This window comes from Crinia signifera, chromosome 7 (assembly GCF_055691185.1).
Source record: "Crinia signifera chromosome 7, ASM5569118v1, whole genome shotgun sequence".
In the NCBI taxonomy this organism is placed as follows: domain Eukaryota; kingdom Metazoa; phylum Chordata; class Amphibia; order Anura; family Myobatrachidae; genus Crinia; species Crinia signifera.
The window spans coordinates 169,283,349-169,355,437 of NC_139223.1; the positions used below are offsets into that span (position 1 = coordinate 169,283,349).

Here is a 72,089-nt window from a genome sequence, read left to right on the forward strand (position 1 = left end):
GAAGCGGAACAGCCCTCGGAGTTTATCTGAGCTTCACACACATTACTTATCCAGAGACACAAAGCTGGGTGTGTCTGCCACCACACACACACACACCGGTGTCACACACACACACACACACCGAACTCGCAGATGTAATGGATGCTAAACATCCATTGCCGTGCATGCAGTGAAATGGGCGTGTGAGGGGGGGGGGGGCATTCATGCGAGTGCCGGGCAGCATTTAGAGGACCCACAAAGCTGCAAACTTTTGGTCAACTAGAATCACCTCCAAATAAAGGAGTAGGCCCATGTGCAGCCAACTCTGGCCGGACCCCCTCCTGTCCCTGGGACAATGGCGCAGTGACTATTTTATTGGTGATTTCTGCAGTGCTGCCGCTGGAATGCACGGGGGGGGGGGTATGTGTTAAAGAACTGGACCCATTATAATTAGACCACTGCTGGCGGTCACTGCCTGGGGGGGGATTTCAGAGGAGCCCTCTCCCAGTAATTTCTGTGTAATGTAGCCCATACACTTCAGCTGCTGATAACACCATCAGATTCCGGAGCTTGGTACATCTGACAGCATGGCGACCTGAGGCTGCTGCTGGGAACGGAATGATCTATACATCTGTGGCAGTAACTCTGACAGCCGCGAATTGGGATCATAGGGACAACAGGGACTAGGTTGTCCCCCAAAAAGTGCTTGTTAGGTCCATGTGAACCTAGTGGTCGAACTTTTGAATGTCGACTGAATACATGTCGACCCATAGTCCGATCCAGATATTGGTCGACATGTATGCCATCTGAAGATAATGTTAGTCCACTGTGGCCTATGGGCTAAATATCACAGAAGTATCCGGCAGAGAAAATGGCCGCCGCACATGCGCAGGAGCCCCGCTACCACTCTGAACGCATGCATTTGGTGCCCTCGTCCCTACAACCGGTCACTAATACATCTAATCCTTATGTGATTCCTGGCGCTAATATTGCCCCCGGATGGCATTGAGTATGTAATGCACAGACCCCGCAGAGAGACGCAGGGGTGTTATACCGAAATGCTTTATGATCCTTCCACTGTATCTCTACCAATCACACACTAGGAGGCGCTGTTCCACAGAGCGTTTCTTATTTACTTACATTGTACATCGCTTTCACAATGACATATTTACACAACTTCTCTCTCCCTGATCTGAGGAGTCAAAATAGAACTTCTTCCCTCAGTACTTTTCCTTCTCTTACTTAAACCATCTACGATGGCACCAAATCCTGCGGTTATCTGCCCCCTCTGATACTTATGTCAGTGCCCCCTACTAATGCAGCATTGGTTATTGAGTACTGATTAGCTGATGCGTCTGCTACTTATCCAATTAACAATATACTGCTGTCTGCAAAACAGGTGGTTTTCCCAGAGTATAAGGGAGAAAAAGTTGGCAAACTATATATTGCTTATAACCGTGATGCTTACAAAGTCATTAACAGTAAAAACAAGCAGGAACATAGCATATCTTCCCTAAGTACAGGGGTATTAGGTTGACAATCTATATATTGGTTCATACACTTATTGTCGGTATTACTTATCCTCAGTCACAAAATAACTAACAACAAAAAACATTTTTCGTATCCTATAAATGTTTGGGGTGTAATTTATCTTCATTTTACTTCAGTGTCAATCCACTCATGTGACCTTTATAACAAAGGTTTTATATATTACCCTAACTACTAAATATTAAATAAAGTGATTATCCTTTCTGTAAATCAGTTGTGTTAAATCATCCAATCACTCAGTCTTTATATGAAAGTTATATATCAAATGCTGTGTACACACGGGGGAGATATATTGCTCAGTTTCTCCTGTTCATCAGCGACCAGAGATGGTCGCTGATGAAAAAGAAACTGCCGGGGGAGAACGGCTGTGGTAATCAGCTGGTCGCAGGAGCATGTTCCTGCGACCAGCGATCACCACAGGGGCAAAAACGGGAGCGCGCACCCGGCGATATATCGCCGGCGCACACTCCCATTGCGGGCAATATGGTCGCTCAGCGACCATATTTCCCGCGATTTTGGACAAAATCGCCCCCGTGTGTACGCACCTATACACTAATTATTTTTAATAAAGTGCATATGTTTAATCTAATAAAGTGCATGTACTTTCTTGTGATTCTTGAGCATCGTATTGTTATGTTAAATCGATGCAAATAAAACTACTTCTTAATATTAATAATAATATATGGAATGAATCCAACCGTGCCAAATCTGATTAAATTTAACTAACGTGTTACGACTTAAATATAAATACCTTTCCTGTTTAATAGTGTAATTAACCAGTGACTTCCAACTATTATACTCCGGGGATCCTTGGACATCCAGGTTCTTCCCACAATCACTTTTGCCATTGCGCATAGGTTATTAATATATGTTTTTTCGTTGCCCGTTGCTTCATCGTCTACTATCCCCAACAGACAACATCTTGGGGTTAATGCTGTGTACACACGGGGGAGATATATTGCTCAGCCATACAGTATATAGCTGAGCAATATATGGCTGAGCAATATATTGCTCAGTTTCTACTTTACATCAGTGACCAGAGATGGTCGCTGATGAAAAAGAAACTGCCGGGGGGAGCCCGGCAGTGGTAATCAGCTGGTCGCAGGAGCATGTTCCTGCGACCAGCGATCACCACAGGGGCAAAAACGGGAGCGCGCACCCAGCGATATATCGCCGGTGCACACTCCCATCGTGGGCAATATGGTCGCTCAGCGACCATATTTCCCGCGATTTTGCACAAAATCACCCCTGTGTGTACGCACCTTAAGAGTTCATTAGAGATCCCAGTATCTACTATAGTGCATTTGACTTTTTCCCAAAATTCTGCCACTCTGTAACAGTTCCAGATTAGATGGAAAAAGGTTCCGGAAGGGTCATCACATTTAGGACATTTTGTTAGAGAATGCCCTGAAAACTTCGCTAAGGTTGTGACTGAAAGATATGATCTGTGTAAAATGTACAGTTGTGTCAATTGAACACGCAGCGAATTTGTGGTTCTGGTTATTGCAGATTTAGCCCTTCTCCATTCCTCATTATTTATACCCCCGAGATCGTCTTCCCATTTTCCCTTTAATTCCCTTAACCCATCCTTGTATATATTTTTTGCCTAATATTTTATATATTCTTGATACTATCTTTGATTTGTTACCTGATTTTAGTATTAATTTTATTGGAGATTCTCCAAATAAGGGGATTTTATTTTCATTTTTGACTTGTATCACACTTCTCAGCTGAAGATAACGAAAGAAAAAGGTCTGTGGTAATTCAAATTCCTCTTTCAGCTGTGTAAATGATTTGAGTCTTGCCGGGAACTCCATGCTTTTAAGCAGCCCATACACGCTGCTATGAGAGCTGACCCGATGTGTGCTTTGAGGTGCGCGCTCCCGCGCACCTCATCGCACAGTACAAAAAGTATGTGCTTGCACATACGTTTTGTACCTAGTTCTCATCAAATCGCATCGCATTGCATGCACAACGTAGTGCACATGCAATGCAATGCGATTTGATCCGTGCTAGTACAGCACGGAAAGCACGCCCATAAAGCAGCGTGTATGGGCTGCTTTAGTACTAGATTGCATTGCATCTAGTACAAAAAGCATACAATGTGCTACAGCACCGTGCTTCAGGGACGTGCAGTCAGGGGAGGCAGTGCCTCCCCTGTCATTAATGATTAAATAATGCAAAGAAAATACTTATGACACATATTCTGTGTCACAAGAATCTTCTTTATATTACTCTAATCATTTACATTGCTGCACAGTTTTTACATTGATTTTGGAGGCACCGAAAGCAGTGCTTCCAGCTGCCCATAACAAAACCCTGGAAGCAGCAGACGGGCAGTTGGACGGGGGACAAGCAGAGGGCTGCAAATGCCCATTAAAAATACTACTAGAAGCGGCACCGTTACAAGTGCCTCAGTGACAAGAGCGTGCTTTCAGCCAATATGAAAGCACGCCCCTGTCACTGAAGCCGATGTGATTGGGCCATTTAAATGGAGGAAGTAGCAGTGGTACCTGTGTACGGCCGTGGCGTTCCTTCGAGTGCATACGGTACGGTAATGTAATGATTTGCGCTGCAGTAGTCAGTCTCTGCCCGCTGACTTCAGTGCTGTGTGCAGAGTTTAAGAAGCGCCTGTCACCCACCCCCCGTCCCGACAGCCTGTCCTTTCCTCTCCTGTCCGGCTGTCTTCCATCCCTCTTACAGCCTGTCATTCCTTTTAGTATGTTCCCCACTAAATGCCCTGCAAGACCGCCTCCTGCACCTCAGTCCTCAAACAAATTCCCCTCATAGCTCCAAACTCTACCTCCCCCCCATTTGCGGCAGCCGTAACACCATGCCCCCCCCATTTGCGGTACCGGTGAATGCCCCCCGTCCCCCCACATTCTCGGCACCCTCAAAACCCCCCCAGGCCCCCCCTCCTCCATTCGCGGCACCCGCGGCCCCCCCTCCCCCATTTGCGGCACCCGCCCCCCCCCCTCCCCCATTCGCGGCACCCCGCGACCCCCCACACACAAGATACCATTTTTTGCTTTCTCTCCCCTCTGCATCAAGAGCACCAGGGACACATCTACCATACAAGTTACCCTAGTCAAGGGCCCGAGCACCCACGGAAATTGATGAGCACCCACGGGCCCGAGTCCTGCTGCTGGGCCGCCATATTCACTTGCTAATTTGCGGCTGCAGCACCCACATTGCCAGACCCGCCACCTGGGAAACAGTATGCCGGGAAGAGTGTATTCTGTCCGCGGAGTACCTGCACTGTGGGGGGAATTTATGTACCTGCACTGTGGGGGAATTTATGTACCTGCACTGTGGGGGCATTAATGTACCTTCACTGTGGGGGCATTTATGTACCTGCACTGTGGGGGCATTTATGTACCTGCACTGTGGGGGCATTTATGTACCTGCACTGTGGGGGCATTTATGTATGTGGAACTCTGTTGCTGTAATTTGAATATTGGAGAAAACTGTGCTCCGTAATATAAATTCGTATCATTTTGTGGCCACACCCCTTCCCCATGAAGCCACTCCTATATTTTTGGCTTGAGCACCCACCAGCAAAAACATAAATCGGCACCTATGCCCCCCCCCCCATCCCCAACCCTATGTTACCCCATCATGTAGTCCAACTCTGTGCTGCACATAGTAATAAATGGCACCGCACTGGCTGTGTAGACCAGTGGTACTGTCAGTGCTGTACAGACCAGGAGGGAGATTGTGGCGGTGAAAGTACTTTAGCTGCCATATTTGCCTCACCTGCCACTGACCTCACTGCACGTCACTGCCGTGCTTCTTGTACTAGACACGATGTAATCTAGTACTATAAGCACGGGGTGCACAGAATTCTTGTGCTGTGCGATGGGATATGCACGGGGGCGCGCATCTCATTGCCATGCCATGTCGCACTGTGTATGGGCACCTTAAGTCACTGTCTCCTGTTTTGCTTATTCATTTATTTTTGCTTTATTCAGTTATTGGACGCTGGTTTTGGACACTGCGGATACCTTGTGGCACCATATAAATAAAGAATAATAATAATAATAATAAAATAACTGCCATTAGTAGTATCCCGTGTCATAAATAACATAATAAAATAATACAAAAACAAAATACTTATGACAGAATATGTGTCATAAGTATTTTGTTTTTGTATTATTTTATTATGAGTGCTTTTTTAAATAATTTTTTCATCCATATTTTTGGGAGGTTTTGGAGGCACCAAGAGAGGTGCCTCTTGTTATTAATGGTACAGAACCTTAAACAGGGGGCGGAGAGGGGCTGGGCAGTGGGCAGGGCCGAGCACCAGGCTGCAAAAGCCCATTCAAAAAAGATCTATAAGAGGCACCAGTAGAAGTGCTTCAGTGACAGGGACGTGCTATCTACCTATATGAAACCACGCCCCTGTCCCTGAGCAGCAGGGCCGTTTCTAGAGGCGGACAAGCCGTGCAGCAGCCCGGGGCGCCGCACGGCTTGTCCGCCTCTAATAAACAGCCGGGGCGCCCGGCAGCAGCTCCCCTCAGCGCTGCCTCCCTTCCAGTTCCTCCCCCCTCTACGGCTCCCATCTCAGCGCTCACCGTCCACCGCCGCTGATTGATTTCCATGGGGAGGGGAGGGAGCGCATCGTGCGTCTCTCCTTCCCCTCTCTCACTGTGTCACTGGGCTGTCAGCCAATCAGGAGACAGCCCGCGATGTATGGATGGCTGACAGCTCAGTGAAGGGGAAGGAGAGACATGCGATGCGCTCCCCTCCCCTCCCCAAGGAAGATAAAGAAAGAGGCAGCAGCAGAGGCGATGGCAGCAGGGGGAGGCACAGTGAGTTACTGTATATGCTGCTTCCGGCACTGTGGGCATATTGCACTGTGGGGCATATTTGGCACTCTGGGGGCATATATCTGTGGCACTCTGGGGGCATATATCTGTGGCACTGTGGGGGGCATATTTGGCACTGTGGGGGCATATATCTGTGGGGGCATATATCTGTGGCACTGTGGGGCATATTTGGCACTGTGGGGGCATATATCTGTGGCACTGTGGGGGCATATATCTGTGGCACTGTGGGGGGCATATTTGGCACTGTGGGGGCATATATCTGTGGCACTGTGGGGGGCATATTTGGCACTGTGGGGGCATATATCTGTGGCACTGTGGGGGCATATTTGGCCCTGTGGGGGCATATATCTGTGGCAAAGTGGGGGCATATATCTGTGGCACTGTGGGGGCATATTTGGCACTGTGGGGGCATATATCTGTGGCACTGTGGGGCATATTTGGCACTGTTGGGGCATAGCTGTCACTGGGGGCATATATGTGTGGCGCTGTGGGGGCAAATATGTGTGGCGCTGTGTGGGAATAGCTGTCACTGTGGGGGAAAATATGTGTGGCGCTGTGGGGGGCATATCCAGCACTGTGGGGGCATATATCTGTGGCACTGTGGGGGCATATATCTGTGGCACTGTGGGGCATATTTGGCACTGTTGGGGCATATCTGTCTCTGTGGGGGCATATATGTGTGGCGCTGTGGGGGCATATATGTGTGGCGCTGTGGGGGGCATATGTGTGGCACTGTGGGGGCATATGTGTGGCACTGTGGGGGCATATGTGTGGCACCGTGGGGGCATATTTGGCACTGTGGGGGCATATCTGTGGGGACATATCTGTGGGGGCATATTTGGCACTGTGGGGGCATATGTGTGTCACTGTGGGGGCATATATGTGTGGCACTGTGGGGGCATATCTGGCACTGTGGGGGCATATTAGTAAATGGCATCAGTTGTGCGGCAGCGGCTCGTGGGGCATAATGTGTAATGGGCATTACGGTGTGGGGAGTATTGCGTAATTGCCATCCCAGTGTGGGGTGTATGGGCATCACGGTGTGCAACAAAAATGTGTCATTTTTATCACGGTGTGCGGCGTAATATGTAATTGGCATCACAGTGTGCGGCATAATGTGTAATTGTCATCACAGTGTGTGACGTAATGTGTAATTGTCATCACGGTGTGCGGCGTCATGTGTAATTGGCATCATGGATAAATAGTGTATAATGATTTAAGTAGCCTGTCATTGTTTGGCCTTGATCTGTGAGGTGTACTAGGTAACTGTGTGGGCCTTTATGTTTTTTATGTCACTGTGTGGCCTTCAGCCTGCCAACTAAGTGCAGGAGGACAATGACAACTCCTGCGGTAACCAATGTCTGGTCACGCAGGTCGCAAAAGTGTGATGTAAGGTAATTGTTTTCCGGCTAGGCCACGCCCTTATATTAAGCCACACTCCTTTTAAATTAAGCCACACCCCTATTTTGCCACGCGCCTCCGGCGCGCTCAATTTCTTCTATGCCATGTTATGTATTTGGGGGGGGGGGGGGGGGCGCATTTTTTTTTTTTCGCCCTGGGAGCTAAATTGTCTAGAAACGGCCCTGCTGAGCAGCTGTGATTGGGCATCAGATCCAACACAGGGAAGATAACTGAAGCAGCCAGGGCTCTGATCAGCTTCAGTGCTGCTCTCGCTCCCTCTCATAACCGCCTGTCTGCCAGCACCTCCGCTCCCGGATTGGCTGTGACGCACCACTGGTCCTGGCGAGTGCCTCACGGGCCCTTGGAGAGACCACTAGCCTTCAGGAAGCAACTTATTATAAACTGAACACCAAGGAAAGCTGAGGATTATGGCTACTGGTGACAGCAGCAGAGTGGTCTGTGGGCTATAATGGGCTACTGCCATCTCAGAAAGGACCCGAACCGATGCTGCCCAATGTTGATGCAGCATTGCATCCCACATGGAAACCTATGGGGGATGCGGCTGGCGACGGTGCAGGAGGATCACAGCAGGGATAGGTCCCTCCTACATACATTCATAAAATACATGGTGTGTATTTAACATATGGAGAGGTTAGATACATGGTGTGTACAGTATGTAACATATGGAGGTTAGATACATTGTGTGTTTGTACTATACGGAGAGGTTAGATACATTGTGTGTTTGTACTATACGGAGAGGTTAGATACATGGTGTGTGTACTATACGGAGAGGTTAGATACATGGTGCGCGTGTACTATACGGAGAGGTTAGATACATGCTGCGCGTGTACTATACGGAGAGGTTAGATACATGCTGTGTATGTACTATATGGAGAGGTTAGATACATGGTGTGTATGTACTATATGGAGAGGTTAGATACATGGCGTGTATGTAACATTTGCAGAGGTTAGATACATGGTTTGTGTGTACTATATGGAGAGGTTAGATACATGGTGTGTGTGTGCTATACGGAGAGGTTAGATACATGCTGTGTGTGTACTATACGGAGAGGTCCGATACATGGTGTGTGTGTGTACTATACGGAGAGGTCAGATACATGGTGTGTGTGTACTATACGGAGAGGTCAGATACATGGTGTGTGTGTACTATACGGAGAGGTCAGATACACGGTGTGTGTGTGTACTATACGGAGAGGTTAGATACACGCTGTGTGTGTACTATACGGAGAGGTTATATACACGCTGTGTGTGTACTATACGGAGAGGTTAGATACACGCTGTGTGTGTACTATACGGAGAGGTTATATACACGCTGTGTGTGTACTATACGGAGAGGTTAGATACACGCTGTGTATGTACTATACGGAGAGGTTAGATACACGCTGTGTGTGTACTATACAGAAAGAGGTTAGATACATGGTGTGTGTGTACTATACGGAGAGGTTAGATACATGCTGTGTGTGTACTATACGGAGAGGTTAGATACATGGTGTGTATGTACTATACGGAGAGGTTAGATACATGCTGTGTGTGTACTATACGGAGAGGTTAGATACATGCTGTGTGTGTACTATACGGATAGGTTAGATACATGGTGTGTGTACTATATGGAGAGGTTAGATACATTGTGTGTGTACAGACTAAAAGCATTGCATACAGTGGATACAGGTAGAAAGATAACAGAACACAGGGTTAGTCTTTGTGTGCTGTACAGGCAGAATGGGTACATAGGGAGTATACTGCAGGCAAGGTGGGTACATCGAGAGTATAGTGCAGACAGGCGGTTGGTACATGGAGAGTATACTGCAGGCAGGATGGGTACATGTGTATACTGTCGGCAGGTGGGGGGGTACAAGGCAGATACTGTAGGCGGGGTGGGTACATGGGGAGTATACTGTAGGCAGGTGCGGGGGTACATGGGGAGTATATTGCAGGCAGGGTGGGTACACGGGGAGTATACTGCAGACTGGGTGGGTACATGTTGTGTATACTGCAGGCAGTCAGGGTAGGTACATGGGGAGCATACTGCAGGCAGGCAGGGTGGGTACATGGGGAGTATACTGCTGTCAGGTGGGGGGTACATGGGGAGTATACTGTAGGCGGGGTGGGTACATGGGGAGTATACTGCAGGCAGGTGGGGTGGGTACATGGAGAGTATACTACAGGCAGGCGGGGGTGGGTACATGGAGAGTATACTGCAGGCAGGCAGAGTGGGTACATGGAGAGTATACTGCAGGCAGGGTGGGTGCATGTTGTGTATACTGCAGGCAGGGTGGGTACATGGGGAGTATACTGCAGGCAGGGTGGTACATGGGGAGTATACTGCAGGCAGGGTGGGTACATGGGGAATATACAGCAGGCAGGCGGGGTGGGTATATGGAGAGTATACTGCAGACAGGCGGGGTGGGTACATGGAGAGTATACTGCAGGCAGGGTGGGTGCATGGGGTTAGTATACTGCAGGTGGGGTGGGTAGATGGGGAGTATACTGTAGGCAGGGTGGATACATGGGGCCGGTATGCTGCAGGCGGGTTTGGGTAGATAGGGAGTATACTGCAGGCAGGATGGGTACATGGGGGGAGTATACTGTAGGTGGGGTGGGTACATGGGGGGAGTATACTGTAGGGAGGGGTGGGTACATGGGGGGAGTATACTGTAGGAGGGGTGGTACATGGGGGGAGTATACTGCAGGAGGGGTGGGTACATGGGGGGAGTATACTGCAGGCGGGGTGGGAACATGGGGGAGTATACTGCAGGCGGGGTGGGAACATGGGGAGAGTATACTGCAGGCGGGGTGGGTACATGGGGGGAGGATACTGCAGGCAGGGTTGGTACATGGGGAGTATACTGTAGGCAGGTGGGGGGGTACATGGGGAGTATACTGTAGGCGGGGTGGGTACTTGGGGAATATACAGCAGGCAGGCGGGGTGGGTATATGGAGAGTATACTGCAGGCAGGCGGGGTGGGTACATGGAGAGTTTACTGCAGGCGGGGGTGGGTGCATGGGGTGAGTATACTGCAGGTGGGGTGGGTAGATGGGGAGTATACTGTAGGAGGGGTGGGTACATGGGGGAGTATACTGTAGGCGGGGTGGGTACATGGGGCGCGTATACTACAGGCGGGTTTGGGTAGATAGGGAGTATACTGCAGGCAGGATGGGTACATGGGGGGAGTATACTGTAGGCGGGTGGGTACATGGGGGGAGTATACTGTAGGCCGGGTGGGTACATGGGGGGAGTATACTGTAGGAGGGGTGGGTACATGGGGGGAGTATACTGTAGGAGGGGTGGGTACATGGGGGGAGTATACTGCAGGCGGGGTGGGTACATGGGAGGAGTATACTGCAGACGGGGTGGGAACATGGGGGGAGTACACTGCAGGCGGGGTGGAAACATGGGGGGAGTATACTGCAGGCGGGGTGGGTACATGGGGGGAGTATACTGCAGGCTGGGTGGGTACATGGGGGGAGTATACTGCAGGAGGGGTGGGTACATGGGGGGAGTATACTGCAGGCGGGGTGGGTACATGGGGGGTGTATACTGCAGGCGGGGTGGGTACATGGGGGGAGTATACTGTAGGAGGGGTGGGTACATTGGGGGGGAGTATACTGCAGGCGGGGTGGGTACATGGGGGGAGTATACTGTAGGAGGGATGGGTACATGGGGGGAGTAAAATGTAGGAGGGGTGGGTACATGGGGGAGTATACTGCAGGCGGGGTGGGTACATGGGAGGAGTATACTGTAGGAGGGGTGGGTACATGGGGGGGAGTATACTGCAGGCGGGGTGGGTACATGGGGGGAGTATACTGTAGGAGGGGTGGGTACATGGGGGGAGTATACTGTAGGAGGGGTAGGTACATGGGGGGAGTATACTGCAGGCGGGGTGGGTACATGGGAGGAGTATACTGCAGGCGGGGTGGGAACATGGGGGGAGTATACTGCAGGCGGGGTGGGTACATGGGGGGAGTATACTGCAGGCGGGTTGGGAACATGGGGGGAGTATACTGCAGGCGGGGTGGGATCATGGGGGGAGTATACTGCAGGAGGGGTGGGTACATGGGGGGAGTATACTGCAGGCGGGGTGGGTACATGGGGGAGTATACTGTAGGCGAGGTGGGTACATGGGGGGAGTATACTGTACGAGGGGTGGGTACATGGGGGGGGGAGTATACTGCAGGCGGGGTGGGTACATGGGGGGAGTATACTGTAGGCGAGGTGGGTACATGGGGGGAGTATACTGTACGAGGGGTGGGTACATGGGGGGGGAGTATACTGCAGGCGGGGTGGGTACATGGGGGGAGTACACTGCAGGCGGGGTGGAAACATGGGGGGAGTATACTGCAGGCGGGGTGGGTACATGGGGGGAGTATACTGCAGGCTGGGTGGGTACATGGGGGGGGTATACTGCAGGAGGGGTGGGTACATGGGGGGAGTATACTGCAGGCGGGGTGGGTACATGGGGGGTGTATACTGCAGGCGGGGTGGGTACATGGGGGGAGTATACTGTAGGAGGGGTGGGTACATTGGGGGGGAGTATACTGCAGGCGGGGTGGGTACATGGGGGGAGTATACTGTAGGAGGGATGGGTACATGGGGGGAGTAAAATGTAGGAGGGGTGGGTACATGGGGGAGTATACTGCAGGCGGGGTGGGTACATGGGAGGAGTATACTGTAGGAGGGGTGGGTACATGGGGGGGAGTATACTGCAGGCGGGGTGGGTACATGGGGGGAGTATACTGTAGGAGGGGTGGGTACATGGGGGGAGTATACTGTAGGAGGGGTAGGTACATGGGGGGAGTATACTGCAGGCGGGGTGGGTACATGGGAGGAGTATACTGCAGGCGGGGTGGGAACATGGGGGGAGTATACTGCAGGCGGGGTGGGTACATGGGGGGAGTATACTGCAGGCGGGTTGGGAACATGGGGGGAGTATACTGCAGGCGGGGTGGGATCATGGGGGGAGTATACTGCAGGAGGGGTGGGTACATGGGGGGAGTATACTGCAGGCGGGGTGGGTACATGGGGGGAGTATACTGTAGGCGAGGTGGGTACATGGGGGGAGTATACTGTACGAGGGGTGGGTACATGGGGGGGGAGTATACTGCAGGCGGGTGGGTACATGAGAGGAGTATACTGCAGGAGGGTGGGTACATGGGGGGAGTATACTGCAGGAGGGGTGGGTACATGGGGGGAGTATACTGCAGGCGGGGTGGGTACATGGGGGGGAGTATACTGCATGCGGGGTGGGTACATGGGAGGAGTATACTGTAGGAGGGGTGGGTACATGGGGGGGAGTATACTGCAGGCGGGGTGGGTACATGGGGGGGAGTATACTGTAGGAGGGGTGGGTACATGGGGGGGAGTATACTGTAGGAGGGGTGGGTACATGGGGGGGAGTATACTGCAGGCGGGGTGGGTACATGGGAGGAGTATACTGCAGGCGGGGTGGGAACATGGGGGGAGTATACTGCAGGCGGGGTGGGTACATGGGAGGAGTATACTGCAGGCGGGGTGGGAACATGGGGGGAGTATACTGCAGGCGGGGTGGGAACATGGGGGGAGTATACTGCAGGCGGGGTGGGTACATGGGGGGAGTATACTGCAGGCGGGGTGGGTACATGGGGGGAGTATACTGCAAGCAGGTCAGGCTGTGCACGTGAATGAGGGCCCCGCCCTCTCCGGGTCAGGACAGGAGGCGGCTCCCGAGTCCCGGCCACGGACAGGCTGAAGGTGAGACCCGGGACACACGGGGGGGATGATGGAGGGGGACTTGTACACAAATACGGGACTCTACCTGGGTCACGTGATGCGGAAATACTGATCTCATGTCCCCGGCTCCCCTGTGCCCGCGTGTGATACACCATGCCCGCCTTCTGTGCCGCCCTGACCCGGCTGCCTCCCAGCAGCCCCGGCCCTACCTGACCCGGTCATGCCCCCCATGCACAGCGCTGTGTAACAACCCAGCTCCACACTCTCCTGTGCCTAGCCCGTGCCCCCTGTCCCTGATCTCTACCCTGTGCCCCCTGATTCTGCTCCTTACCCCGTGCCCCCTGTGCCTGCTCCCAACCCCGTGACCCCTATGCCTGATGCTTTCCCCTGCCTGCCTTTGCCTGTTCCCTACAACATGCCTTCTTTCCCCTGTGCCTGCTACTTACCGCGTGCCCTTCTGCGCCTGCTCCTTTTCCTGTGCCCCCTGTGCCTGTTTCTTTCCCGCATGCCCCCCCTGCTCCTTTTACTGTGCCTCCTGTGCTTGCTTCTTACCCCGTGCCCCCCTGCACCTGCTCCTTTTCCTGTGCCCCCTGTGCCTGCTTCTTACCCCATGCCCCCCTGCTCCTTTTTCCGTGCCCCCTGTGCCTGCTTCTTTCCCCGTGCCCCCGGTACCTGCTCCTTACCCCATTCCCCTTTAAGCCTGCTCCCCACACCATACTCCCTGTGCCTGACTCCCCGCTCCATGGCCCCCGTGCCTGCTCATTACCCCGAGCCCCCTGTGTCTGCCCTGTGCCTGCTCCCGGCTCTGTGACCCATGTCTGCATCTTGCCTTTTGCCTCCCTCCGAGCCTGCTCCCTACCCCATGCCCGTAGTGTTGGTAGATGACAGCGGTGTGGATCATTAGGTTAACCACAGAACGGTCGACACACTCAAGAGTTCAACATGGCTTTATGTCGACACAAGCATTGGGAAGGTCAACATGGATTTGACTTTTTCCCATCCCGAATGTCGACATGGACAACATATCGGTGTACCGCGTGCACTTGCCATGCTCCAGGCGCGGGGGGTCAAATTCAGGTCTGAATTGCCCACTAAGACTAAACACAACATACATGTGTGTTCCGTGTTCCTTATCAGTGGCGTAAGTTTGTCCCTGTTGCCCGGAGGCAAGATTAATATTGGTACCCCCCTCACACACACAACCTTAAATTTTACATTATATATATATATATATATATATATATATATATATATATATATATATATGTATATATATATATATATATATATATAATTTTTTTTTCCTGAAATGTATATGCTCTCTATATATATATATTTAGAGAGAGAGAGAGAGAGGTAGAGAGATAGAAAGAGAACACATATTTCAGAACTCCATTACAAAAGAGATATTCAATTAACTGATTTAAACTTGCAGGGGAGGAGAAGTGCCCCCTTGGGAGCAGGAGCCGGCGGCAGATGCCTCCATTGCCTCCCAGAGTTCTGCCTATGTTCCTTATACACGGAGCCTGAGGGTCATTTATACACAAGTTGTAATAATTTGGTGCATAATACACCGTTTGTGTATGTGGAACTATCAGACCGCAAAGGTGTCACTCTGGTTATCGGATTTCCCAGTATGGGAGGCTGTACCTGCGATAACGTGTCGGTGCTGTGATAATATAATAACACTATTATGAAGTATAGGCTGCAATTATAAATGCCACATCTAGGGTGGCCAATCCCAGGATTTGGCCCCCAAAACGCCGGGATTTTAATTGGGGGATTGGAGTTTCCAATCCCAGGATTTCGGAATTAGACTGCGCATGCACAATCTATTTCCGGGCAGCGTCTGAGCACTCGCTCAGACGCTGCCCGGATTCTCCCATGGCCGGCAGTGCTGTACTGCGCAGCGTGACGAGGTCAGAGGTCACGCTGCGCAGGGCACAGCCCTCCCACCCAACCTTCTCAGCGGGTGGCCAGGGCATTTTTTATTATTAGGGATGCCAATCCCGGGATTGAGCATTTTTGAATCCCGGGATTGAAAAAATGCCCCGGGATTGGCATCCCTAGCCACATCCCATAGACGTGCGCAGGGAAATGAGTGAGGGGCAGACGGATATTGATGCTCATGATGGATAATTGGATTTGGGTATATCGATTAATTAGGGTTGCAAAGGGGTCTATGTACGAAGCGTTGGTGAGATATAAAATGGATAGAGATTAGGGATGGCCATCGATGGTGCATAACTTTGCAATGGATGACATCAGTGTTTTTCCATATTGATGGTCATCCATTGTCTTTGACTGATTGGCATGTTGGCCAATCAGAATACAGGGGCAGGGCTTCATTGGTGTCCTGGGCGGAGCTATGCTCCGTGACCCAGGAAAATTAAAAACAAAACTATTCGTTTATGCTTGACATCGATGGTGTTCTGTTCAGTCTGCTGACTCACGACGTTCCATCCGTCAGATCAGCCACACCCACTGAATCCTGCCATGTTATAGGCTGTGTTTGAAAAATGGCATTAGCTGGTTCGTTGGTACTTTCTCAGTCAACTTTATCTCTCCCTCCGGCTCACAGAACCCTAATTCTGCTATTTTTACCCAGAAACATTACATGGCTAGAAGAAGGACATACATACGCAGCCGCGTCACATAAGCGGGTTATTCCCTGGGCCTCCTCCGTGTGGCCGGCAGCATTAAATGACTGAGGTGTAAATGTAACGCGATACAGTTACCCCCCGAATAAGGTATTGTAGACTAGGAGGGTTATCGTGTGGCTCCAGAGGTGCAGATTAGGGCGGGAACAGGGGCACAGCTCATTCCTCGGAGTCACAGGCTGATGTGGTCTCAGATTATTAGCTCAGCTACACCCAGGACCGGCACAGATACCGAGTGTCAGCAAGACCGTGTGTAGTGTGTGTCAGGGGAAAGGGTTAAATGACAGAGATAAAAGGGACTTGAGCAAGTAAGAGCTCACTGGGACTGACGGTGTCATATTGAGGACTAGGACCGTATCACTGTCCATAGCGGAGTCATTGGTGACATGGAAATTGTGAGTATATTGCATGTATGCCTATGCCGGGGGTAACATCACCTGCCCCTAATCCGCTAGGCAATCCTGCTTCCTACAACTGTATGCATGGAAGGTTCTGTGTCTAACCTTATTCTGACCATACTCGGTGTATGTGTATATATGCATAGTATTACCTACTGTACACAGGAGGCCATGCCCGGTACTCAGTGTATGTGTATATATGCATAGTATTACCTACTGTAATGTTGATTGGGTCCTCACTACTTACATTTAAGCTGTAATGTGTATTGAACTGTGGTGCTCTTTATTTGTACTGTATTTTTGTTATTTATTCAATGTTATGCCAAGTTTTTGTCTCCCTGTATTGTTCCTTTGTACGGCGCTGCGAAACACTTGTGGCGCCTTATAAATAAAATTATAATAATAATAATACTGTACACAGGAGGCCATGCCCGGTACTCGGTGTATGTGTATATATGCATAGTATTACCTCCTGTACACAGGAGGCCATGCCCGGTACTCAGTGTATGTGTATATAGGCACAGTACTACCTCCTGTACACAGGAGGCCATGCCCGGTACTCGGTGTATGTGTATATATGCACGGTGATTCCTCCTGTACACAGAAGGCCATGCCCGGTACTCGGTCTATGTGTATATAGGCACAGTACTACCTCTGTCAGGAGAGGGTGGTATAGAGGTGCCCGGCCTCTGTCAGGAGGGGCATGGTATGGAAATGCCTGGCCTCTGTCAGGAGGGGGATGGTATGGAGGTGCCTGTCTCTGTCAGGAGGGGGATAGTATGGAGGTGCCCGGCGCCGGTCAGGAGGGGGATGGTATGGAGGCGCCTGTCTCTGTCAGGAGGGGGATGGTATGGAGGTGCCCGGCCCCGGTCAGGAGGGGGATGGTATGGAGGCGCCTGTCTCTGTCAGGAGAGGGATGGTATGGACGTGCCCATCCCGTCAGGAGGAGGATGGTATGGAGGCGCCTGTTTCTGGCAGGAGCAGGATGGTATGGAGGCGCCTGTCTCTGTCAGGAGCGGGATGGTATGGAGGTGCCCAGCCCATCAGGAGGGGGATGGTATGGAGGCGCCTGTCTGTCAGGAGCGGGATGTATGGAGGCGCCCGGCCCCGGTCAGGAGGGGGATGGTATGGAGGCGCCTGTCTCTGTCAGGAGAGGGATGGTATGGACGTGCCCAGCCCGTCAGGAGGAGGATGGTATGGAGGCGCCTGTCTCTGGCAGGATGGTATGGAGGCGCCTGTCTCTGTCAGGAGCGGGATGGTATGGAGGTGCCCAGCCCGTCAGGAGCGGGATGTATGGAGGCGCCCGGCCCCGGACAGTAGGGGGATGGTATGGAGGCGCCTGTCTCTGTCAGGAGGGGGATGGTATGGAGGTGCCCGGCCCCGGACAGTAGGGGGATGGTATGGAGACGCCTGTCTCTGTCAGGAGGGGGATGGTATGGAGGCGCCCGGCCCCATCAGGAGGGGGATGGTATGGAGGCGCCTGTCTCTGGCAGGAGCGGGATGGTATAGAGGTGCCCGGCCCCGGACAGGAAGAGGATGGTATGGAGGCGCCTGTCTCTGTCAGGAGGGGGATGGTATGGAGGTACCCGGCCCCATCAGGAGGGGGATGGTATGGAGGCGCCTGTCTCTGGCAGGAGCGGGATGGTATAGAGGTGCCCGGCCCCGGACAGGGGGGGGATGGTATGGAGGTGCCCGGTCTCTGTCAGGAGGGGGATGATATGGAGGCGCCTGTCTCTGTCAGGAGCGGGATGGTATGGAGGCGCCTGTCTCTGGCAGGAGCGGGATGGTATGGAGGCACCTGTCTCTGGCAGGAGCGGGATGGTATGGAGGCGCCTGTCTCTGGCAGTAGCGGGATGGTATGGAGGCGCCTGTCTCTGGCAGGAGCGGGGTGGTATGGAGGCGCCTGTCTCTGGCAGGAGTGGGATGGTATGGAGGCGCCTGTCTCTGGCAGGAGCGGGATGGTATGGAGACGCCTGTCTCTGGCAGGAGGGGGATGGTATGGAGATGCCTGTCTCTGGCAGGAGGGGGATGGTATGGAGGCGCCTGTCTCTGGCAGGAGCGGGATGGTATGGAGGTGCCCGGTCTCTCAGGAGGGGGATGGTATGGAGGTGCTCGGTCTCTCAGGAGGGGGATGGTATGGAGGTGCTCGTTCTCTGTCAGGATGGGGATGGTATGGAGGCGCCTGTCTGTCAGGAGCGGGATGTATGGAGGTGCCCAGCCTCTGTCAGGAGGGGGATGGTATGGAGGCGCCTGTCTCTGTCAGGAGCGGGATGGTATGGAGGCGCCTGTCTCTGGCAGGAGCGGGATGGTATGGAGGCGCCTGTCTCTGGCAGGAGCGGGATGGTATGGAGGCGCCTGTCTCTGGCAGGAGGGGGATGGTATGGAGGCGCCTGTCTCTGTCAGGAGGGGGATGGTATGGAGGCGCCTGTCTCTGTCAGGAGGGGGATGGTATGGAGGCGCCTGTCTCTGGCAGGAGCGGGATGGTATGGAGGCACCTGTCTCTGGCAGGAGCGGGATGGTATGGAGGCGCCTGTCTCTGGCAGGAGCGGGATGGTATGGAGGCGCCTGTCTCTGGCAGGAGCGGGATGGTATGGAGGCGCCTGTCTCTGGCAGGAGCGGGATGGTATGGAGGCGCCTGTCTCTGGCAGGAGCGGGATGGTATGGAGGCGCCTGTCTCTGGCAGGAGCGGGATGGTATGGAGGCGCCTGTCTCTGGCAGGAGCGGGATGGTATGGAGGCGCCTGTCTCTGGCAGGAGCGGGATGGTATGGAGGCGCCTGTCTCTGGCAGGAGCGGGATGGTATGGAGGCGCCTGTCTCTGGCAGGAGCGGGATGGTATGGAGGCGCCTGTCTCTGGCAGGAGCGGGATGGTATGGAGGCGCCTGTCTCTGGCAGGAGCGGGATGGTATGGAGGCGCCTGTCTCTGGCAGGAGCGGGATGGTATGGAGGCGCCTGTCTCTGGCAGGAGCGGGATGGTATGGAGGCGCCTGTCTCTGGCAGGAGCGGGATGGTATGGAGGCGCCTGTCTCTGTCAGGAGCGGGATGGTATGGAGGCGCCTGTCTCTGGCAGGAGCGGGATGGTATGGAGGCGCCTGTCTCTGGCAGGAGGGGGATGGTATGGAGGCGCCTATCTCTGTCAGGAGCGGGATGGTATGGAGGCGCCTGTCTATGTCAGGAGGGGGATGGTATGGAGGCGCCTGTCTCTGTCAGGAGGGGGATGGTATGGAGGCGCCTGTCTCTGTCAGGAGCGGGATGGTATGGAGGCGCCTGTCTCTGGCAGGAGGGGGATGGTATGGAGTTGCTCGGCCCCTGTCAGGAGGGGGATGGTATGGAGGCGACTGTCTCTGGCAGGAGCGGGCTGGTATGGAGGCGCCTGTCTCTGGCAGGAGCGGGATGGTATGGAGGTGCCTGGCCCCTGTCGTCATAGACACAAAAACCCATGAAAAACTCATGCCAACCTTTATCCTTGACGACCATGTCTACGTCTGCCATAAGCTTATGTCATCATTTTGTTTATGTTGACTTTGGGTATGTCAACCATTTCAAGGTGATGACCTAATCACTGTCGACCCTTAGAGGTCTACTTAGTGACTGTCATCCTAGACATTGTCTCCCATTTATACTGTAACCTTACAAAATATGTTGTAGCAAAGGGGGTTATTCACTGCTGTGCGATCAGGTAGTCTCCGCCCAGACAGAGTGACATCCGGCCCTGTGCAAGTCTGCGTATGGCACCAGAGACATGTGCTGAGCGAACTGGTCGGAGAACACTGGCGATGACTACATTTACTGCACGCAATATAAATCTAGCCCGCGATGGCGACGCACATGATCGCGGATCACCACCGCTGGGGGCCTACACACGGAGTGAGCTGCACTTCATTTCTAAGTGATCTAGTCAGATCGCTTAGAAATAGGGCTACCATCGCCCCGTGTGTATGCCGCACCAACGGACAATAATATTATATCTAATGGCCCCCAATCACTAAGGCGAGTTCGTTTGCATACAACGTACCGTATGCGATCCCCAGCCAAGCCTGCCGGAGGACTGACGATGCGATATATCTTTAGTGCAGCCCGTGCGATCGACAGGCTCCGATGCGATGCTTTCGACCCTTTTCATCCAGTTTCTCGTTGGAATCAGATTAATAGTGACCAATTTGCCCTGGTGTATGGGCACCTTTAGGTACAGTCAAAAAGTTATCTCTATTTTAAAAAAATAATAATAATATTAAGGGTACACAATTTTATATCCGCTCCTTATATGTGCAAGTGCAACACCCCCCCCCCCCCCCCCCCCCCTCAGAAATATCCGGCTAAAGCCTACATAAACTCTATCTATGTCCCCTCTTTATCTGTGACTTTAGTCACACAGTCAAAAAAGTCAATAAGGCTTGTTTGACATGATCTCCCTCCAGCAATCAGCCCAAGAAATGCAATATATGATAAAATTATATATTTAATCCTAACTCTTAAGAATGAATAAAACAAACACACAACAAATCATCCAAAATGTACAAAAAAATTATACAAAAATAATATAAAACGATATAAGAAAACTTTGACCTTAACTCCAAACAAAAGTGTATTTTATGGTCTTATATTATTTTTGTACATTTTGTCCCATGTCGACCTAATGACTGTGGACCGTACAATCCATACCCCATATGATATATTTATTTATATAACCATCATCTTACACAGTGCTGTGTAGAGATTGTTATAATTGCATCTGTTATAGTCTATAATAATAGGCTAAGAATGCAAATATAGTTTATAAATTAATTGTATTCTAACTTAGTAAATGGCCTTTCGGTATTGGCTAGCGGCGTCTGGGGGTTGTCGGCGATAACCGCACAAGCACAGGGCGGTAACATTGTATATGCGTCTTTAATAAATAGGCCCCATGACCCTCTCTCTCTCTCCGATACATTGGAATGATGTCATTAGATCTCAGCGTCTCTATAGATATCATCTGGATACATCAGCTTCAGACATGTGCTATAACATGATCACAGTATATGGGACTGTTTGCACTGACCTGAACCTCTTGTGATTATTACTTAGGCATGGTGAAATCCAACATGGCCCAACCTTTGCTCGGCAACAAGCACGATGATTCCGCCGCGCCATGCATCTTGTCGTATGGCGATACCATTGGGATCCTGGGTACCGGGAATTTTGCGCGATCCTTGGCCACACGTCTGCTGTATTCAGGATTCAAGGTGGTGGTGGGAAGCAGGAACCCGAAACGCAATGCCGGCCTCTTCCCAGCCGACGCTGAGGTGACTTTCCAAGAAGATGCGATGAAGCGCGCAGAGCTGCTGTTTGTGGCGGTTTTCAGGGAACATTATTCTACATTAAGCTCATTGTCAGAGACCTTGTCTGGGAAAATTCTGATTGATGTCAGTAATAACCTGGAGATCAACGTACACGGGGAGTCCAACGCGGAATACCTGGCCGCCATCTTCCCACAGTGCACTGTGGTGAAAGCATTCAATGTGGTGTCAGCCTGGGCCCTGCAGGCCGGACCCAAAGATGGTAACAAACAGGTGAGAGGTTGTGTAACATATAGTAAAATCAAGAATATCAAGTATAAAAAGCCACACAAGGCCACACTGTAGTGCCCCAGCTCACATTATGCCACACTATAGTGCCCCAGCTCACATTATGCCACACTATAGTGCCCCAGACTCACATAATGCCACACTATAGTGCCCCAGACTCACATAACGCCACACTGTAGTGCCCCAGCTCACATTATGCCACACTATAGTGCCCCAGACTCACATAACTCCACACTGTAGTGCCCCAGCTCACATTATGCCACACTATAGTGCCCCAGACTCACAAAACGCCACACTATAGTGCCCCAGCTCACATTATGCCACACTATAGTGCCCCAGACTCACATAATGCCACACTATAGTGCCCCAGACTCACATTATGCCACACTATAGTGCCCTCGACTCACATTATGCCACACTATAGTGCCCCAGACTCACATAACACCACACTGTAGTGCCCCAGCTCACATTATGCCACACTATAGTGCCCCAGACTCACAAAACGCCACACTATAGTGCCCCAGCTCACATTATGCCACACTATAGTGCCCCAGACTCACATAATGCCACACTATAGTGCCCCAGACTCACATTATGCCACACTATAGTGCCCCAGACTCACATTATGCCACACTATAGTGCCCCAGACTCACATAACGCCACACTGTAGTGCCCCAGCTCACATTATGCCACACTATAGTGCCCCAGACTCACATAACGCCACACTATAGTGCCCCAGCTCACATTATGCCACACTATAGTGCCCCAGACTCACATAATGCCACACTATAGTGCCCCAGACTCACATTATGCCACACTATAGTGCCCCAGACTCACATTTTGCCACACTATAGTGCCCCAGACTCACATTTTGCCACACTATAGTGCCCCAGACTCACATAATGCCACACTATAGTGCCCCAGACTCACATAATGCCACACTGTAGTGCCCCAGACTCACATAATGCCACACTGTAGTGCCCCAGACTCACATAATGCCACACTGTAGTGCCCCAGACTCACATAATGCCACACTTTGGTGCCCCAGACTCACATAATGCCACACTATAGTGCCCCAGACTCACATTATGCCACACTGTATTGCCCCAGCTCACATAACACTGTAGTTCCCCAGCTCATATTATGCCCCACTGTAGTGCCCCAGACTCGCATAATACCACATTGTAGTGCCCCAGCTCATATTATGTCACATTTTAATGGCGCCATCTCCCAGTATGCCACATTGCAGTGCCTCAGCTCACATTATGCTAGATTGTAATGGCCCCAGATCCCAATATGCCACATTGCAGTGCCTCAGCTTGTTAATATGCCACACTGCAGGGGCCCCTGTTCACATTATTCCATAGTATAGTACTCCAACTCACTTAATGCCACACTGTAGGCGCCTCAGCTCACTTAATGCCACACTGTAGTACCCCAGCTCACTTAATGCCACACTGAAGTACCGCAGCTCACATTATGCCACATTGTAGTGACCCCAGCTCACATTATGCCACACTGGAGTGCCCCAGCTCACATTATGCAACAATGTAATGGCCCCAACTTCCATTATGCCACACTGTAGTGCCTCAAGCTCATATTATGTCCCACTGTAGTGCCCCAGACTCACATAATACGACATTGTAGTGCCCCAGCTCATATTATGTCACATTCTAATGGCGCCATCTCCCAGTATACCACATTGCAGTGCCCCAGCTCACATTATGCTACATTGTAATGGCCCCAGATCCCAATATGCCACATTGCAGTGCCTCAGCTCCTTAATATGCCACACTGTAGGGGACCCTGCTCACATTATGCCACAGTATAGTACTCCAACTCACTTAATACCACACTGTAGGGGCCTCAGCTCACTTAATGCCACACTGGAGTACCCCAGCTCACTGTATGGTGGTGATCATCTGTCACAGATAGAAGTGTGGGAATTGGCTAGAGCTGGATACGGCCAGCTTGGCTTGGCTACTCTCCTATGTAGGGTGACCACGTAATGTCCCGATTCCAAAACTGAAAGAGTTGGTAAAACCGCAGGAAATGTAATAAGCAACTGACGGATTAATGGTCTGGAAAGCTGCAATCACTGATCCTCTGCTGTCTGTGCCACCTCAGGTCTTGATCTGCTCCAATAGCCAAGATGCCCGAAGCCGCGTCGCCTCCATCGCTCGCAGCATGGGATTCATCCCGGTGGATATGGGATCCCTCTGCGCAGCTCGTGAAATTGAGAACATCCCTCTGCGGCTGCTACCCTTCTGGAAGATCCCATCGGTGCTCGCTCTCTGCCTCTTCGTGTTCTTCTACCTCTACAACTTTGTGCGCGTGGTCTTGCACCCGTATCTGATGGAGAACAAGAACACGTTCTACAAGATGCCCATAGACGTGATGAATGTTACTTTACCCTGCGTGGCCTACGTCCTGCTGTCTCTGGTGTACATGCCGGGAATCCTTGCCACGTTTTACCAGCTGCGTTATGGCACCAAGTACAGGCGGTTCCCGGACTGGTTGGACGAGTGGATGCTGCACAGGAAGCAGATCGGCCTGGTCAGCTTCTTCTTGGCGGCTCTGCATGCGGTGTACAGCCTCTGTCTGCCCATGCGGAGATCCGCCCGCTACCAGATCATCAACGAGGCCGTCAAGCAGGTACCGCCTACCGTCACTGTATGTGAGGGGTGAGATATATTTAGATGACATTGATCATGACATCAAGTCGAAACATTAGAAACTTAACGAAACAGTTGGTGATTTACCTGTTACGGCGGGTACTGTGACGGTATCTAACCCTCCCCTTCCGTAGCCTAACCCTCTACTCCACATCTGTTAGAGTTTTTGCATTTCACATGATCAACGTCACCATTTCAACAGTGTTGAGTCCCTGCAGTCCGTATGATAGTGGTATACAGTTGTTGGGTTGACACACTCAAGTTGGGCTTGCATTGTGACGACCACTAAAGATCGACACCTCAAATAGGCCGACATGGCTAAGGTCGACAGGGTCGGAAGGTTTTAGGTAAACAGTCAAAATGTGGACATGAGTTGTTTTTTTTGTTTTTTTTTGAGCCGACATGTGCCAACAGGCAGTATTTCGTGCCCTACCATCCACTTAAGCATGTGCCGAGTGTAGCGAGGCACCATGCCCGAAGCATGGCAAGTGCAGCGCACCGATATGGTGTCCATGTCGGCACTTGGGTCAAAAAACCCTTCCAACCCTGTCAACCTATTTGAGGTATTGACCTTTAATGGTCAACCCAATGACCGATAACCATACCCATGATAGTGAGGTGTCCGAAAACCGCAGAAGTCCATCTGGTGGATTCATGTACTCTTAGTAGACCCAGCTGCCCAGTCAGATATATGATAAGCTGAACTATCTAGGACAGTGGTTCTCAAACTTGGTCCATAGGACCCCACACAGCTCACATTTTCCAGGTCACCCGACAGGGGCACATGTGCACTAACTGCTAACTGACACATTTGAAAAGATCCACAGGTGGAACTAATTACTTCACTTGTGATTCTGTGAGGAGACCAGCCATACATGCACCGTGGGGGGTCCTGAGGACCGAGTTTGAGAACCTGTGATCTAGGACTTATATTTCATGGTGTACTGTGTTCTTCTTCGCCTAAGGTAAAGCAGAACGTGAGCAATTCCTGGGTGGAGGAGCAGGTCTGGAGAATGGAGATCTACGTCTCATTCGGGATTATGGCCCTGGGAATTCTCGCCCTCTTGGCGGTTTCTTCCTTACCATCTGTCGGAAATTCCCTGAACTGGAGAGAGTTCACATTCATCCAGGTTAGTCCTCGCCAGAATGCCCCAGTGTCCACAGGGTACAGAGCCCATGACCAACCCCTCTGTAGCTTGGATATATAGAGATGTATTCATGTAGGTTTGTGGTAAAGAATCGTCCCTTATCACTATGGATTGCATTGTTTGATGCGGTCTATAGATTGGTTAAGAAGCAATTCATGTGCCCTCACATTTTTTGCAATGCAATACGGTACAGCCGGGCTGGCGGTCACGTCTTACCACTTAAATATTTTTTTTTTCTATTTGCTGCTTTTTTATTTATCCTTACTAGGAGTAGGGGGCAGTAAGGAAGTGGTGACTTGGTATATACATATGTTGGGTCAGCTCAGCGGTGGAACGGTTGAATGCAGAGAGTGGTCAGGAGGCTGGCGCAGTGAGGGGACACTAGAGCAGCGGGCAGTCAGGGGAAGAAGACCCAGCATACGCCCTCGGCTTCTCTGATTGGCTGCTGTTACAGAAGAGGGCAGGGAAACAGCCGCCTTCACTGCACTTCTCCCCTTTAATTAATTCCGCAAAGTGAAACGGAAAGCAGAGCAGATGCGATTCATCCGTGGAGCGGGATGCCACTGGAGAAGTCATGAACTTCTCCACGGTCAACCGCTTTATGAATGGCACCCGATCTCGCACAAAAGTGTTTGCTTCCAATAATGTAGCATGCATATTTGAAAATATTTGGGATTCGGTTGGGCAGGCGAATGGTAAAAGATGCAGTGCCTCCTGCAAGGGGACATTTATCATATAATATTATCAAAACAAATATAATATTTGGGGCTAATTCCACAAAAACGTATGTTTTCGGGGTTAGCCACAAATATTAAGTATCACTAATGTATCTAGCAGGGACTGCAGCAGGATTCTCCGATCTCTCCTGCCCCACTCAGGGCTGCAACATTGGGCAGCATCGCAGTGGGTCCTACAGTGCGGTCGGCCTGGGGTCAGCGTGAACTGCAGCAGAGCAGAGCGCAGGGACAGGCTCCTTTCAGAACCCTGTCCCTGCAGGTTGATACATTCAATCTACAGGATTGCATATCGCATTACATATGTGGTCCAATGGGCCTCTTAAATGTAAAAGAAAATCTTTTGGCAGTGTCAACCCTGCCCAGCACTTGTATAGATTCCTCCTGTATATCACATCTATTGTGAAGGTCAATGGTCCCCCTTCATTTGCAGCGGATGTTTAGTGGGTTCTGTTTCGCAGTAGGTGGACCTGGATGCACAGCTAAGATCTGGACTCATTGTGCGACTTACTACCCACCTCCCTTCCACGTCTGTCGTGTCACTCTGTGACGCTGGCAGATAACACAAGTCACTGGAGATGAATGTGACATCCACCCCCTTTATTCCCTGTGCAGAAGTTACAGAAAACTAAAGGAGAATTTATAATGTGTCCCGAGCTTTTGTTTCATAGTTCTGATAACGACTGTTCTTTAGTTCTTCCCCAATTAGCGTCTCACTCGTCTGGAGGCTACACAGAAGCCAAACAATGTGAAACCTGTTACCGCTTAATTCCTGGCTTTGCTGCTCGCCAGGGGACTTGCCGCGTCTTTCTCTTATTTCTGCAGCAATCTGAATTTTATCAGAGGTTTCTGTCCCTTAATGAAGACAGAGGAGGAAGTTGCTTTAATGCAGACAGCGAGAGTCTTTCTTTCTTTGAGCCTTAAATCTGTTTTTATTTGCAGTCGACGCTGGGATTTGCCGCCCTGGTAATCAGCACCCTTCACACTCTGACGTTCGGGTGGACACGAGCGTTTGAAAGAAGCCGGTACAAGTTTTACCTGCCGCCCACCTTCACCCTAACGCTGGTGGTGCCTTTCATCATTATCATGGCGAGAATCGTCTTCCTTTTGCCGTGTATTCATTTAAAACTGCAGAGGATCCGCAGAGGGTGGGAGAAGGACAAGTGCACAAATGTTAACGGCCGGATTCCCAGTGAGGAATTGGGGGAAACTTCCAGCAATGTTTGACCAAAACTTAAGATCAGGGCCTCCTGGTTAATTTACCAGTTTACTTGTTGCCTCCGCCATGTTCTTGTAGACCAGGCTTTCCCAACCACGGTCCCCAAGGCACACCAACAGTGCATGTTTTAGTGATATCCAGGCTTCAGCACAGATGGTTTAATCAGAATCACTCAGGTACTAATTAAGTCACCTGTGCTCGAGCCTGGATATCACTAAAACCAGCACTGTTGGTGTGCCTTGAGGACCGTGGTTGGGAAAGCCTGTTGTAGACCAACTTATAGACGCTAGTCCAAAGATTTACCATATGAACCAAAAATACAATGCCTTCTCCAAACTGTCTTCATGTATCAAATACTGCTCTGTGATAGGGGACTGCTGCGTTCCCTGGATGACGTTTACAGGGAACGCAGAGTTTATGGCGGTCACTCTGCTGGCGGCATTTACCTATACGTCTCATCCTTACACCGTCACAGGAGAGAACACAGATCTTACATGTAACAATAAGTGTTAAAATAATCCCTTGTGTAGGAAAGCCACATATGGCCTAGTGTAAGCAAGTGTGCAGTTGGTTAATGTTTACCTGTTACATAAACAGTGGCATTCCCCAATGATGTCATCAGCCTGTGCTGTGATGGTGTACCGGCTGAGATCACGTAAGCTGTGCTCATTGCTGCAAGGCATTACTCGTTACCAGATCAGCCAAAGTAGTCATTTATATGCTTTATAGTCTGGGTAAATTTATTTATAGCACTTATTTATAGAAGGGCCGGTTTCATGCGGACAAGGATTTTGCTCATCGTACGCCCATGCCACTCGCTGATGGTATCTTAATGATTGCTACTGTGATGTTTTTAGGTTTACCCTGTACAGTGCTGCACACACTTTGGGTCTCATTCAGAGGTGCTCGCTGGGCTGCGATGGTTCGGTTACCAGCACGCAGAGAACCACCATGCCCTGCGAAAATCCCGCCTTACGAAGGGGTTTGAAGGGCTGTGAACAGATGTGTACAGGTACACATCCATTCGCATATGGCCAGTCAGAGGAAAAATTATTGGAGTCCTTTCTCCTCCTCTCCCTGCCACTCGCAGCGGCCATGTGGCCCTGGACTCACGCAGTGGCTGTGAGCAAAACAGGCGTTTCTGGGCACCCATCTCTAGCAGGCAAAAACACGCCTGCATGTGGCCAGGACTCCCAGCATTTCCTTGGGTGTGCCCACTGGTTTTTCAGGCTAGGGATCCACCCCAACATGCCCACCCCCTGTCCATCAGGCCTCGCAACCTTACCAAGTGAATGCGCATTGCGGACAATGTGCAGTACGAAGACATCGGACAGCGGCCAAATTTGGACCTGTGCAAACAGCTCTGAATCAGCCTCTTTGTGACATCTTATACAAGTAATAGAATATAAACAAGATCCTAATGTCACAGGTAAACTGGAGCGCTCGGTTATTACACGGGTAGAGGAGAACATCTGGAAAACCATTTTACATTTTTTCATGTTTGTCTTTATAATATCGGGGTGTTCTGTAAAAAATTTATTGTACACATAGTATGTCGGGCTCTTGTTAGTTAATCCAGACACTTATAGTTATGCAGCCACCAAGGGAGATCGATTACAATGATGGCAATGGCAGCTCCAGTCTCCTTTTAATCTAAGCTGAAGCGCCGGTATAACAGATGCACAATCTATTCCCCTGGGCTGGAATATAGGAGTCTGGGGGCAGAGCTCACACAAGGACAATCCATGGGGTAACCGAGAGTAATTACACTGTATAATAGCAACGTTCCAATGTCCATTTACATTAGTCAATTGATGTAAGTGTAGAAATGTTGAAGTCTCTTATATTAAAGACTGTTTCTGTATATAGCAAAGCACAATCCTATCTATACACCTTGTGCCTACAGCTGACCGTAAGATTGTAAGATCTGTATTTGTGCCTTAATAAAGTGTATGTACCCTGGAGTCGTGTGTCTCTGAGGAGGAAGCCGTCTGCTGTTCTATTGAAGATGGACCAACCAATCAGATTCTATTGGTTGGTCCCCTCTCCCCCCCCTCCCGGTGCACGTTTTCCAGGTCTCCTCACAGGTGACATAATTAGCTCCACCTGTGATATGGAACCTTACTGCCACCATGGCACCACCAGGAAGACTGCAGAATGCAGATGCCCCTATAACCGAACATTTCTCCTGAGGACTTATTTCTGGGCACTGCTACTATGCCAAGTGAAAGGTGAGCGTTAAGTAAGCGCCAGTCATTACCTGGCAGCACTATTATAGCGGATATATCCCTGGGCACCACTAGTCCAGTATATTACGGAGTGTTAGGGCTAATTCACACGCTCCGGGCGGCGAAACCCCCCACGGCAGGGATGGCCACAGCCCGGCAGCCGTCCCTTCCAGTGGTGGGATCCGGTTGCATGCCGTGGCCGTCCTGCGTGAATTGACACAATAGTGTCCATTGACAACTACTGTGTGCGGCACAGCTTTTGGCCATGCGAGGTTTTGCCGCCCGGCAGGAGCCGGTGCATGTGAAATAGCCCTTACAGTTACTGTTGAGACACTATTAGGACCTTATTCTGGTTGACTCGGTCATTCGCACCTAACAGAGCACGTGGGGAGCGGTGGCCGATAGACGCGCCCATGGGAACGCAAAGTGTTCATAGGTGCTTCCATGAAACCTCTGGGTGTGCCCATGGAATTGAGGCAGTGACACTGTTGCCAGGGGTGGGCTGCTTACGTCACTGGATGTCACCTGCCCGCCCTGTGCTCGTCCAGGGATCACACAAAACTAAGGCACCTAAGAGTGTCTTAGTTTGGCATGTATGCTCCACATCATTAGAATGATATGGTCCTCACCCCCTAGGCTGTGTGGGCGAATTTGCTGCGCAAAGTGGAAACGCTGCATATCAACCAGAATAAGGTCCTTAGTACGCTCCTGCCTGAAAAAGGCTGCACATTATTGGAATATCATATCATGTGATCACCTGACATCCAATCATATGGCATTCTTCAACTGGGAACGCCCGATGTTTCAGCCTGTCCCAGCTAATGTGATTGCATGTGGTTTATCCAACTCCAGTAGCTGCACAGTAAAAACCACGGTCACATTGTGGGGCGTAGGGGCTGCATTGTGCTACCTCTGTGACAAGAATTACTAATAAGGGGCAAGCAGGGAAAGGACTGATCGGTGTCACCCATCACCACTGCTGTTGATCGATTGTACAGACCCCAACAGAAATAGACATAGCGAGCCGATATACGCTGACACAGCACAGAAAGCTTTATTAGATAAGGCCCAAGAGCAGCTTCCATGACTGATACAACGTTATCACAGTCACCCAGCGGAGTCCTGCAAGTTAGGAAACTCCCAGAATCCACCTAACTCCAGATTGCAGTCACCAAGTGGAGACGGGGTTCTCCTTGTACTGTCTGTAATCAGCGTCACAGAATAGAGCCAGCTCGGTTTCATGCGCTGTGGGACACAAAATAGAGATGAACAGAAATAACCTTACGTCAAACACCGTATGCAAGGTATATGTCAACAACAATGTCTAGGCCGACAGTCAAACGTTGACAGGGCGATATGATTTTTATTTTTAAAAGACTTGTTCATACTTCAGCATCGCAGTGGTCATAGAGGGAGAATAATATAATGTGTGGAACGCAGCGATACACCACGGCCTGAGCATGGTGAACCGTGCAAGATGAGGCGACGCTTGTACAGCGTCCATCTTAAAATTAAAAAAAAAAAAACGTGAAAAACTAATGTTGACCTTTGTCCATGTCCACCTTTTGGATGTGTCAAACTTTTGGGCTGTCAATTAATAGTGGTTGACCTTTTGACGATCCACCTGAACCTAATGACCCCCGTATGCAAGAAGCCTGGGCTGAGATATTCCCACTTCAGGTGTAAGCATATTCCTGCCTGTGGCGCCTTACTGCGGTATTTCTGTCTATGGTCCTGACCTAGGCCGCAATATTCCAATCTATGGCTGCGATGTTCCTGTTCTGGACGCAGCCTTGAAGACAGATACAATCACATAGTATTTGGCAGATCAGTGGAATTATTTGAGAGGTGTAATAGTCCGGTCTACAGCCCAGCGCCAGGGTGTGATATTCCCGGCATATGGCGCCTTGCTGTCATATCCCTGCCTATAGCCCTGGGCCAGGACTGTGATATGCCCGGCTATGGAGTCTTCAGCTGTATCGCAGAGTATGGCCCTGGGCAGGGCTAAGATACTCCTGCCCTATAGCATCTGACTGTGGTATAACCATCTATGGCCCCGGGCTTCCAGCGCGAAGCTGCTATATTCCTGCCTTATGGCGCCTCGCTCTGCTATTACTGTCTATGACGCCAGGATGCGGTATTCCTGTCTATGACGCCAGGATGCGGTATTCCTGTCTATGACGCCAGGATGCGGTATTCCTGTCTATGACGCCAGAGCTGTGGTATTCCTGTCTATGACGCCAGAGCTGTGGTATTCCTGTCTATGACGCCAGGATGCGGTATTCCTGTCTATGACGCCAGAGCTGCGGTATTCCTGTCTATGACGCCAGAGCTGCGGTATTCCTGTCTATAACGCCAGAGCTGCGGTATTCCTGTCTATGACGCCAGAGCTGCGGTATTCCTGTCTATGACGCCAGAGCTGCGGTATTCCTGTCTATGACGCCAGAGCTGCGGTATTCCTGTCTATGACGCCAGAGCTGCGGTATTCCTGTCTATGACGCCAGAGCTGTGGTATTCCTGTCTATGACGCCAGAGCTGTGGTATTCCTGTCTATGACGCCAGGATGCGGTATTCCTGTCTATGACGCCAGGATGCGGTATTCCTGTCTATGACGCCAGGATGCGGTATTCCTGTCTATGACGCCAGAGCTGTGGTATTCCTGTCTATGACGCCAGAGCTGTGGTATTCCTGTCTATGACGCCAGGATGCGGTATTCCTGTCTATGACGCCAGAGCTGCGGTATTCCTGTCTATGACGCCAGAGCTGCGGTATTCCTGTCTATGACGCCAGAGCTGCGGTATTCCTGTCTATGACGCCAGAGCTGCGGTATTCCTGTCTATGACGCCAGAGCTGCGGTATTCCTGTCTATGACGCCAGAGCTGCGGTATTCCTGTCTATGACGCCAGAGCTGCGGTATTCCTGTCTATGACGCCAGAGCTGCGGTATTCCTGTCTATGACGCCAGAGCTGTGGTATTCCTGTCTATGACGCCAGAGCTGTGGTATTCCTGTCTATGACGCCAGAGCTGTGGTATTCCTGTCTATGACGCCAGAGCTGTGGTATTCCTGTCTATGACGCCAAAGCTGTGGTATTACCATGTAGGGCGGTAATATTCACGTATATGGCCCCGGGATTCGAGCGCGAAACTGCTATATTCCTGCCTTATTACGCCTCGCTCTGCTATTCCCGTCTACGACGCCAGGATGCGGTATTCCCGTCTACGATGCCAGGCCAGAGCTGCGGTATCCCATGTACGGCGGTAATATTCCCGTTTAGGATGCAGCCTTGAAGGCAGATACCATCATTTAGTACTTGGCAGATCAGTGGAATTATTCTACACTTTACATTCTTCGTTTGTCAGAACTCATCTCGCCTGATGATTAATTCATACAGCTTGAGGAATATGCAAAGCAGGATGCAAATTGGCTGCTCCTGCAGTACCTTCAAACACCTCTAATTACCCACATGGGACAGAACTCAGCTGCACAACGCTCAGAGACGTCTGAGCAGTCACCGCGCTGTCACCCCAGGTCAAGGAGCTGCCCCTTATACCGGTGGCAGCAGATTTATTCATTCTGGGCAGGACGCGGCAGACGGGTACACTGCACACGGAAACGACTGGAAGCATAACCCATCGCACCTGGCCGTGCCCAGCTAGAGAGGACGACAGGTCGGGCCAGGCAAGGACGTTCTGAGACTGGGGAAAGCAGAGCAATGACAACACAGAAAGTTTCCCAATTCCACCCAGAGCGAGTGATTAGAATGGTAACTAATGATACGTATTCCCTGTCACTGCAGACTAGTGTCACACAAGGCTTCTGTCTGTTAGTAGAAAGATAGTAGCCTGCAGCACAAGTGTAGGACAGAATGGAGCAGATTGTGTCCGACTACAATCTCCCCGCGGATAAATTCATATTTAGCTATTTATTTCCCTTCTCAGTGCTGAGGCCAGCTGCTCACACGCGACACACTAAGATCACGACCCATTCCCCTCTCCCGGAGGCTCACAGCGACCTCTCCTGGCCATCTCGCCAAACTACATTCACTTCTGGGAAACTTCTCAGAATAACAACAGGTACGCTCACGTCAGCTGCAGGCAGTCCAGGGATAACACATTATAGCTCAATCATGCATCAGGGTTACGGACAATATAGTGGAAGGAGTTCATGGCGTCAAACGTGGACTGACACCAATTTACAACAGAAGGGTTTCCCATTATAGCTTCTACGATCCTATACACCTGCACCACACTCTCCTACACCCATACGCGGTACACTGATCCTATACACCTGCACCACACTCTCCTACACCCATACACGGTACACTGATCCTATACACCTGTATCACACTCTCCTACACCCATACGCGGTACACTGATCCTATACACCTGTATCACACTCTCCTACACCCATATGCGGAACACTGATCCTATACACCTGTATCACACTCTCCTACACCCATATGCGGTACACTGATCCTATACACCTGCACCACACTCTCCTACACCCATACACGGTACACTGATCCTATACACCTGTATCACACTCTCCTACACCCATACGCAGTACACTGATCCTATACACCTGTATCACACTCTCCTACACCCATACGCGGTACACTGATCCTATACACCTGCACCACACTCTCCTACACCCATACGCGGTACACTGATCCTATACACCTGCACCACACTCTCCTACACCCATACGCGGTACACTGATCCTATACACCTGCATCACACTCTCCTACACCCATACGCGGTACACTGATCCTATACACCTGCACCACACTCTCCTACACCCATACGCGGTACACTGATCCAATACACCTGCATCACACTCTCCTACACCCATAAGCGGTACACTGATCCTATACACCTGTACCACCCTCTCCTACACCCATACGCGGTACACTGATCCAATACACCTGCACCACACACACTTACACCCATACGCGGTACACTGATCCAATACACCTGCACCACACACACTTACACCCATACGCGGTACACTGATCCAATACACCTGCACCACACACACTTACACCCATACGCGGTACACTGATCCTATACACCTGCATCACACTCTCCTACACCCATACGCGGTACACTGATCCTATACACCTGTATCACACTCTCCTACACCCATACGCGGTACACTGATCCTATACACCTGCACCACACACACTTACACCCATATGCAGTACATGGACACCAGGAAAGAGCTGTGGTATTTCCGTATATGGCCCCAGGCATACACGGATCCTATACACCCATATGTGATACATGGATCCTATACACCTGCACCACACTCGCTTACACCCATACACATTGATGCCATACACCTGCACAGTACACTGATCCTACGCACCTGCATCCCGCTCCCTCTCGTATGCTCAGCCGGCACCCCTGCATTCCGCTCCCTCTCGTATGCTCAGCCAGCACCCCTGCATCCCGCTGGCTCAGCCGGCACCCCTGCATCCCGCTGGCTCAGCCGGCACCCCTGCATCCCGCTGGCTCAGCCGGCACCCCTGCATCCCGCTGGCTCAGCCGGCACCCCTGCATCCCGCTTTCTCAGCCCGCACCCCTGCATCCCGCTGGCTCAGCCCGCACCCCTGCATCCCGCTGGCTCAGCCCGCACCCCTGCATCCCGCTGGCTCAGCCCGCCCCCCTGCATCCCGCTTGCTCTCACCTGTAAGCTTAGCCAAAAATACACATAAAGCTACATGATGGGCTTACATGCTGTGCTGCAGGTGTGGCGGTCACATTCAGAAGGGTCACTATAAATGTTATAGTATTAGGGATAACATCTTACCAACGCCGGCCTCTCGCAAGGACTGACCACTCCGCAAGATCAGCTTATTGTCATCCTCCAGACCCACCACCAGTTCATTGGTCTGGAATATAGAATGAAAACTGCATGAACTCTACCAGCCCAGTATGAGGGGATGCCAATCACTGTGTCCATGAGAAGCCAGATCTGTGCTACCAGGTGAGACACCACTGGGGGTTCGGGCCGTCAGTGGATAATTAGATGTAGTAACTGCACGCTCTGCAACGTTACTGCTATCGTAGAGAACACGAGCGCACAAGGCACCAATGATCCCACTGTTAGTAACATGGGGAAATGGTGATCATCTGGTGGAAGACATGGCCGCAAAACACGTTACATACATACGTGACTCAGAATAGCGCAGATACCTTTGATCCATGCGCCTGATGAATGATTTTCATGGTATCTGCAGAAAAGATAAATCTATATGAAGAGAGGCAATAATAGTAATGACACCAAGCATTAAGTTACTGCAGCTCTGTCAGATGTCTCCGAAGCCCTGAGTTAGGCCCTCTTTACAGGCCATACCTATAACCAGCAGGTACATTATACCATACGTGTATAACAGAACTCACCATACGAGTGCTTCTTAAATGGAGGCGGTAATCCGTCCCGTGCAGCAATGTCTGGAATGTAAAGCAGATCAGTGGATTTACATTAAATGCTGGGAACTCTACATCGCTGGAAATTGTGCTACAGCCCCTGCCCCCGGTAGTAATGACAGGTACAGCGCTACGGCAACTGCCCCGGTAGGAATAAAGGGCACAGTGCTACAGCACCTGTCCCCATACCCCCAACATTGCACATATAGCACTACAGTGCCCGTACCCCCAACATTGCACATATAGCACTACAGTGCCTGGAATATATATCACATATAGCGCTACAGTACCTGGGATATATCACATATAGTGCTACAGTACCTGGGATATATTGCATATAGTGCTACAGTACCTGGGATATATCACATATAGTGCTACAGTACCTGGGATATATTGCATATAGTGCTACAGTACCTGGAATATACACGGCACCCACGATAATTAGTCGCATCGCATGCCATACACCCGATGGCATGCGATGCGATTTTGACCCATATACGATATTAAATTGTATAAGCACACTAATGGGTGCTTACAATGCTTAAATGCACCCCCACGCCACCCCCCCCCCCCCCCAAGTATAAACGTGAACCCGAAGCATGGCGAGCACAGCGAGCCAGCGAGGGGCGGCGGTACGCGTCCTACAACCTTTTCATACCCCCACTATCCACGTCGGTGTAGAGTTGATTTTATAAAGTGTGGCGAGCGCAGCTGGGGGGGGGGGGGCCTTTATGGAGTGAGCAGCTTAGGCGGAGGAATGAGAGATGGGCGAATAGAAGGCAGTACTACACAAAGTGAGCAGCTTAGGCGGTGGAATGGGAGCGGGGCAAATAGAAGGAAGGCAGTACTACACGGAGTAAGCAGCTTAGGTGGAGGAACGGGAGCTGGGCAAATAGACGGAAGGCAGTACTACACGAAGTGAGCAGGTTAGGCGGAGGAATGGGAGCTGGACAAATAGACGGAAGGCAGTACTACACGAAGTGAGCAGCTTAGGCGGAGGAATGGGAGCTGGGCAAATAGAAGGAAGGCAGTACTACACGGAGTGAGCAGCTTAGGCGGAGGAATGGGAGCTGGGCAAATAGACGGAAGGCAGTACTACACGGAGTGAGCAGGTTAGGTGGAGGAATAGGAGCTGGGCAAATAGAAGGAAGGCAGTACTACACGGAGTGCGCAGCTTAGGCGGAGGAATGGGAGCTGGGCGAATAGAAGGAAGGCAGTACTACACGAAGTGAGCAGGTTAGATGGAGGAGTGGAAGCTGGGCAAATAGAAGGAAGGCAGTACTACACGGAGTTAACCGCTCAGGCGGAGGAATGGGAGCTGGGCAAATAGATGGAAGGCAGTACTACACGGAGTGAGCTGGTTAGGCGGAGGAATGGGAGCTGGGCAAATAGATGGAAGGCAGTACTACACGGAGTGAGCTGGTTAGGCGGAGGAATGGGAGCTGGGCAAATAGAAGGAAGGCAGTACTACACGGAGTGAGCCGCTCGGGCAGAGGAATGGGAGATGGGCAAATAGACGGAAGGCAGTACTACACGGAGTGAGCAGCTTAGGCGGAGGAATGGAAGCTGGGCAAATAGAAGGAAGGCAGTACTACACGGAGTGAGCAGCTTAGGCGGAGGAATGGGAGCTGGGCAAATAGACGGAAGGCAGTACTACACGGAGTGAGCAGGTTAGGTGGAGGAATAGGAGCTGGGCAAATAGAAGGAAGGCAGTACTACACGGAGTGCGCAGCTTAGGCGGAGGAATGGGAGCTGGGCAAATAGACGGAAGGCAGTACTACACGGAGTGAGCAGCTTAGGCGGTGGAATGAGAGCTGGGCGAATAGAAGGAAGGCAGTACTACACGAAGTGAGCAGGTTAGATGGAGGAGTGGAAGCTGGGCAAATAGAAGGAAGGCAGTACTACACGGAGTTAACCGCTCAGGCGGAGGAATGGGAGCTGGGCAAATAGATGGAAGGCAGTACTACACGGAGTGAGCTGGTTAGGTGGAGGAATGGGCGAATAGATGGAAGGCAGTACTACACGAACTGAGCAGCTCAGGCGGAGGAATGGAAGCTGGGCAAATAGAAGGAAGGCAGTACTACACGGAGTGAGCAGGTTAGGTGGAGGAATAGGAGCTGGGCAAATAGAAGGAAGGCAGTACTACACGGAGTGAGCTGGTTAGGTGGAGGAATGGGCGAATAGATGGAAGGCAGTACTACACGAAGTGAGCAGCTCAGGCGGAGGAATGGGAGATGGGCAAATAGAAGGAAGGCAGTACTACACAAAGGGGTTTATTCTAGTTCATTCTTTCTGACAAAATCCTTCTTAGATGGACAAAACCATGTGCACTGCAGGGGGGCAGATGTAACATGTGCAGAGAGAATTAGATTTGGGTGAGTTATTTTGTTTCTGTGCAGGGAAAATATCAGATTTTTACCTGATAATGTGTTTTCCTCTACTCCACCATGGCAGCCATTACTTGTGGGTTCCTTCCCCTATTGGGTAGCTTTGGAAAGGAAAAAAAGACGCCCCTTCTCCATATAAGGCTCCTCCTCCTTCCTTCTGTGTCTTTCATTTCTAGCTCTCAAACACAAACAGTTAATTGCATACAAAAAACAAGATCATCTCCCGGGTTGGGAACTATGCTGCCATGGTGGAGTAGAGGAAAACACATTATCAGGTAAAAATCTAATATTTCCTCTACCTCCCCCATGGCAGCCATTACTTGTGGGAAATGCCCCAGCAGTTAAATTTTCACTGGGCCGGGATACATATACAAAATCATATAATAATTACTTATCTAAAAAATACTCTTCCTTTTTTTTTTTTTTTTTCATATTACCGCAGATAAGACCTTCCTTCGAAACTTGGCATCTGCCGAAGACATGACATCTACCCTGTAGTGCCTTGTAAATGTGTGCACGGACGACCACCCTGCTGCTTTGCACAGGTCTGATATGGAAGCCGCACCTTTCTCCGCCCATGAGGTTGCTACTGCCCTCGTGGAATGCGCCTTCAGATCTTCTGGAGGTACCTGATTGCTAGCTTTATACGCTTCTACAATGCAGCTTTTTATCCATCGTGCGATTGTTACCTTGGAAGCTGCCTCCCCCTTGTTCTTCCCCTCAGTTAGTACAAACAGGTTTTTGGTCTTCCTAACTTTCTTCGACCTCTCTAGATAAACTTTTAATACTCTGACTACGTCTAGTTTGTTCAGCCTGTCCTCTTTCATGTTTGCTGGTTTCGCACAAAAAGATGGTAATACGATCTCTTGATTTACGTGAAAATCCGATACTACTTTGGGTAAGAACATGGGGTTTGTTCGCATTACGACCTTGTCTTCGAACATATTCATAAACGGCTCTTCTGCCCAGAGGGCCTGTAGTTCTGAAACCCTTCTAGCAGACGTTATGGCTACTAGGAATGCCACTTTCCATGATAGAATTCTTAATGATATTTCTTGAATGGGCTCGAATGGATCCTGCGTAAGAGCGTTGAGAACTAGGTTCAGATCCCATGGAGCTATAGGTTGATGAAAACGTGGCCTTATTTTCTTGGCTGCTTGTAAAAAATCTTTGAATATACTTGTTACTGGCGATATTGATGTCCAACATGGCTGACAGCGCTGATATTTGCACCTTCAAAGTGCTAACTGCTAATTGTTTTTCCAACCCTTTTTGCAAAAACTCTAAAATAGTAGATATTTGCTCCGGTAATCTCTTATTTTCCTTGCACCAATATGTATACTTGAGCCATACTTTATAATAAGATTTGGAGGTAGACGTTTTCCTGGCTTTTAGTAAGGTATTCACCACCTGCTCCGAAAACCCTTGGCCTACCAGCGCCCTGGTTTCAGTAGCCACGCCATCAAGTTTCAATCCTCCGGTTGGTGCCTCTTTACTTTGCCTTGAACGAGTAAGTCTGGTCTTTTTGGGAGCTTCCACGGCCCGTCCACCGCCAGACGTAGAAGCTGAGCAAACCATGCCCTTCTGGGCCAGTACGGCAGAATCGCAATCACGGTTGCCCCTTCCTTTTGTACCTTTCTTAGAAACCTTGGTATTATCGGGAATGGAGGGAACGCATATCCCAGTTCCTTCGGCCATTCCGCCGTCAAAGCATCCCACTGCTCTGCCCGTGGGTCCCGAAATCTGGAAAAATACCTGTTGACCTTCTTGTTCTGGTATGTTGCCATCAGGTCTATCTTCGGATTGCCCCATATCTTTGTTAGTGTCCTGAACACTTCTGTGTTTAGGCCCCATTCGCCTGGCAGGCACATTGTCCTGCTCAGACCATCTGCCACTACATTTTCCTTGCCTGCGAGATACACCGCCCGTATATTCGCCACGTTGTTCTCCGCCCAGGCAAACAGTTCTTCTGCTTCTTTCATCATTTGAAGGCTGTGGGTGCCCCCTTGTTTGTTCACATAAGACACCACGACCTGGTTGTCTGACCTGACTATCACCTCTTTGTCGATGAGCTCGCTCTGAAAAACTCTTGCATGCACATAGGACCGCTTTCATTTCCCTGAGATTGGAGTGTTTCCTCCTCTCTTCGTCTATCCATGCTCCTTGAGCTGTCTGGTCTTGACACACTGCTCCCCATCCTATCCTGCTTGCGTCCGTGGTAACCACCACCTGACCCATCTTTGCGAAGGACCTTCCTCTTTCTAGTCTGCGGCTGCATGACCACCACTTTATGTCCTCCTTCGCCCTCTTCGTTAATACTATCCTTTGTGTTAGGTTCTTGCTGACCCCATTCCACTGTGATAGGAAGCATCTCTAAAGCTTTCTGGTATGAAACCTTGCCCATTGGACAGCCTCCAGAGCCGACGCCATGAGCCCTAGCATCTTCATACACAGCTCCGCCGATATGACAACCCTGCCTAGCGTCGATCTCATGGTCTGTACCATCTTTTGCTGTCTTTCCTGACTCAAACTTACTTTCATATCTTGCGTATCCAGTATCACCCCTAGATACTTTATCCGGTTTGTAGGTTCCAGCTGGCTTTTCTTCTGGTTTATCAACCAGCCGTGTTCTGTTAGGTACTGCATTGTCCTGCTGGTGTGTTTTACCACCAAGTCCCTTGTTTCCGCCATTATCAGTAAGTCGTCTAGATATGGCCAGACCACTATCCCCTCTTTTCTCAAGTTCGCAATTATCACAATCAGTACCTTGGTAAACGTCCTGGGGGATGTGGCTAACCCAAACGGAAGCGCCGTGAACTGGTAGCTTACTCCTTCGACGCAAAATCTCAAATACTTTTGATGCCCCTTGAATATAGGTACATGCAGGTACGCGTCTTTGAGGTCTATAGAGGTCATGTATGAACCTCTTCTTAAGTCTGGGAGTATACTCTTCACTGACTCCATTTTGAACGACCTTACTTTCAGGAATTGATTCAGTTTCCGTAAGTCCAATATCGTCCTGTAACCTCCGGACGCTTTTTGAACCACAAAGAAGCGGGAATGCCAACCTGTCCCCACTTGATCTCGGGGAGTTCTTATCACTACCCCTTGATCTATCATCTCTCTTAGACTTGTCAACAGGGCTCCCCTTTCTGACGAGTCTTTTGGTATGGGAGATTCTGTAAAGAAGTTTCCTGGAATCTTCCCGAACTCCAATTTGTATCCTGTCCTTATTATTTCGAGGACCCACTTGTCCGTCGTGGACCTCTCCCAGGTGCTTATATATCTCAGCAACCTGGCTCCTACCGCCTGTAGCTTGGCGTCATTGTGAGCTTTGTCCTGTGGCAAATTTATTCTCTCTTCCCCTTTGGGAACGAAAATTTGCCCTAGATGACCAATTACTCCTGCGAAATCCTCTACCTGGTCGGTAGCTCCTCGCTTCTCTATATTCCTGTGGCTGGTACTTAAAAGACCTGTTCACTGCAGTTTTCTTAATCACCTTCTCCTGTGGAAGCCAAACCGATTTCCCTCCGGATATCTTTGTTATAATTTGGTCTAGCTGTGTTCCAAATAAATAGTCACCTTGGAAAGGAAGCGACAATAAATTTATCTTGGATTGCACGTCTGCTGCCCAAGGTTTGAGCCAGAGTGCTCTCCTAACTACTGTTGCTGTAGCATTTGCCCTTGCTGTCAGTCTCATAGTGTCTAAGGAAGCCTCGCACAAGAATTCGACGGCCAGCTGAATATTCTGCACTGTTTTAAGCATATCTGACCTTCTTAAACCATCCATCATATCTGCTTCCAGCTGCTGGCACCACTCACGCAATACCCTGGATGTGGTCGCCATAGAGGCCGCAGGCTTCATAGCTGCCCCCAAAGTCAGGTGCTGTTTTCTCAGCCCCAGCTCTACTCTCCATAGGGTCTTTAAATATGTTTGCGTCTTCGAGAGGCAATGTCGTCTTTTTCGATATCCTAGCGATAGCTGCGTCGACCTTAGGAACCTCATCCCAAGTGGACGTCTGATCTTTAGGGAATGGATACATCTTACCTATCTTTGCCGGTACCGTAATTTTTTTATCCGGATGTTTCCACTCATCCGATACCATATCTTTTAGGGTCTGAGATAAAGGAAATGTTTTCCCTTTCTTTCTCTTATCGCGGAACAGTAGCTCCTGGAGTTTCACTTCCTCCTGCGCATCCTCAATATTCAAGGATTTGTGTATCAACGTTAGAAGGTTTTCCACCATGTCGGCATTGAAATCATTTTCTGATTTATCTACCACTAGCTCCTCAGCCTCATCTGCCGCTGTATCTGCTATTTCTTCACCAGACTCTGCTGAAGCTTCGCTTACTCTGGAGCGACTTCTCTTCCCTGTGCTCTTTGCCAGATCTTTTTTGGCCACAAAAGTGTCGGCAAGCGCCGTCTTCAACATGTCGACCAACCCCGACATCTGTGATAGGGGTAACAACTGCGGTGTCTTGCATTTTTCGCATACACTCCCCATGTACTTGTCTGGCAATGATAAATTACACATAAGACATTTTGCCGTGTGCAATTTCTTGTGTCTGGATTTCTCTCCTTTATCCTTGCTGTTATCTGATCTGTATAACAATATACAATTATCAGCCGATTCCGTTATTCTCATAACCATGCTCAAAAAAAAAAAAATGTACTTCTTGTGGCTTACCCTGACTTTTGACTGATCTGCCTCCTCTCCTCTTCCATGCTTGTACTGACCCTTAAGGCTGTCTACAATACAACATGCCTATATCAGGGTATTTGTACCATATAAATTACTTCCATAATTGGTAGTGGAGAAAAACCAGCACACTCACCACCTTCTGAGTATAGCTGCTTCCAATCCCTCAGGACCTGCTGTAGCTGCCTTCCTTCGTTGGTGGTACAGCGTTTTGCCATTTTACTTTGTTTCCTTATATCAGCGCTTCCACGCGTCACCGGCCCCCGCGTCATCCGCCTGCGCCAGTGCTGCGTCCTGACGTCCGTCAGACGCCGCGTCTCGGAGCGTCACTCCATCTGCTCCCATAAGTGCCACGCTGTCCGGCCGCAATGCGGCCTGCTCTCCTCCTTTGTCACCCGCGGCCTGCCGCGGGTGACGACGTCCGCCCGGTCTCACCTGGATTCCGGGCAGGAGACCTCCACCACGCCTCCTTGGACGCCACCGCTTGTTTAGCCGCCCAAACCTGAGGACGGCCTGCGGCTTCCTGAGGTTTCACCAGCTACCTGGCTACTTCGTCCCCACCTGAACGCTCCAGGCGACGGTGGGAACCAGATCCACTTCACAGGGTAAGCCACTCAAAAACAAACCACCTGCTACCCTTTGGGAAAGGAAAAAAAGACACAGAAGGAAGGAGGAGGAGCCTTATATGGAGAAGGGGCGTCTTTTTTTCCTTTCCAAAGCTACCCAATAGGGGAAGAACCCACAAGTAATGGCTGCCATGGGGGAGGTAGAGGAAATACTGACTGCATGATTTTACACTTCAATATAGATCTCACTTTGAAGAAAAACCCCACCCAAATCTAATTCTCTCTGCACAAGTTACATCTGCCCCACCCGCAGTGCACATGGTTTTGTCCATCTAAGAAGGATTTTGTCAGAAAGAATGGACTAGAATAACCCCCAAAGTGAGCAGCTTAGGCGGAGGAATTGGAGCTGGGCGAATGGAAGGAAAGCAGTACTACACGGAGTTAGCAGCTTAGGCGGAGGAATGGGAGCTGGGCAAATAGAAGGAAGGCAGTACTACACGAAGTGAGCAGGTTAGGCGGAGGAATGGGAGCTGGGCAAATAGAAGGAAGGCAGTACTACACGAAGTGAGCAGGTTAGGCGGAGGAATGGGAGCTGGGCAAATAGAAGGAAGGCAGTACTACACGGAGTGAGCAGCTTAGGCGGAGGAATGAGAGCTGGGCAAATAGACGGAAGGCAGTACTACACGGAGTGAGCAGGTTAGGTGGAGGAATGGGAGCTGGGCAAATAGAAGGAAGGCAGTACTACACGGAGTGAGCAGCTTAGGCGGAGGAATGGGAGCTTGGCAAATAGACGGAAGGCAGTACTACACGGAGTGAGCAGCTTAGGCGGTGGAATGAGAGCTGGGCGAATAGAAGGAAGGCAGTACTACACGAAGTGAGCAGGTTAGGTGGAGGAGTGGGAGCTGGGCAAATAGAAGGAAGGCAGTACTACACGGAGTGAGCCGCTCAGGCGGAGGAATGGGAGCTGGGCAAATAGATGGAAGGCAGTACTACACGGAGTGAGCTGGTTAGGTGGAAGAATGGGCGAATAGATGGAAGGCAGTACTACACGAAGTGAGCAGGTTAGGTGGAGGAATGGGAGATGGGCAAATAGAAGGAAGGCAGTACTACACGGAGTGAGCCGCTCGGGCGGAGGAAATGGAGATGGGCGAATAGAAGGAAGGCAGTACTACACAAAGGGGTTTATTCTAGTTCATTCTTTCTGACAAAATCCTTCTTAGATGGACAAAACCATGTGCACTGCAGGGGGGCAGATGTAACATGTGCAGAGAGAATTAGATTTGGGTGAGTTATTTTGTTTCTGTGCAGGGAAAATACTGACTGCATGATTTTACACTTCAATATAGATCTCACTTTGAAGAAAAACCCCACCCAAATCTAATTCTCTCTGCACAAGTTACATCTGCCCCACCCGCAGTGCACATGGTTTTGTCCATCTAAGAAGGATTTTGTCAGAAAGAATGGACTAGAATAACCCCCAAAGTGAGCAGCTTAGGCGGAGGAATTGGAGCTGGGCGAATAGAAGGAATGCAGTACTACATGGATTGAATCATATGGACACGTGCTGTGGACACAGTTACCCGTGTGAGTGGTCGCACAACATACTAGAGAGGAACCTGTGCACTAGGAGATTGACCTTACCTTTCTTAATATGTTCTAAGAATTCCTGCACCGTCTGATCCAGAATGACGTCATGATAGACAACTGGGCGGAAGTTGCGGTGCTGAAAGGATCGGACCAGACGTACAGTGACCGTCACTTCCTGGGACATCTGACCTCAGAACTGGAGGAAACAGGACACACATGTAATTAATGCAGAGCACATATGTGAGTGCTGGGCTGCTAATATATATATATATATATATATATATATATATACACACACACATATATATATATACAGAGATACAGCCATCATCACACAAACATCCAACATAAACACCCTACCCCCTCTCACAATGGTTTCTGGCACCTACTAGAACAGGGCTGGGCAATTGCGGCTGTTGATGAACTATACATCCCAGCATGCCTTGCATCAGTTTCAGCATGGCCACATAGCAAACTAATGCAAAGCATCCTGGGATGTGTAGTTCAACAACATCTGGAGGGCCAGTGTTGCCCAGCCCTGTACTAGAATGTAAACTCTTTCATACAAGGCTACCTTTATTTTCCATTTCAGGTCACTGTACAGTATTTCTCTGTACTGTGACCCCATCCACGTAGTGGACCCCATTATATGTTGGTGTTTTATTAATAAAGAAACATGAATAGCCCAAACCACCCCATGGGAAGTAAATCTGGGGTAGCCCAAGGCCAACACCCCAAACCTATACAGAATTAGATGAATATGCATCGTAGATATAGTCTATAGCACATCATATACCCCACACAGTGCGTCCCACCATGTACACCACAGACATTAACCGCGTAGCCCCACAGTGCACACCACATTCACTAGCCCCTCTGGGCATGTACATTGTGCCTGATTCAGACCCGTTCGCTGGGCTGCAAATCTGCAGCCCAAACAATTATCAAAACACTGCACATGCACCCAGATCAGGGCGTATGTGCAAGGACTCCCCTGCGATGAAAGCCAGAGGTTTATTTTCACTGGCCTACGCAAGGCGATAGACAGGCGGCCAGCATTTGGGGGTGGCACCCAGCCGTTAATGGGAGGGTCAGGGAAAAAACCTGCAGATGTGGACACCTGTTTTCAGGGAGGGCCTCGGATGTCACCTCCGGCCCTGATCTGCCGGTTTCATCGCAGCGGCCGAGTAATAAGTCCAGGGCTATTTAGACACTAATGGATTTGGAAATAACAGCAGCCCATTCGCAGGCTTGCACAGGGCAGGTTTTTACTCTGACAGGGGTGGCTATGTGATCGCAGGTCTCTTCTGTTTAGCAGCCCTGCAATAGGGTCTGAATCAGGCCCATTGTGTAGCCCACAGGGAACATCATAAGCAGCTCCACATTTCAAGCCTTACACTGTACATTGAATTCACTGTATACCACACAGGACACACACATTGTGGTATACCACATTCACTGCATACACAATGTAGCAACACAGGGCACACACCACGCAGGCTCACCGGCCCCATACCACGCAGGCTCACGGGCCACTGGCCCCACACCACGCAGGCTCTTTAAGGAACAGCTAGAGATACCTATGTGACAGGACGTACACTGAAACGTCCCTGCTATTAGTATGATACATAAACGCACATAGGCACGTACGCTCACGCTGCCCTTACACACGTGTAGCCCGCTCACTCATGGCCTAGGCACGGATTACACAGACGACAGACCTCCCGTGATACTCTCAGTCTGGCTGCGTTGGTCGCTATGGTGACAGAAGGACGGGCCGGGGCGGCTGTAAAGCAGGGCGTACTGTGGAAGCGAGGCTTGGAACAGCGTCATGACGTCACCACAAGCTTGTATTGTACTCTGTCCCCAAAGTGCGGTCGGCCGCCATTTTCCCGAAGATTGTAGCTGTGTGAAGTGTATAATTATAGATTGAATTCGGGAAAATGGCGCTGGTGACGGTGACAGTTTTTTCAGTAAAAAAGTTTCATATTATCACTAGAAAGGGGATTGTCGTCTAACTCCTCTCTCCGTATACTAGCTGCAAGGGAGTGATCAGTGCAAGGGAGTGATTTACCTCACAGACTCCAGCTGAGATTTCATTACACATACACAACATGCTGACATTCCCTCTTCTATAATAGTTTAATGTTAATACAATGCACAGGCTTTTCACGATAGTATCCCTTAATGGCCCTGCCTTAAGCAGCCCATACACGCTGCGATGCGGGCTGTGCGTTATGTGCTTTGAGGTACGCACTCCCGCGGCACCTCATCGCACAGTACAAAAAGTACTATTTTGTACTTCGTTTTCATCACATTGCATAACGCATGCATAGGCAATGCAATGCAATGTGATGCGTGCTTGTTAAGCACGGAACGCACGCCCGTATCGGGACGTGTATGGGCAGCATAATTCAGATCTGATCGCAGTACACATTTGTTCTCAAAATGGGCAAAACCCTGTGCACTGCAGGTGGGGCAGATGTAACATGTGCAGAGAGATACATTTGTATACCTCCCAACATGACCCTCTCCAGGAGGGACACATTGCTCTGTTTCTGGACTTCCCTCTGAATGAATAACTGCCATCACCTGTGTTGAAGTACACTTTGCCTATCAATTACCCTATTCGACACAGGTGATGGCAATCATGCATTCAGAGGAAAGTCCAGGAGCAGAGCAATGTGTCCCTCCTGGAGAGGGTCATGTTGGGAGGTATGCATTTGGGTGGGGTGTGTTGAAACTGAAATCTAAATTGCAGTGCAAAAATAATGCAGCCACTTCAGGGAGAAAATACTATTTTCCTGGACTTCCCTGGTAATGTATGATTGCCATCACCTGTGGGGGAAACACCTTTCTTATCCCCACACAGGTGATGGCAATCACTGACTGTTCGGCGGCGGCGATACAGCTATCACGCTGTTACCAGCGCCCACCTGACTTTGCTCCAAGTGAAACTCTTCCTGATACGGAAACATTTTGGGCAGACCAGACCAGCGCCAGCGGGCACTGACCCGCCAGGTACCTCCATTCACATATTTCAACTGCTACATATTATCTTCACCATACGGTGAAACTCCCCCTCTATATCACGCTGCGCCCCTTCTACCTGACAATTAGTCTCTGCAGCGCAACCACCCATTGTCATCTCCTACTTCTCTATGATAAAAGGTGACACCAATTGCATTTTTCCTGTACTAGTATAACCTGTGCATTGTATATAACAGGACCTGTGATATATACCAGTACTTGAATATATTCTATGATCCTGGTGATCAACGGCACAGGATACAAGGGATATCAATTACACCTATGTGCTTGCTCATGTTCTTTATTATTTACTAAACCAGCTGGGTGGGAATACTGTCCAGAACATCACTGTGGCAACACTGTCCAGAATATCACTGGACACTCTAAATGCACCTTTGTTCAGTCTGACATGCATTGGTGATAACACAATCGCATAAATTGTGTATAACATTGTTCATTAATCACTGTTTATCTATTTCTACTATTTTTTCATTCATCATTTCATCATTTGTTCATCATTATATGATAATATTTGGTTACTAACAGCGCAGGATAAAAGGGACACTAATAGTGTGCAGTATCGTGCATCATTACAGAGCATCCCACGCTTGCAGCCTCGCATGCAGGTGTACTAATCCAGCGTATTATTGTCTAGTGTGCAGTAGCATTCACTGTCACAGAGCATCTTACGCCTGAATTTCTGTGTGACTCATTATGTATTACTGTACCTCTGTCTCCACCAGTGCATTTGCTTTGGGACTCTGATTTATTGCACTGTCCCTCTGCGATTGACAAAACACAGCACTGTACCACACAACCCCCGAATCTACTCTGGTGCTCGTGTAATCTCTTCATGTCACCAGTTAGACCAACCGAATAGGGGGCACATTTATCCCTCCGAAAAGGGCCACCTATCCCGCATTCCTTCTCCTTATCTTCTTTCTGGCCCTCTATTTCGTGAGTTGAGCACCACCAGGTCATCACTCTCAACCCCCATCTGATATCATATGATGGAGGATAGTAGAAGGACTTGGTGACTGCAACAATCTCAATATCTTTTTCTTCTCCTACTCGTCACTCTCTCATTCACTATCAGACCGGACCCTTCCTGCAATACTTAATGTAACAGGCTGCGGTATCTTTCTGTTTCTGGAAAGCAGAAGTGATCTTTGGTCCAACATGTCATCCCTATGCTGTTCCGCCTGATAGAGTATACGACCATACATCACTGAGCCGCCTGATCTCCCAAAACAAATGGGAACTCCTGGCGCTAGACTTGTATATTCAACCTCCCGATAATTCTCTCATGCAGATATGGAGACAAGGAAATGTGTATAAATAATGGATAGATACAACTGAATAAGGGGTGGATGGGCCCAAAAAATGAAGTCGTACCACGACTCACACTTTGCGAGTGGTTACAAGTGTGTAACGGTTTCTTTAAGGTCCACCAATATGTGAGACAGAGGATATTACCAAGGATGGGTGTTTATCAAAGGTGCATACCGTACTCAACTGTATAAACAGGAGTTGGAAACATATAAAGGTTTCTTTTAATCCTAGGAATCACATTAACATATGACAATGAAGGTACTTCGTACCATACTCACGAATAAGTACTGGTACCATAAACACATAAAGGTATCTTGTGGTGGGACTGGTGAGTGGCAGATCTCCACTTGATAGGTCCCCACGTAGCAACAGATGTACCCAAAAATGAAGGGATACCAGTCTCAGTAACAAGATGATTTATTTAAAAAGCTGTAAACGTCACCCATTGGCCAAGGGCACGATACAGATTAAAAAGTACAAATCAAGCAAAATGGACATAAAAAAGCATAAGAACTCACTTGACATCCAACATGTTTCGGCGGGCTCTGCCGCCTTTTTCAAGGATAATCAGTGAGTGAAGCATACAGAGTTCTTATAGCAAGATGGAGGAACCGTTTCCGGGTCATAGTGCATTCTCCTAGAGTGATGTAGATAACACTCATAGGGTCTAATAAATAGCCTAATTCTACCCATCGCTAGGTGAAGTGATAAAGTGTAATCATATATAACATAAAATAACAGCATTAAAGAAGTAAATAGAGAAATAACCTGTGAACGGGCGATGGTATCCGGCTTTTGGAACGCATCCCCGGAAGTATTGAGACGCATATCCGGTTGGTGCGCCCGGTATTTGCGTACGTGCATGGATGGCATAGAATATCAGTTCCCCTCATGTGAGGTGTGGAATACGGATGCGCACAGCGGGAGAACGATATGCGAAAGGGCCGGATGAGGCACGTGACTAGGTGGAACGCAGGCAGTGACGTCTGCGCTCCACAATACAGGAAGTAGGATAACTCCGATATTATATAATAGGAGAACTAATAATATTTACGTTCCCCTAAAGGTGCAGAAGAATTTACTAAATGATAAAGTGCAATAGTGCATGTGCAAACATTAAGTGAAGTTTACCAGATGAGGCACGTGACTTCTTGAAACGCAAACAGTGACGTCTGCGTTCCAAGATATAGGAAGTGAGGTGCCATTTGTATAGTGTAATGGGCAAACTCATAATATATACGTTCCCATAAAAATGAACTCAATAATAAAGTTAAGTGGTCCATATATTATGAACATGAAATGGTTCCTCCATTCACAATATATAACAACAAAATGAATATATATAAAAAGTACATACAAAAATAATGTACATAAATTAACATAAATAAAAAAGCAGCAATATCATAAAAACTCTTTTTCATTTAAAATGACAGTATACACAAAATTCATATAGATAAAAAAATTCATATAGATAAAAAAAGGGGGGGCTGGAAAATCATAAAAACCATTTTAACTCGAATTCATGATTGAGGCCAGACGGGGAGAGAGTGGACAGATTAAATATCCACCTCATCTCCGTTTGTGCCAGTCTAATATCTCTGTTATGGTTTCTCCAATCACCCTTAACTGCTTCTAACCCCCAAAAACCTGTGATGAATTTTACAGAACTATCATGAGTTTCTGCAAAATGTAGAGAAAAAGGATGGTCCACTTAACTTTATTATTGAGTTCGTTATTTAGAGTACCCAAATTAACAAAATTATCAATCAAACTCTTTAAATTGGCAAGAATTTTGTAAGAGGGGTCTGTCTTTAGTTTTTTGTAAGTGACTCCATCATTCAGTTGGCGGGCTACTTCAGCTGTGTACATGGACTTATTAAGAACCACTACAGCTCCGCCTTTATCGGCGGGCTTAATAATTATATTCAAATTACCTTTAAGGCTATCAACAGCATTTCTTTCTTCCAAAGTCAAATTGTGTTTTAGTGACGGGAGGTTATTTTTTAAAATTCTAAGTTCATTATTGACCATTTTTTGAAATGACTCAATGAAACAACCTCTGACATGCTGAGGGTTAAACGTAGAAGGTTTTCTGAAAGGATTAATGGCCCGATCAGTCGTTTCGGAATTTTTTTCCTGGAAAAACTTCTTTATTGTAATTTTCCTAATGAATTTGTTGACATCAAGATATAAATCAAAAAAATTTATGGAATTACTAGGTGCGTATTTTAAACCTTTTTGTAATATTTTGGTTTCGCCCTCAGTTAAAGTGTGGTCACTTAAATTATATATTCTGGTGACTTGGTCCTCTGAATTGGGGGGAGAAATTTTAATGGAACCTTGTTTTCTTCTACTTCGTTTTCTTGTACCTCCTCTCTTACCCCTTTTGATTCTCCTATAAAGAGTGGGATTTGTTGGGATAGGTGTGGCTAGTTGATTCTCCATGTCTGACGATTCCTGTCTAAAAAATCCTCGTTATGGTGCATAGACAATCTATTGGGTGGATGCTCCAGATTTTCAAACCTATTTTGAGATGAAAAACGATCAACCCAATTAGATGGACCCTCTCCCTCATGGAACCTTCTCCTACCTGGAGGCTGCTCTGGAAAGACTGGGTCATTCCTCCTATCTACCCAAGGTCTAGAATTCTTTTTGAATGGTACCCTTTTCCATCCTCTTTGGTTATGATTTCTAGGAGTCCTAGGGGGTAGTGGAGTTCTCTCATGGTTAGGATTAGACCTCAGAATTTTTTTTTATCTATATGAATTTTTTTATCTATATGAATTTTGTGTATACTGTCATTTTAAATGAAAAAGAGTTTTTATGATATTGCTGCTTTTTTATTTATGTTAATTTATGTACATTATTTTTGTATGTACTTTTTATATATATTCATTTTGTTGTTATATATTGTGAATGGAGGAACCATTTCATGTTCATAATATATGGACCACTTAACTTTATTATTGAGTTCATTTTTATGGGAACGTATATATTATGAGTTTGCCCATTACACTATACAAATGGCACCTCACTTCCTATATCTTGGAACGCAGACGTCACTGTTTGCGTTTCAAGAAGTCACGTGCCTCATCTGGTAAACTTCACTTAATGTTTGCACATGCACTATTGCACTTTATCATTTAGTAAATTCTTCTGCACCTTTAGGGGAACGTAAATATTATTAGTTCTCCTATTATATAATATCGGAGTTATCCTACTTCCTGTATTGTGGAGCGCAGACGTCACTGCCTGCGTTCCACCTAGTCACGTGCCTCATCCGGCCCTTTCGCATATCGTTCTCCCGCTGTGCGCATCCGTATTCCACACCTCACATGAGGGGAACTGATATTCTATGCCATCCATGCACGTACGCAAATACCGGGCGCACCAACCGGATATGCGTCTCAATACTTCCGGGGATGCGTTCCAAAAGCCGGATACCATCGCCCGTTCACAGGTTATTTCTCTATTTACTTCTTTAATGCTGTTATTTTATGTTATATATGATTACACTTTATCACTTCACCTAGCGATGGGTAGAATTAGGCTATTTATTAGACCCTATGAGTGTTATCTACATCACTCTAGGAGAATGCACTATGACCCGGAAACGGTTCCTCCATCTTGCTATAAGAACTCTGTATGCTTCACTCACTGATTATCCTTGAAAAAGGCGGCAGAGCCCGCCGAAACATGTTGGATGTCAAGTGAGTTCTTATGCTTTTTTATGTCCATTTTGCTTGATTTGTACTTTTTAATCTGTATCGTGCCCTTGGCCAATGGGTGACGTTTACAGCTTTTTAAATAAATCATCTTGTTACTGAGACTGGTATCCCTTCATTTTTGGGTACATCTGTTGCTACGTGGGGACCTATCAAGTGGAGATCTGCCACTCACCAGTCCCACCACAAGATACCTTTATGTGTTTATGGTACCAGTACTTATTCGTGAGTATGGTACGAAGTACCTTCATTGTCATATGTTAATGTGATTCCTAGGATTAAAAGAAACCTTTATATGTTTCCAACTCCTGTTTATACAGTTGAGTACGGTATGCACCTTTGATAAACACCCATCCTTGGTAATATCCTCTGTCTCACATATTGGTGGACCTTAAAGAAACCGTTACACACTTGTAACCACTCGCAAAGTGTGAGTCGTGGTACGACTTCATTTTTTGGGCCCATCCACCCCTTATTCAGTTGTATCTATCCATTATTTATACACATTTCCTTGTCTCCATATCTGCATGAGAGAATTATCGGGAGGTTGAATATACAAGTCTAGCGCCAGGAGTTCCCATTTGTTTTGGAAGATTCGTACAGGAGGAGTGCTAAGTGGTCCTCGCTTTGGAATTTCGGCTGCAAGGACTGGTAGCGCCTTGGGACTTTTCAGTCTTTTTTTTTTGAGCCGCCTGATCTCGTCTGATCTCAGCAGCTAAACAGTTACTGGCCGGATCAGTACCTATTGGGGGACTGATAGGGAATATCTGGTGTCGTATCGATTACAGGTGACCGCACAGCATCAGGTACCTCAGGAAGGACCTTTGTTCTGTTCTCACTCCCACCCTATCCTCCCATTCTTTTAGCTGGCATCTGTAACTGCCACCAACACCATTTGGCAACAGATCATACCATATTCTATCCGTATAATTCTCAGACGTCCAAAAAGCAGGGGGTGGTCCCCCAGGTGAAAGAAAAAATCTTCGCCAATCAATAGTGATCACGATTTACTATTACAGTAATTAATTTTATTAATATCTACTGTGTATTATCTGTTTTCTAGTATTAACACATGCTAATTTGTCTTTAATTCTCATATTCTTGACGCCGCCTACTGACGCGCATATTTATTTTAAGAGAACCTTAATAAAAGTTATTTATTAATTCTATCATATCTACACATCATATCCTTTTTGTCTAATTGTAGTAAGTGTGCCCCAAAAACCTGTTGTGTTCTTCCTTTGTCCTTCCTTTTGGACACCCATTTTCAATCATACTTTACCAGGAAGTCCAGGAACAGAGCATTTTCTCCCTCATGGAGAGGCATACCTCCCAACAATCCCGATTTCAGAGGGACAGTCCCAATTACCGGGTCCTGTCCCGCTGTCCCACCCGCGGCCGGAGGTGTCCCGCTGCGGGGGGGCAGTTCGGAGCGCCCCCCCCCCCCCAATTCGACAGAATAGACGCTGTGCGCATGCACAGCGTCTATTCGTGGCCGAAAACGGGGATGTGGCTCATTTGCATAAGCCGCGCACCTCATTTGCATAAGCCGCCCCCCCCCCCCCTTTTGGGGCGCTTCGCCGCGTGAGTGTCCCTATTTCTGCAGCCGGAAAGTTGGGAGGTATGGAGTGGGTCAGGTAGGCAACCCTGATTTACCCAGGGCCGGCGCCACCACTAGGCAGCCTTAGGCCACTAGAGGGCGCAATTTGAAGCAGGTCCCCCCCCCCCCCCTGGATGGAGGTGAGTGGCGGCAGCATCCGCAACTTCCCCTATGTGGACCCGTTCCCCTGCCCACCCCTGGCGTTCTGCATCCCCCGTCACCCCCCACCCCTGACAACCCCCCGTTGAAGGACGCAGCGGCATCCCGGCACCCCCCCCTGTGTGGAGCGGCTGGCCTGCTGCCGCAATACCTGGATCCCCCCCCCCGTGTGGAGCAACCAAATACCCGGGACCCGGTGCCGGCAACCCCGCCCCGTGTGAAGCGGCTGGTCTGCCGCCGCGATGCCCGGAACCCCACCACAACCCCCAGGGGAGCGGGGGAGCAGGTGAGGGAGCTGGCACACACACACCCCCCACCCCCCCCCCCCCGTGTGGAGCGGCTGGTCTGCCGCAAAAACAGGACCCCCGGGGAGCAGGTGAGAGCCGGAGCACCCCCATCCGCCTGGGGCGCTCCGGTGTCTGGCAACGGCCCTGTATTTACCCTGCACATAAAGTAATTAACCTCACACAAATGTAACTCTCTCTGCACAGTTACATCTGCCCCACCTGCAGTGCAGCATGGTTTTGTCCATTTTAAGAACAAATTTGTTCTGCAATTAGATCTGAATAAGGGCCATTGTACAGGGCGAGTGTAATGTATATTGCTTTGGATTGGATGTACACTTGCCACAATTTCCATGAGATTCCAGAATTTGTGGGGTATTTTCCTAGTTCCTAGTACTCCATCTTCTTTTTTGGAATGGGTGGACATGGAGCATGATGTGCTTCTCTATGATCATCATCACACACTGTAATACTTAACCTAGAAACATAGAATTTGACAGCAGATAAGAACCACTTGGCCCATCTAGTCTGCACCTTTTTTTAAACATGTTACCTCAAACCATATTTGATGTTTATTTATTTGTAAGGGTATCAGGTACTTCCTCATCTTTGCGGCCGCTGCTAAGCCAGTTACGTTAGCCTCTACTTAACTGATACGTAAGGATTTTCGGCGAGGAAGTTCCCCACCCTCCTGTGTCCATGCCACCATCTATTACCTTTTCTAAATTTTTGCCAAGCGAAGCGGAGCGAGCCACCAAGCCCGAAGCGTGGCGAGCAATGCGACAATGATGTGACATAAGTTCCGTAGCATAAGTGGTGGCCGCAAAGATGATTAAGTACCGGATATCAATATGCCTATCCAAAGCATGTTTAAATTGCTCTACTGTATTTGTCGTTTTACCTCAGATTTCCCCTGAATCTTCCTCCCTCTAGTGCAGTGATTTTCAACCTTTTTACCTTGCGGCACACTAAATAAGATTTTAAAATTGCCAAGGCACACCATGAGATCCCCACAGGGCAAAACACATTGGCCCACACAGGAAAATACAACCTATTAGCCCCCATATAAAAAACAATCACACTGGTCCCCACAGGTAACACAAATAAAGTACATTGGCCATTGGTACATGAAAAGAAGAGACCAGTAAATAAAGTTGAACTGGTGGTGGCTGTATATTGGTTTGGGCATCTCTAGATCTGGGGGCACACTTGAGAACAGCTCAAGGCACACTAGTGGGCCACGGCACAGTGGTTGAAAAACACTGCTCTAGTGTAAGTTTAATGAGCCAGAGGTGGTAACGGCTGGCTCATTAAATGCGTTCAAGGCAAAGTTGGACAAGCATTTACTGGATAAAAACATCCATGGGTACAAATAAGAAATATAATCTGTCTGTAAAATATCAGAACCTACCAAATCAGCAATGGATATCTATACCAGGTTGAACTAGATGGACGCAAGTCTTTTTTCAGCCTTACCTACTATGTAACTATGTAACTATGTAAGTGCATGTCCTCGTGTTCTGCTGCTCCTCTTCCTGTGAAGAATGTCTCCCACCTGTACCTTGTTGTTAAAACTTGATATACAGTATTTGAATGTTTCTATGATGTCCCCCCCTTTCCCTTCTCTGCTCTAAACTATACATATTAAGATATTTTAGCTCGGGTAAGTTTTGTATTGTAGGCCATGAACCATTTTATTTGCCCTTCTTTGTACAGTCTCTAATGTATTTATATCCTTCTGGAGATATGGGGGCGCATTTATCAACATATTGCGATGCCGGCGCAGTGGCATCGCCGGACATCACATTGCGGTGTTGAAGTACACCGCCTGAATGTATCATTAGAAGGGCGCATGGACAGGGCAGGGAAGTACAGATCCCTGGGGTACCCCACTTGTAACCTTTCCCTTCTGCACTCCATTTACTACAACTCTCTGTTTTCTGTCCTGCAACCAAGATCTTATCCATTCATCCATCTTAAAATCCAATTCCAAGCTTTCAAGTTTATTTAACAGTCTGTGATGTGGGACAGTGTCAAAAGCCTTACTAAAGTCTGGATAAGTTACATCTACACCCCCCCACCCCAATCTATTACTTTAGTCACCCAGTCAAAATAAAAAGTCAATAAGATTTGTGTGACATGATCTTCCCCCAGTAAACCCATGCTGTTTAGGATCCTGTAAGTTGCTGGTTTTGAGATATTCTACAACTCTTTGTTTTAAGAGTGTTTCCATACTACCGATGTAAGGCTCACTGGTTGGTAGTTGCTTACCTCATCCTTGCTTCCACTTTTGTGCAGTGGGACTGCCACGTACTGGCAGAAACGTAAGCACATAATTGTGGCGGCGTGGTTGTGATTATGTCATTCATATTGCCATGCCAAAGCTCCTCCCACCTGGACCTCCCCTTCCCTTGATCTTCCTAGGAGCAGACTAGTGAAGTAGGTGAATGCTGTATAACACAGGACTGTACCTTTACTCTATGTGCTGATTGGGTGAATCGTTATCCAACATCTAATAAGGAGCAAGGTCCAAACTGCATCTTGAGATAAGTTATCAATCAGAGAGACAGATACTAGAATAGTATATTAAAGGTTACTAACACAGAGCAGGATAGTAACACAGAGCAGTATAGCACCCTACTGCAGAGAGAGTTACACAAATCCCAAACTACTTGTGAAATGTAACATACATTTATGAGTATTATGGACCTGGTGTTAACACTCTACAGATATGTGAAATTGTACCTCTGTAGGAGCGATGTGTAAAAGTAACTTTCCGTGTGATAGTGTTTGTGTGAGCGCAGGTCTTAGGGGTCCTGGAAAACATTGAAGACAGATTAAGTGGAGAAAGATAAACTACCAAACAATCTGTCATTTTTGTACCCTGGAGCACATGCATCAATACTTGGATAGAGATTAGGTGTACAGAGATAATGTTCCAACCAATCAGCTCCTAACTGTCATTTAATAGGGTATATTTGAAAAAAAAAAAAAAAAACAGAAGCTGATTGGTTGGTACTCTCTCCACTTTAACTCTATCCAAGAGTTGATGCATATGCCTCGCAGCCTGTAACGCAGCAGTTAAGAGCTGAACGCCCGCCATTCATGACCATGGCCCTTATTCTGATCGGTGCGGCCCGATCAGAATATGCGGCCGCAACCGTGCAGGCGAATCCCCGCCTTCCATACGGATCGCCACCTGCCGTCCGTATGCGGATATGTGGCGATCCGCATAAAATTGGACGGGGATACGCCTCCTCCATGGTGGGAGAAGCCCCTGCATTCGATGGTCGCCGAACATCGAATGCAGGGCCGCACGCTCCACCAGGTCCCGCAACACAAGACCACACGGACACTTGTCCGTGTGAAATCATGTATGGGGGTGGGCAGCTGACATCCGGCGATGTCAGATGCCCGCCCCGTACCCACGCGTCACGGCCTCATTACCATGCATACGCCCCGCGTTTGCATGGGAACGCCCATGAAACGGGGGGCGTATGCATAGGGTAATGAGGCTAAGTAGCCCCTCACGCCCCTCTACGCCCCCTGTGCGGCGTATAAAGAATCCGTGTGGCGAAATCGCCTGCACATGCGCAGAGTGACCTCTGCACATGCGCAGACGATCAACATCGGCGGTCCGTCCGCATGCGGGAATTTCCGCACCGATCAGAATAAGGGCCCATGTCACTATGACATGGTCACGCTCCCGAAGTTCCACAGCCACGCACCTATTTCCATATTTAGAATCCGATTAATGTTGGGAGGTATGAAAGTCAGGTACTTGTGTAATAGCACGGCGCCTGTTACGTAGCTAGCGTAGCTTCTCTGTCAGAATCAGCGTAGTGTTCGCGCGGCCAGCGTAGTTAGCGTAGTCAGTCTGAAGTAGCGTAGTGTTCCCACGGCAGCGTATAGTCAGCGTCCCTGTCAGATTCAGCTTAATGTTCCGGCGGGCAGCATAGTCAGTCAGCGTTACGCAGTTACCGTTGTCAGTCAGGGGTGAAGGTGGAGTGACTGCGGCTGTATTATTTCTGACGCTCGTATAAGTTCCTTGTTAATTTAGAATGGCTGCAGAAACTCTGACGCAGACAGAGGAGGAGTCAGTGGCATTTTTTCAACAGCACCATTTGCTGCCACTGACACAAAGCTGTCTTAATGGCCACCCAATGCGTTTGAGTATGATGGAGTGTATGTGGCGCTGCCACATTAAAACATGCCGATAGAAGGTCAATTTCTGTGCTGCACATTGGTTCCCGGGGTGTCGTATACCATTCCTTACCCTACTTCGTTTTATATTTTCATGGGCAGAGGAGCTGACAAGCATATCTTTTTGTGAGTGACAACTAAAGTTGTCGAATAAAACCACCGTGCTGTACAATACCCTTATGCGGGAGGCCTGCACCGTGGATTTAATGTCTCAGCCCAAACGCTGGATTGGTGGTCCGGGAAAAATAGTGGAGGTGGACGAGAGTCTCTTTGGCCCTTATTCTGGTTGGTGCGGTCGAGCCGCATATGCGGCTCCGACCGCACCAGACGAATCCCCGCCCACCCTACGGATCGCCACGGCCGTCCGTACACGGACGGCTGGCGATCCGCATAAAAATGGTGGAGGCTACGCCTCCACCATGGTGGGAGCTGCCCCCTGCATTCGATGGTCGTCGACCATCGAAGGCTGGTCCGCACGCCGCGGCAGCTCCCGCAAGCTGAGACCACACGGACAATCGTCCGTGTGGTAGCTTGTATGGGGGCTGAAAGCTGACATCCGGCGACGTCAGCTTTCCGCCCCCATGAGTTGCGTCATGCCCTCATTAGCATGCGTACGCCCCGCGTTTGCATGGGAACGCCCATGAAACGCGGGGCGTATACATAGGGAAATGAGGGCATGAAGCCTCTCACTCCCCTATACGCCCCCTTTGCGGCGTAGTAACGCTATGTGCGGCGAATTCGCCTGCACATGCGCAGATTGACCTCTGCGCATGTGCAGACGGAAAACATCGGCGGTACGGCCGCACGCGGGCCGTACCGCACGAATCAGAATAAGGGCCTTTGTCCAGATAAAAAGTCATGTCGGATGCGTGCTGCCTCAACAGTGGTTGTTTGGAGGCATATCCAGAGACACCGGTGAGTGTTTTGTAGCGCCTGTGGACAGACTTGGCGCCAGAACCCTGATGTCCGCCATCAACAAATATATAGAACCGGGGATGACTATATACTCTGATTGCTAGCGTGCATATAACACTGAACAGCTTGAGCAGGCAGGGTACCACCATGCACGGGTAAACCACGGAGACTGGGGTTCATACCCAAAACATCGAACACCTTTGGGGATCTTGTAAGTGGCGTAACCAAAGGCAAAGGGGCACTGCGCGCCAAAATCTGGACTCCTATCTTCAGGAATTTATTTGGCGCAAAACTGTCGGCGCAGAAAAACGCTTTCCAGCAGATTCTACATGCCCTAACTCTGCTCCCAAAGGCCAACAAAGCAGATGACACAGATGCAGACACAACTGCGTCAACTTCAGCTGCATTTGCCGTGAATGCAGCAACTGAAGAATAACTGTTTTATGATTTGTCTTTGTCTTGTTATTTGATATTATTGTACTTTAAGTGTTTTTTTATCTTCTTTATTATTCACTAAAATCCAGTTATCCGTTATCACATGTCGTCATTACTGTCTCAGATCATATGGCAGGTGTGAATGTGTTCCTGAAACACCCCCACTATCCACGCCAGCCCGGAGAGTGGCGAGCACAGCGAGCCCTGCGAGGGGATGCGTTACACGTCCCCCCTGACCTGTTCATACCCCCACTATCCACGTCGGCGTGGAGTTGATTTTATAAAGTGTTGCGAGCCACCGAGCCCAAAGCGTGGCCAGGGGACACAGATTACTTTACATGTATTCCGAGTCCCCTTGCGGGGCTCGCTGCGCTCGCCACACTTTATAAGATCAACTCCACGCCGACGTGGATAGTGGGGGTATGAACAGGTTGGGGGGCGCGTAAAGCGTTCTCTCGTGGAGCATGCTGAGCTCGCCACACTTTGGGCTGGCGTGGATAGTGGGGGTTTGAAAAGGAGGCATTTGCCAGTATGTAACATGGAGCGCTAGCAAATGCCTCCTGCGTCTCAGGCGCTCCTGCGTCTCAGACAGATGGAGCGCCTCTCCGCCGGTGTCCGCCAGCGCAGGGGATTTGGCGGTTACCGGCGCTGTGTGAGAGGCGCTCACTAGGCTTGCCAGGGACACCCGGGACAGAGCCAGGCTGCCGTCACTACACTAACTATGCTAGGCAGCCGTTGGGCTACGCTGAAAGCGTAGCGTAGCCGGGCGCCGTGCTATTACACAAGTACCGAAAGTCACATTCTATATGTACAAAGCAGAATGATTTTAACACCGGAGCAAGGAGAAGGCTGTAATGACAGTGTAGGAGGCTAGAGAGACCAGAGGCTGGAGGAACGTCAGGAGCCTGGACTTATAGATGCGCAACTGGTCTGGAAAGACAGGAGGTTGGAGTGATGGGGCAGGAAACTGGAGAGACACAGGGGGCAGGAGGCTGTAAAGTCAAGAGCCTGGAGAGACACAATGAGCAGGAGGCTGGTTGAACCAATGTAATGATGCAAACATGCATCTTCTGGACCATGTGACCACCTACGTCAGGGTTGCCTACCCTCCCGCCCCCCCGGAAAATCGGGTCACCCTCCCGGCCCCCCGAAAAGGCGACCAACCCTCCTGGATTCTGGGGGACCCCCGCTTCTTGGGGGGGGCTAAAGTGTCATAATCGCGTCATTTAGCCCCCGCCCACTTCACGGAGATAGGCAAAATGAGTAACTTCCCTTCATGGGGGCGGGGCTAAACGATGTCACGTTTAAGCCCCTCCCCCCGAACTCCTGCTGAAAGTCTCCTCTCTGAGCTTGTCAAGAGTAGTAGTAGTAGTAATAGTAGTACGTTTATTTATAAGGCGCCACAAAGTGTCCGCAGCGCCGTACATAGCAAACAAAAACAAATTACAAGGTAATGTACAGGGTGTGTTGATAAAATACAGCATAAATAGGGGTATAGCTGGTTGAACTAAAATCAGCATCAGGCATCAGGTCAGAAGTAGGTGTCGAAATTGTTGAGGAGACTGAAGATGAAGTAGAGGAAGGGAAGAACAGGGCAGGAGTGCAGGTGAGGTAAAGAGGTAGGGTGAGTACGTGAGGAAGAAGGGCCCTACTCATTTATTTATTTATTTATTTATTTATTTACAGTTTATTATATAGCGCAGCAGATTCCGTTGTGCTTTACAATAGTAGACAGTGATAAGACAAACTGGGTAACAACAGACAGACTTGGGGGTTAGAGGGCCCTGCTGCAAGCTTACAATCTATAGGGATAAAGGGGGGAAACACAAGGACAGGCACCAGTAATAGCATAGCAGTTACAAGTCCAGAAGGGAAGCTATATAATACATAAGTGCCTCGGAGGGTTATGCATGTAGAACTTAAATATGATTGGCTTGCCTGAAGAGGTGAGTTTTCAGGGAATGCTTGAAAGTTTGGAGACTGGTGAAGAGTCTCAATGTGCGTGGAAGGGCATTCCATAGGATGGGAGCAGCCCGATGAAAGTCCTGTAATAGTGAATGGGAGCTAGTGATCCGTGCAGAAGAGAGACGCAGATCTTGTGTAGAGCGTAGTGGTCGAGATGGGAGATATTTTGTGATATGTGCAGAGATATATGCTGGTGCAGTATGATTAATAGCTTTATAAGCAAGTAGAAGTGTTTTATATTGAATACGGTAAGATACAGGCAACAAATTGAGGGACTACTCATAAGAGTTAACATACTAAAAGGAGGTGGGTGGATGAACGAAAAACAATAGAATAAGTAGGAACGGATGGGAACGGAGGCAGGATAGGAGGATCAAAAGAGGTTAGGAGGAGGAATAGGCTAGTCGAAAAAAGTGGGTTTTGAGGGAGAGAATCAGAAAGCCTGATGGGTGGCGGGAGGTTGTTCCAGTGCAGGGGGGCAGCGCGAGAGAAGTCTTGGACACGGGAGTGGGAGGAGGTGATTAGGTGAGAGGTCAGTCGGCGGTCAGCGATGGAGCGAAGAGGACGGGAGGGAGTGTGGATAGAGATCAGTGAAGAGAGGTAAGGAGCGGTGGAGGAGGAGAGAGCCTTGTAGGTGGTGGTGAGGAGTTTAAAGAGAACTCGGAAAGGAATGGGGAGCCAGTGAAGAGATAGACAGAGGGGGGAGGCGGAGGTAGAGCGGCGGGAGAGGAAGATGAGCCTAGCAGCAGCGTTAAGAATGGATTGGTGCGAGGTACTACGTGAGTAATGAATACTATCTGCCCAGGGAGGATCAATTTATCCAGTGGATCTACATTGCAGGGAAACCACCTTATAGGGAATGTGTATTTGGAATGGAGATTAATTTTTTATTTTTATTTACAGTTTCTTATATAGCGCAGAAGAGACCATTGCGCTTTACATCTGATGACAACATTGAAAGAACAAATGGGGTAACAACAGACAGACTTGGAGGTTAGAGGGCCCTGCTGCAAGCTTACAATCTATAGGGATATAGGAGGGAAACACAAGGACAGGCACCAGTAATAGCATAGCAGTCCCACCAAGTTACAAGTCCAGAAGGGAAGCTATATAATACATGAGTGCCTCAGAGGGTTATGCGGGTGGTACTTAAATTTGATAGGCTTGCCTGAAGAGGTGAGTTTTCAGGGAACACTTGTTTGGAGGCTTGATGAGCATCTAATTGTGCGTGGAAGGACATTCCATAGGATGGGAGCAGCCCAATGAAAGTCCTGTAATAGCGAATAGGAGCTGGTGATCCGTGCAGAAGAGAGACGCAGATCTTGTGCAGAGCGGAGTGGTCGAGATGGGAGATATTTTGTGATCAGTGTAGAGATATAGGTTGGTGCAGTATGGTTAATAGCTTTATATGCGAGTAGAAGTGTTTTGTATTGAATACGGTAGAATATGGGAAACCAATGGAGGGACTGGCAGAGCGGATCAGCAGACAATGAGCATCTTGCTAGGAAGATCAACCTAGCAGCAGAGTTCAAAATAGATTACAGTGGCGAGAGTCTGTTCTTGAAAAGACCAATGAGGAGACTATTACAATAATCAATGCGGGATATAATGAGTGCATGGATTAGCGTTTTAGCAGTGTCTTGTGTGAGATAGGGTCATATCTTTGATATGTTTTTTATATGCATGTAACAATATTTGGAGACAGATTGAATGTGGGAAACAAAGGACAGGTCAGAGTCAAGGGTGACCCCTAGACAGCGAGCTTGTGGGGTAGGGTAGATTGTCGTGTTGTCGACAGTGATGGAGATATCAGGATGGTAACTGTTCTTTGCCGGTGGGAATATAAGTAATTCCGTTTTGGAAATATTGAGTTTGAGGTGGCGCGAAGACATCCAAGATGAGATGGCAGAGAGGCATTCAGAGACACGGGCCAAAACCACTAGTGACAACTCTGGAGTTGATAGATAGATTTGAGTGTCATCCGCATACAAGTGATACTGAAATCCGAAAGAGCTGATTAGTTTGCCAAGAGAGGAAGTATAGATTGAGAAAAGCAGGGGACCTAAAACTGAGCCTTGCGGAACTCCGACTGACAGAGGTACGGAAGAGGAAGTAGAGTCAGAGAAGCAAACACTGAAAGAGCGATCAGATAAGTAGGATGAGAACCAGGAAAGGGCTGTATCATTTAGGAGTGTAGTGTTTGTATGTATGAGAAGAGTGTGATCCACAGTGTCAAACACAGCAAAAAGAGGTACTTGTGTAATATCTGGACGCCCGATTTTTTCATTGTATTGCATTGCATCGCATTGCATCGCATTGCATCGCATTGCATCGCATTGCATGCAATATAGTGGCATACAATTCATGCAATGTGATTTTTCATTGTAAAGACCAGATTTTTAATTGTATAGTCACCCATGGGTAATTTCATACCCCCACTATCCAACTACGCATGGAGATGATTTTATATAGCGTGGCGAGCGCAGCGCGCCACCGAGCCCAAAGCGTGGCGAGCGCAGCGAGCCCCGGGAGGGGGCGCAGAATACATGTAAAGTAATCCGCGTCCCCTCGCCACGCTTCGGGCTCAGTGGCTCGCTGTGCTCGCCATACTATATTAAATCAACTACATGCGTAGTTGGATAGTGGGGGTATGAAATCACCCATGGTTGACTATACAATTAAAAATCAGGTCTTTACAATGAAAAATCGCATCGCATCGCATCGCATTGCATGCCTTAAGTAGTGGCATGCAATGAAAAAATTGGGAGCCCAGATAATACACAATAAGGTCCCAGCTATAATAAGTACCCAAAAAGATCTAGAAGAATAAGTAGTGAGTAATGGTCTTTAGACTTGGCAGTTACCAGATCATTCAAAACATTAGTCAGTGCTGTCTCTGTGGAGTGTTGGGAATGAAAGCCTGACTGAAGTGGGTCTAATAGGCTGTGAGAGGTAAGAAAGTGTGTGAGGCGAGAGTAGACAAGTCTCTCCAGTAGCTTGGAGAGGCATGGGAGCTGAGAGATAGGATGATAGTTAGAGAGAGAGAGTTGGGTCAGAATTGTGTTTTTTTTTTTCAGAATGGGAGTAATCACTGCATGTTTGAACAGGGATACATGTAGCAAGAGAGAGATTGCAGATTTTAGTTAAGGTTGGGATGAGCACAGGAGAAAGAATTTTACTGACTTTTGAGGGTACAGGATCAAGAGGAGAGAGGATGAGAAAGGTTTTGATACTTCTTCATTTGTGAGCTCAAATGAGGAAAAAGTGCCAGAGGCCTCAGGAGTAGGTCACTGGTTGCGGAGGAGCATATCATCTCATACCGGATGTTATCAATCTTGTCCTTAAATTAGGAGGCAAGTTCTTTGTACAATGATGGTAGCTAGTGGAGGGGGTGAGGGAGGGCACAGAAGTGAATTAAATGTATTAAAAAGATGTTTGGGGTTGGAGGCATGAAAAGAGATAAGAGGTTGGAAGTATGTTTGTTTGTGTCCAAAGCATTGCGGTAGGGTAGGAGTGGTAGGCAGTCTTATACGTGAGGAAGTCATCCAGACTCCAGGTTTTACATCACTGACGTTCTGCTTTACGTGACTGATTAGGTAGTTTTCTTCTTAATTTGGCTGGCACCTAAGCCTGCATGGGGCATACTTGCCTACCTGACCCTCTCCATGAGGGAGAACATGCTCTGTTCCTGGACTTCCCTGGTAATGTATGATTGCGATCACCTGTGGTGACACCTTTCTTATCAATTACCTAGCTCCCCACAGGTGCTGGTTAATCATACATTACCAGGGAAGGCCAGGAACAGAGCATTTTCTCCCTCATGGAGAGGGTCAGGTAGGCAAGTATGGCGTGGGGTGTAATGAGAAGCTGGAGACACTTCAACGAGGGCTGTTTCTAGTGTCTGGTACATACATCTGATAATCCTGCAGTGACAAAAATAAGGTTACTTTTACTGGTCACACCTCTAATGACACCATTTTCTGCTCAAGGGTCCACTGAGACACTTGCTCTACTTGGCTACTGCATCACTGTCTGATATCCTACAGTATATGGGATGCAGTTATATTACCATTGGATGGGATGCCAGCTGATAAAATTAGGGGTTAGAGTCAGGCAAGGGAGGGAGGGGGTTAGGTTTATGAATATGAGCTAGGGGGGAACTTAGGGCTAGGCTGCGGGGGTGGGGGTGGGGGGTTAGGTTAGGGTTAGGCTGTGGAAAAGAGGTATAGGTTTCACACTTAGAAGGGTTGCTTACGGTTAGGCTGTGGTGTGGGGGATCCCGGGGTTGGGCACTAGTGCAAATGGTCAGGGTCAGGATCTGCGGGGAGATGGGGGGTGTTAGGCTGCAAGCAGGGAGGGTTAGAATTAGGGAGTAAGGAAAGACGGTTAGGGGCGAGATGTACTAAGCTCTAAAAAGTGATAAAATGGAGAGTGATAAACCACCACCTAATCAGCTCCTACCTGTCATTTTTCAAACACAGCCTGTGACAAGGCAGGTAGGAGCTGATTGGCTGGTGGTTTATCACTCTCCATGTTATCACTTTTCAACCTTAGTACATCTGACCCTAGGGGGTAGATTTATTATAGCGGCGCCTATCGCGCCGCTATAACAGTTCCTGCTTCGCCTCATTAGCGAGGCGAAGCAGGAGGGGACACCGACAAGATCTATTAAGATCTTGCCGCCGGAGTGGGGGAGCGCTAACTCCCCCCTCCGGCGATGTCCCTCCTGGAGACAGCGCATCAGTTAATACTGATGCGCCGTCTCCTTCCCCCCCGGCCGGCTTACTGTGCATGCGCGGGATCTCGCTAGTCTCGCGAGATCCCAGCGCAGCTCAGCCCCAGCAGCAGGGACAGCGCTGTCCCTGCTGTTAGGTATAGGCATCGCCGTCTGCAGCTGGCGAAGTCGACAGCTGCAGGCGGCGGAACGGTCAGCGATGCTGACCGTTCATAAATCTGGCAGGAGGCAGGGGCGCAGTGCAAAATATCGCCCCTGCGCTATGCCTCCTGCCCCACACCGCCGGCGTTAGAGTAAACGCTCGGTGGGTGTGATAGATTAGGCGATGCGCTATCCCCTGCTATAACGCACGGGGATAGCGCATTTACACATCAACGCCACTTCGTAAATCTACCCCTAGGTCACTTACGGACCTCTCGGAGTTGGGATTCTCTGTATTGGGATGCCGGTGTCGGTCTTTTGACCACGAGATGCCCACTGCTGGGATATTGTATGTAATAAAGATGATACTGATCCCCCTATAGTACACAAATCCTATATTAATTACCTCATAATCTCCTAACATGTTATATACACATTTTACACCTGATATTTATATGCAGTATACCGTACAGCTGATATCCAACATACATATTTTATACACATCTCCTATACTGTAATCAATATACGCAGGGCTATTTTTCAGCAGGCTCCAGCAGGAACTGAGGCCCTTATTCTAGTTCACTCTTTCTGACAAAATATTTCTTAGATGGACAAAACCATGTGCACTGCAGGTGAGGCAGGTGTAAAATCCCACCCAAATCTAATTATCTCTGCACAAGTAACACCTGCCTCACCTGCAGTGCACATGGTTTTGTCCATCTAAGAAATATTTTGTCAGAAAGAGTGAACTAGAATAAGGGCCTCAGTTCCTGCTGAAAAATAGCCCTGAATATACGTCTCCTACATTCATATTTTGTTATCTCCTTGTCATTATACATGATAGCAATCCCTGAATGACTTGCACCGCAACCGACCATTGTTCTAAGCCCCACTCAATATGGCCGCCTGGCCCGGACAATGCGGGTCACGTGTCACCGCTGTGCGGTGTGATTGGATGTTTCAGTAGGTGACTGGGTGGAGTCCTATATAGGGCATTATTAGTAGTACGATAACGCTTCCTCCCTCCTCCATGTGCTTAGTGAAAGTCCGGCCTGTAAGATCCTAGTGTCACTGGAGTCATCGCTGCACCATGTCTGAGGTAGGTTATTTCAGTGTAATATACTGTCCCTATACCGTATTCGTGCACCAGGTCCCAGCTACTGTGTAGTATATCAGTGCACCAGGTCCCAGCTACTGTGTAGTATATCACTGCACCAGGTCCCAGCTACTGTGTAGTATATCACTGCACCAGGTCCAAGCTACTGTGTAGTATATCACTGCACCTGGTCCAAGCTACTGTGTAGTATATCACTGCACCAGGTCCAAGCTACTGTGTAGTATATCACTGCACCAGGTCCCAGCTACTGTGTAGTATATCACTGCACCAGGTCCCAGCTACTGTGTAATAAATCACTGCACCAGGTCCTGTCGCTGTGTAGTATATTACTGCACCAGGTCCTGTCGCTGTGTAGTATATCACTGCACCAGGCACTGTGTAGTATTTCTCTGCACCAGGTCCCAGCTACTGTGTAGCAAATCACTGCACCAGGTCCTGTCGCTGTGTAGTATATTACTGCACCAGGTCCTGTCGCTGTGTAGTATATTACTGCACCAGGTCCTGTCGCTGTGTAGTATATTACTGCACCAGGTCCTGTCGCTGTGTAGTATATTACTGCACCAGGTCCTGTCGCTGTGTAGTATATTACTGCACCAGGTCCTGTCACTGTGTAGTATTTCTCTGCACCAGGTCCTGTCACTGTGTAGTAAATCTCTGCACCAGGTCCTGTCACTGTGTAGTAAATCCCTGCACCAGGCACTGTGTAGTAAATCCCTGCACCAGGCACTGTGTAGTAAATCCCTGCACCAGGCACTGTGTAGTAAATCCCTGCACCAGGCACTGTGTAGTAAATTCCTGCACCAGGCACTGTGTAGTAAATTCCTGCACCAGGCACTGTGTAGTAAATTCCTGCACCAGGCACTGTGTAGTAAATTCCTGCACCAGGCACTGTGTAGTAAATCCCTGCACCAGGCACTGTGTGTGTGTGTGTGTGTGTGTGCTCTATGGCTGTGGTGTGACGATCATTATATGGATAATTTCTGCACCGTGTCTCAGGAGATCCTGTGTATACAACTAGCAATCTTGTACTAAATATTTATTGGTGATTGTTGGCAGGTAAAAAATGATAGGTAAAGCCCATTATAGTAGCCTGCGCCTCCTATCTCCACCCACACGGTGCCTACTGGTGTCTCCCCAGTCCTGTGCCTACCGGCGTCTCCTCAGTCCTGTCCCTGCACGTTGCTACCCTGTCTGTCCCCTCCTGGTGCCTACCGTCATCTCCCCAGTCCAGTCCCCGCACATTGATACCCTGTGTCGCTGCTCTCCTGCCCCCACCTGGTGCCTACCGGCGTCTCTCCAGTGCTGTCCCCACCTGCATCTCCCTAATCCTGTACCAATGCATTGTTGGCCTTTATCTCCCCACTTGGGGTCAGTCTGGGGCACCCGTGCCCGGTACCAGCCTGTGTGCCCAGCTATGCAGCAATAATGTATTAGTGGTAACTCTCATTACACAGCGCTGCTCTCTGATGTTGGTATATTTGTTAGCATATGACAGATCTGAATTCATCCTGATCACCACAGCTGTATGCAGTGACTTGTATGTCAGTGCTGCTGCCCTGTAGGGTGGTCCATCAGACAGGGGCAGATATGGCAGCAGTCAGCAGCCAACCTGGAGCACCTAATATCGGGAATCCATGTCTGTGCTAGAGAACACACAGGGCTGGATCCAGTTTTCGCCGAAGCCACTACTACATCTTTGTGCCGATGCTGCGGTCTTCCTACCGAGATGCCCACTGTCTGCGTTGCTAATATGGTGGTGAGTTCTTATCAAGGCTCGCCACCGGTCACAACTTCAGTCGCACCTGAAAAACTGTTACCTCATTGTACGGCGTTCTCCTGTGTGTGTGTGTGTGGTAGCAGAGACCTCTGTAAGAGGCTTTGGGATGTGGGCAGGAGCCTGGCACAGGGAGCTCCTGATAGCCCAATACCTGCATAATGTGGGAGTACAGCCTCTCAGCTGATGTGGATCAGTGCTGCAGTGCGCGGGATGTAGGATCTGGATGCAACTTCTATATTAAGCAATTTGTGGGGGAAGTCTAAAGCCGGCCATAAACTAGTGCGATTTGTCAACTTTTCATATGATTCCGACGGTTCGGGCCAAGAAATCGGATGAAAAGTGGCAGAATGGCATGGGTTTGACGTCCCGTCCAATCAGATGCGCGGTCCCCTGCGTATCGGGTCTGTCGATTGGACCTGCTGCATGTAGGATTAATCAGAATCACCGGGTCTGGTGCACATTGTGGCAGTGTGTAGCACTGCGATATATCGCATGTGATTTGCTTTATATAGCCCTGTTTGCCAGCCCCTGTATTGCAGACCATCCGATAAATCGCATGTAAAATGGATGCAGCTTAGTTTTCAGCTCCATAGTCATTACTACATTTCGGGCATGGAATGGGATCATTCGTCAGACTGCATTTAGGTCTACAGTCATTAGGTCGACCCCACTAGGTCTACTGGCAGGAAGGTCGACCTGACTTAAGGTCGACATGGGCCAAGGTCGACATGACTTAAGGTCGAATTTGCATAAAGGTCGACTGGTCATAAGGTCGACATGGGTTTTTCACTGTTTTTTTAACCGAATGTCGACACAGTCGACATGGACACAGTTGGCAATGAGAATCGGACCCTCGCTTCGCTCGCGATGCTTCGGGCACGGTGCCT

The 72,089-nt window shown here is 49.1% G+C and overlaps 3 protein-coding genes across 10 annotated transcripts in view; 2 read left to right on the forward strand and 1 right to left on the reverse strand.

Moving 5' to 3' along the window:
- The first annotated feature begins 13,375 nt into the window (after positions 1 to 13,375).
- On the forward strand, positions 13,376 to 28,043 carry STEAP3 (STEAP3 metalloreductase). 2 transcript variants are annotated; one of them, XM_083154294.1, is made up of 5 exons: positions 13,376 to 13,506; positions 21,609 to 22,093; positions 24,236 to 24,763; positions 25,749 to 25,913; positions 27,608 to 28,043. In XM_083154294.1, exons 1-5 carry the CDS (start codon positions 13,437 to 13,439, stop codon positions 27,890 to 27,892), a joined length of 1,533 nt encoding a protein of 510 aa, XP_083010420.1. In that variant the 5' UTR covers positions 13,376 to 13,436; the 3' UTR covers positions 27,893 to 28,043. The 2 variants fall into 2 exon arrangements, with proteins under 2 accessions (XP_083010420.1, XP_083010421.1); XM_083154295.1 differs by lacking the exon at positions 13,376 to 13,506 and adding an exon at positions 15,891 to 16,540 and having other exon boundaries at positions 27,608 to 28,042.
- Positions 28,044 to 31,142: 3,099 nt separating this feature from the next.
- C7H2orf76 (chromosome 7 C2orf76 homolog) lies at positions 31,143 to 47,644 on the reverse strand. 7 transcript variants are annotated; one of them, XM_083154296.1, is made up of 6 exons: positions 47,506 to 47,644; positions 45,839 to 45,980; positions 36,518 to 36,568; positions 36,311 to 36,348; positions 35,925 to 36,006; positions 31,143 to 31,357 (listed from the first exon to the last, which is right to left on the reverse strand). In XM_083154296.1, exons 2-6 carry the CDS (start codon positions 45,966 to 45,968, stop codon positions 31,281 to 31,283), a joined length of 378 nt encoding a protein of 125 aa, XP_083010422.1. In that variant the 5' UTR covers positions 45,969 to 45,980; positions 47,506 to 47,644; the 3' UTR covers positions 31,143 to 31,280. The 7 variants fall into 7 exon arrangements, with proteins under 7 accessions (XP_083010422.1, XP_083010425.1, XP_083010423.1 ...); XM_083154299.1 differs by having other exon boundaries at positions 47,452 to 47,576; XM_083154297.1 differs by having other exon boundaries at positions 47,435 to 47,575.
- A 21,615-nt stretch (positions 47,645 to 69,259) lies between these two features.
- Positions 69,260 to 72,089, forward strand: part of DBI (diazepam binding inhibitor, acyl-CoA binding protein) — a 9,133-nt gene continuing 6,303 nt past the window's right edge. Inside the window, exon 1 of the mRNA XM_083154304.1 lies at positions 69,260 to 69,407. Within this exon, the coding sequence (XP_083010430.1) occupies positions 69,399 to 69,407 (9 nt within the window). The 5' untranslated portion in view covers positions 69,260 to 69,398. The remainder of the gene's footprint in view (positions 69,408 to 72,089) is intronic.

Bases quoted from the DNA above. Each gene is read 5' to 3' on its own strand.
- STEAP3 (XM_083154294.1), top strand. From the start codon at position 13,437: ATGAGGGCCCCGCCCTCTCCGGGTCAGGACAGGAGGCGGCTCCCGAGT. The intron at 13,507-21,608 runs GTGAGACCCGGG...ATTATTACTTAG, and splicing joins CGGCCACGGACAGGCTGAAG to GCATGGTGAAATCCAACATG. The intron at 25,914-27,607 runs GTTAGTCCTCGC...TTTTATTTGCAG, and splicing joins GAGAGTTCACATTCATCCAG to TCGACGCTGGGATTTGCCGC.
- C7H2orf76 (XM_083154296.1), bottom strand. From the start codon at position 45,968: ATGTCCCAGGAAGTGACGGTCACTGTACGTCTGGTCCGATCCTTTCAG. The intron at 36,007-36,310 runs GTATCTGCGCTA...TCTATATTCCAG, and splicing joins ATCAGGCGCATGGATCAAAG to ACCAATGAACTGGTGGTGGG. The intron at 31,358-35,924 runs GTAAGATGTTAT...TGTGTCCCACAG, and splicing joins CTTGCGAGAGGCCGGCGTTG to CGCATGAAACCGAGCTGGCT.